The sequence below is a fragment of the Lactuca sativa genome, chromosome 3, assembly GCF_002870075.4.
Source record: "Lactuca sativa cultivar Salinas chromosome 3, Lsat_Salinas_v11, whole genome shotgun sequence".
In the NCBI taxonomy this organism is placed as follows: Eukaryota; Viridiplantae; Streptophyta; class Magnoliopsida; order Asterales; family Asteraceae; genus Lactuca; species Lactuca sativa.
The window spans coordinates 293,215,478-293,287,566 of NC_056625.2; the positions used below are offsets into that span (position 1 = coordinate 293,215,478).

At 39.1% G+C, this 72,089-nt stretch overlaps 1 protein-coding gene and 1 pseudogene across 1 annotated transcript; one reads left to right on the top strand and one right to left on the bottom strand.

The window, feature by feature from the left end:
* Window positions 1-2,278: 2,278 nt before the first annotated feature.
* On the bottom strand, window positions 2,279-46,797 carry LOC111884683 (scarecrow-like protein 6). Its single transcript, XM_042900756.2, has 3 exons — window positions 46,730-46,797; window positions 46,274-46,361; window positions 2,279-4,589 (listed from the first exon to the last, which is right to left on the bottom strand). Exons 1-3 carry the CDS (start codon window positions 46,795-46,797, stop codon window positions 2,460-2,462), a joined length of 2,286 nt encoding a protein of 761 aa, XP_042756690.1. The 3' UTR covers window positions 2,279-2,459.
* A 281-nt stretch (window positions 46,798-47,078) lies between these two features.
* LOC111906354 (protein EARLY-RESPONSIVE TO DEHYDRATION 7, chloroplastic-like) lies at window positions 47,079-48,082 on the top strand (annotated as a pseudogene).
* Window positions 48,083-72,089: the final 24,007 nt, after the last annotated feature.

The following is a 72,089-nucleotide window of genomic DNA, read 5'->3' on the forward strand; positions in this document are numbered from 1 at the left end:
GGAATCAAGCTACAAGAAAAGGTATGTCATTCAACAAGATTTTTGTATTGTATATACTCCATAATATGCTAGTTAGGATGATGCCTTGGAAAATTGACTGTTTGCATGTATAATAAAGAAAACATAGATCCAAGGTATCTAGGGTTACATGTACACCATAGGAGTGTTAGAATGCTCAAAACCCTTCAGGAGGCTGGAATGGGGTGGGGAAATAGGACTTAATGTTCAATGTATAGGGTCCAAACCCTCAAGATTAGGGTTTTCGTCCAGACTGTGTACGAGCAGCGTATGCATTGTATGCCCAGTATACTCCCAAAACGATGTTGTTCCTCTTTAATGCTCCAACGCCCAACGTACCATGCTGTACGCCTAGCATACGCGAGTCCGCCCCAAAATTACAGCAATGCCACTATGGGCCATTTTGTACTCTTTGTCACACTTAGGGACCAAAATGCAATATTTAATCATACAAAGGATTATGATTGAAAATACATCAACATCGGGATGTTACAATGCCTTATCCTAGACACTACAGTTTAAACGCTGCCCTCTTAGTAGATTGATCATCCTTCACAGTCAATATCAAATCAGTATACCCAATTACAACACCAATCATATCTATAAAACTATACACCATATATCTCATAAATCCTCGGACATACATTTAGAGATGCACACAAAAACCGGTTTCACTATTCAAAACCGGATCCAATCCGAAACCGGATTGGGTCAAAACCGGTTTTGACCAAACCGGATCGGATCGGATTTAAAACCGAATTTTCAATCGGATCCTAATCCTATATCCCAAATCGGATTTGATATCGGATAGTAAACCGGATTCGCTAAAAACCGGATCCAAATCCGCCCCAAAATCTGATTAAAACCCACTAAAATCGGTTTAAACTGGTTTCAAATCGGATTAGAATCGGATTTGGATTTTGGTTGGAACCGGATCGGATTTTGACCAGATTCGGATTGGATTTTGACCGGATCGGATTTTTGATGACGTAAGAGAAACCAGATCGGATCCGGATCGGATCGGATCGGATTCGGGTTTTGTGCATCTTTAATCAAAATGACAAGAGGAAGTGTGTCATCGATAACAATCGCTACTTACCTATTGCAGACTTCTCCTAACATCACCAAAATTGATGTCTTGAAACTTTGTAAAACCAAACGAACTCAAAGTATATGGGAAGCTAGCTACCATATCCTTCACGGACGTGTTTTTTGTGAAAATTTAGTTTAAGCATGTTGTTTGCCATTTTTCAAACGACAAGATTATCATCGATAAAGAAATTCGAAAAAATATATGTATTCTCCTCCTTCAACAATCCATCAAACTTCCGAATAAGATTTTTTTATAGTAGCTAAGATATAGCTTCCCTAACATTATCATATAAACAGACGAACGATAAAAAACTATATAGCAAAACTTTGCTATAACATGTTGATACATTCTCGTCCATTAAAATTAAATACATGTTGTTCAATTCAGATGACCTTAAATAAAATGACATTGTTAATCCATCAAAGTTACTGTCACAGTTCCAACAATTATATCTACAATTGAGAAACTACATGCCTCATTTATATCTACAACTGAGAAACTACATGCCTCATTTATATGGACAACAAACAACACAGGTTACATAGGAAAATAATAAGGAAGCAATTGAACAACTCAACCAACAACAATTCCGCTTGTAGACACAATGAATTCGACAACATGTGAACAACTAAAAACGCCAACCAAAAGATCAAACACTGCCATTTAACAACCAAATATAACCCGTAACCGTAGCCAACCGAAGAGCCGACCCCAATTGAACACCACATTAGAAAACAAAGGCATCACATAGGCTATTATTCCCATTCAAACTCAATTAGGCATGCCAGATGGCCTAGAAATCCTCTCATTGCGACATATAAGTATAAGTACTCTTAAGTTATACTATATGATACATATAACAAATTATCAAAAATCAAAGAAATTGATCATCCAATCGTTACAAATTCAAACAACACTAACACAGCATTAGCTCATACAACAATCTTTTATTACAATTTACAACTTGTTATCATAATATCATCGCCCAAGAGGCCAAGATACACATCTAAATACCCATGGATGGTTTAACCTAAAATTCAAGCAACATAACTTCGAGAAAGCAAACCAATCCTAGAACCGCTATTACAAGCCCAATTTTTAAGATTTTGCAATATTTTTAGAATGCTTGTCAGATTGATGAAAGCTGCTATAAAAAACAGCAAAAAAGACACCATCAACGATAATACATTCATTCACATACTAACATCGTCATCATGCCTAAAATGTCTTGTCCATTTTCTTTCTCAACTTACAACCAAAACTTAAACATTACAAAATGAAGTAAAATGACAAAAAAAAGACTATATACATCTTCAACTAGTCCCTTCGAAGGGTAGTTTCATCAACCTCAGCATCTCCAAGCCGAAACCGAAACGATCTCCCGACGTTGCCAACAAAGAACGAGCTCCGAGTGCCGCTTCTCAATGTGAAATCCCGAAAACGCCCTTTTGATCACATACATCGCTTGATTTTCGGTAAAATTACTAAAACTTATCGGTAAAAATCCAACCGATAAAAATTGCCCCCGCCAATTCTGAGTCTTTTCCGGGAAAGAATAACGACGCGTTACAATTTTTTCGATGCTCGGTTGGATCATGAATAGTTCGATCTTTTGTAACGTGTCTAGATTCATATTGACTGCATCAAGAGACTCAATTAGGTTTGAAAACGATTGAAGGGCGTAGATTAGATGGTTTGGAAAGGGTAAATCCGTCCTTTCACACCCTCGATCGACAGAAACAACGATTTTTGGAGAAAGATTTTTTACAAAACCAAGAACTAACGGAAACGGGATTTGGGAACTTGGAGAAAGATTCACGGCGATTGCTTCTTTATCAGATATACGAAAAGGTAAAAAAAGAACATCAAGGTTGACTATTTCAAATTCAAAATCGATGTTGATTTCTTTAGCGAAATTGACCAAATTGTCCCTGGTTAAGCTGAGTTCAAAATGATCATTCATGGGTGATGTGAAAGCGGTGATTTTTAACGAGGGGACAAGATTGTTATTGGGTTTGAGCGCGAGTTCTTGCATGAATGATGCACATTGATCACCATACCCAATATCGAAATCGACGATATGTATCTGATTGAATCCGTCTAGGGCTTCGAGAATTGATTGGTTGCACGTGAAATTGGTGAATTGAACGAATGGGGAAATTTCCGAGAATGCTTTGTAAGCACCAATTTTGAGAATGAAACTAAATGGTGACGAAATTGGGTTCATATTGTTGATGATTGAATGGAGTAGTAATTGAAGAGCTTCCTTGAAATAAAAGGCAGCCCGTTCGAAAGGCTTACCGATTGGAGAAAGCTGATGATTGAGCCGCGCCAATATCGATTGAGCGAGTATTGGATTGTTCCCGGATTGGATCATGTCTGCCGCTTTGAAAAGCTGATCGATGATCCCTTGATGATGATGGTTCTCTGGTTCATCAATGGCGAATATTTTCTTGATTGACGAAGGTTTATGTTGAAGGAATTGAAGAGGGTTTGGTGTTGTGAAGTTCGACAGTGTGCTTCCTGGGTTGTACCTTTTGGGTTGTGATGGGATTAGGGTTTGATGTGCTAATGGTAGAAAAGGAGTTGAATTTTGATGGGATTGAGATGGGTTGATTAAAATTTGAGGTTTTACATCCAATGAGGGTATTTGGGACGGGGTTAATTGCGAAAAAAATGCGAATTGAGGGCCTGAAAGCTTCTTATGAAGGTGGTGGTCGGCGAACATGGCGGGTGCCGCCGGTGGCGGCGTTTGAGGGTTTGCAGATAATTCAATTTTCTCATGAGCGAATTTTTGAAACTGGTGGAAATTACCAACTTGACCAATTGGGTTGTTCAAATCAAACCCTCTATAAGCTTGATCAACAACACCAAACTCGCCGGTGACGGTGAGTTCACCATCCGCCGTACCACCATCACCGTTTAGCATTTTGTTTAGACCCATTGATGGTTCTTCAACATCATCCATGATCCACCGGAGAATAGACTGTTCTTGGCCGGATTCCGACAGCACGCTCTCCCAATCCTCCATTTCACCACATTTTACGCCGTTGATATCCAGAGACTGTTCCGATAACAGGTGGTGGTTCTCAAAAACTCCCACATTTGAGCTGCTAGTTTCTTGATTTTCCGGCGGCGACCATTTTATACATGGATTCCCGGAAACCGCCGCCAATTCACCACCGCCGCCGCCACCCAGGGAAGAAGACAGCGTTGAAGTAGAAGTTGGAGGGCTTGGACTACTGTTTACTTTTTCCAGCACAGATTTCAGTTGCTCGATGTACTTCCTTTTCTTGTTCACCAAATCCTGAAAATTTTCTACTTGATTAACACACGGTAGAACAACCACCTCCGCCGAAGCCACCTCCGCCACCCGCTGCAACACCACCACCCGCTTCCTCTCAAATTTAAAGGGTAAGGGTATCCCCTCCACCCAAAATGAAACCACCCACCGCTTACCGACGGCCGGCACTATAAACTACCGTCTACCGGATATTCAAGAACATGTAACTCCCATTTGAAATTTATGAAAATTAAAAAAAAAAAAAACAGATTTTGGAAACGAAAGTTAAAATATCGATAAATTTATGCGAAAACGAAAAACCCTTTTCAGCAAATCAAATAAGAAAACAAGTCGTTGATTTCCTTTTGAGAATTTTTGTTCTTGTGGTTTGGTTTCTCTCTGTGATTGTAAATTGTGTTCCTTCTATTTTCTGCAATGGATGCGTGCAACATAAATAAGTGGTAAAAGTTACCCTTCGACACTCGGGCCCCTCTCTTGCTTCGTTTATTTTTTACTAAAATTACAAAATGGTCCTCGGACTATAGATCAATACTCGTTTTTTAGTATCTCTACTTCTAGTTTTATATCACAAGAGTCCCTTTAAAAATTACTTTGGAATGTGTCATCCATCCACCGATGTTGTATTTTTATATACCAACTAGATTATGGCCTGCGTTAAACACGGGGAACATATAAATAAAATACAAATTTATATAGATATTACAGAGTAATTATAAAAAAAAGCAGGGTTATTGGTATTATTGAAATATGTAAAAATTACACTAAAATAGGTAATATATATATATATATATATATATATATATATATATATATATATATATATATATATATATATATATAGTGATGAAGGACCTATTTATAGACAATATTTTTTTGTTTTATTAGTTCAATGACCTTGCTTGTCACATATAAGTGTCTTCAAACATTTTTTACTTGTGACACGGAAGACAACTATATACAACCAACCATGCGTGAAAATGGATCTACACAAGTATAATCCAACATTTGACAATGTACTTTCAAAATATATTGTTATTTTATAGCTATATTGCGAAATATAACTGTTTATTTCAAAAAAATAGCAACTTATTTATGTTATTTCAAAATGAACCACATAAAAACCCCCCACAAAGAAACTATAACCAATAAATCTGCAACGAAGCTAATCATCCCCCTCCACTTCATCTCTAATATCAGGGCTTTTTTTCCTTAATCTGAGTTGTTGTCACAATCATCGACAATGTTAAGATTCATTGATGGCTTCTTTTTTATTTTAGGGATAACTATGAGAGAAATCATTTATCAGGTCCATCATTTATGTTTATATCTTCGTTTTATTTTTGTTGATTTTGATATGCCTTCTTCGGTTTACCACCATCTTTTTTTTCAGACTCCTTTTTTTATGAAATAACATTTTTTTTATAAAATTCGTTCTACGATTTTTAGTATGTGCAGGTAGGGGTGTTCAAAAATATCCGTATCCAAAATTCCGATCCGAAATTCCGAAATTCCGAATCCGAATTATCCGAAAAATCGGATATCCGAAATTTCGGATATCCGAAATTTCGGATATCCAATTTTTCGGAATCGGAATTGGATAATGTTTTTCAGATTTTTCGGATAATTCGGATATCCGATATCCGAAAATTTTGGTTTTATTTTATACATTATTTGTTATTTTAGTCGCATATGTCTTATGATATGAATTTTAGTAACTAAAACATATTGATAACACCCTTAATTAAATACCTATATTACTTCATATGCCTTTCTAATTTAAAAATATGTATTTTTAACTTAAAAACTTCATATGTTTTTCAAATTTTAACAAAATTTCAATTTTTCGGATATCCGATTTGGTATCCGATTCCGTATCCGAAATTTCGGATATCCGAAATTTCGGATACGGAATCGGATACCAAAAATCAACTATCCGAAATTTCGGATATCCGAATTTTCGGATATCCGGTTATGAACACCCTTATGTGCAGGTACGTTGATTTTTTTGAAGTTGTGACAACTCGAAATTTATTCCGTCATTCTTAACCCCTCCTTCCGTTAATAAGTCTCGTTTTATTAAACTGTCCGTTAACCTTTTTGATTGGTTTAACATGGAGTTTACGGCCCATGGGCTTATTAACGGACAGTTTAATAAAACGAGGCTTATTAACAGAAGGAGGGGTTAAAAATGACGGAATAAATTTTGGGTTTTCACAACTTCAAAAAAATCAACGTACCTACACATACTAAAAACCGTAGAACGAATTTTACAAAAAAAATGTTATTTCATAAAAAAAGGAGTCTGAAAAAAAGATGGTGGTAAACCGAAGAAGGCATATCAAAATCAACAAAAAAGAAATGAAGATATAAACATAAATGATGGACATGATAAATGATTTATCTCATAGTTATCCATAAAATAAAAAAGAAGCCATCAATGAATCTTAACATTGTCGATGATAGTGACAACAACTCAGATTAAGGAAAAAAAGCCTTGATATTATAGATGAAGTGGAGGGGGATGATTAGCTTCATTGCAGATTTATTGGTTATAGTTTCTTTGTGTGGGGTTTTTATGTGGTTCATTTTGAAGGAATATAAATAAGTTGCTATTTTTTGAAATAAACAGTTATATTTCGCAATACAGCTATAAAATAACAATATATTTTGAAAGTACATTGTCAAATGTTTGATTATACTTGTGTAGACTCATTTTCACGCATGGTTGGTTGTATATAGTTGTCTTCCGTGTCACAAGTAAAAAATGTTTGAAGACACTTATATGTGACAAGCAAAGTCATTGAACTAATAAAACAAAAAAATATTGTCTATAAGTAGGGTCTTCATCACTATATATATATATATATATATATATATATATATATATATATATATATATATATATATATATATATATATATATATATATATATATATATATATATATATATACTTATTTTAGTGTAATTTCTACATATTTCAATAATACCAATAACCCCGCTTTTTTATAATTATTCTATAATATCTATATAAATTTGTATTTTATTTATGTGTTCTCCGTGTTTAACGCTGGTGATAAACTAGTATTTTAGAAAGAAAAAATTAAAATTGATTTATTTTTGGTGGCCAAGACCACGGGAGCAACCTAGCTAACCAAAGTTGGTGCCCACTTTCCATATCAATTATTTTTGACATGTGTTCATCTTTGAAGTGGTTATTTAATATATTTTTTTAGATAAAACATATTATTTTTAAACAAACAAATATTATCTTAATAAAAAATATATAAAAGAAAATTAATAAAATATGTAGCCATTTAAACGTATTTCATATCCCATTTTAATTCTTTATATCTAAATCCTTATTATTTAATTTTATATTTAAATTAATTATTTATTTGTTTTGAAATAAAATATTTAGATTTAATATTTCTATTAGTTTTTGGTAAAATAAAAACAAACGTACATTATATTTATTAAATAAAAAATAGGTTTGGGTTAAGTTGTCTTGATAATGAATATCAATAGTTGGATTGGATTGGGTTGCATAAATAGAATAAAGATAAATTAGTTTTTTATAGAAAAATTGGGTTGGATTGTTGTTAATGAGTATAGCCGTAACAACCAAATTGAAATCATTTTTTATTAAATAAATATAAGTTATATTTTTTATTCAAATAAAACTTATTAATATCTTCATTCACAATCCAATACAATGTAATAATTCATTAAAAAATTAATTTCTCTTTTTTCCACTTACACAACCCAACCAAATATAAACTTTCACTCATATTAACAAGTAAAGCCTAATGGAAATCATTTTTTTATTAAATAAATATAACTTATATTCCTTTTATATTAAAAAAAACCTTATTATTATCATCATTCACAACCAAATCCGTTATCTCCTTGACTACACTTCCTCGGCTTTGTTACCCAGACATTCATCATGAGCAACATAACTATTCATTAAAAACTAATTTTTGTTCCCTCCACTTACACTCAACCAAATCCAAACTTTCACTCGTATTAACAACCAAACGGAAATCATTTTTTTATTAAATAAATATAACTTATATTTCTTTTTTATTCAAATAAAACTTATTAATATTCTCATTCACAATCCAACCCAACGTAACAATTCATTAAAAACTAATTTCTCTTTCATTCACTTACACAACCCAACCAAATCCAAGTTTTCACTCGTATTAACAACCAAAAGGAAATTATTTTTTTATTAAATAAATATAACTAATCCTCCATAACATCATTCAGTACCGCAAAATGCTAAAAATCTAACTAAGTCTCCAGCAGCTGCGGAGCAAGGGATAAAGGAACAACAGGATTACAACATTGCACAGGATCAATCAGAATGTGGGAGTGCAGAGTCTTTAAGAGATAAGGGGTGCGTGAGCATAATGCTTAATACTAAGGACTTATATTTACTTTTTATTCAAATAAACTTTACTGTTATCCTCATTCACAACCCAACTCAACCTAATTATTTGTTAAATAACTAATTTCTTTTCCTTCGTTTACATAACCCAACCAAATCCAAAATTTCACTCCTATTAACAACCATATGAAAATCATTTTTTATTAATTAAATATAACTTATATTTCTTTTTTATTCAAATAAAACTTATTAAAAGTATTATTATTTTTAGAAACATATAATTTATTTATTTAAGATATAAAAGTATTAAAAAGTAAAAATAAAAATATATAACATTTATCAAACATTCTTAATAAAAATGATCAATCAAATTACAAATATAACATGATAAATAAACATATTTGGAAGGTAGATAATACTATTATTAGTTACTTCCAAATTTTCTCCATATATATTCAGGTAAATCATTTTTTAGAACGATATTGGGTGTGTTTAAAATCCCTTTTTTCTACAAACGGGTCAAGTAAAATAATATCATTCATAGAGTGGTATCATAGTATCATAGTTTCATAGTACTGTTTGCTAGTTCTATAGGGTGCAGAGATGCATCATGGTGATAGAGACTCATGCATCATCTCTGTTTTCACACTTTGCAACACGGTAGTATTATATACCATAAATCCTAGTATTCGAAATAATAAATTCTAAGAGTTATTTAAAATGTTTTATTACATAGTTATGTTGAACTTCTTGTCCATAAGAATGGTTATAAACTAATTTATAAACTACATATAAATTAATTTTTTGATTTTAACAAAACTAAATTCATAATAATCCAATTTAATTTTTTTTTTTGCCAAACATAACCTTAACAATTGGTTTGTTCTATTTGGCTTTTATATTTAATAACCATTTATTTTATAAGATAGTAATATTTATGTATTAGTTTTTCTATCTTTTCTTTTATTAAATGTTCAGTTCGATTAAACCCTAACTAAACGATCAGACTAACAAGAATTAAAAATTGAACATTCATTAAGCTCAAAACAGAAACACATAATAAAAACCAAATTTAATAACTGATCATTTGAAAAAATATTAGTCTAATACAAAACTGAAAACTAAGATTTTAAACTAATTGATTAATCTTGCTAAATTAAATGTATGAGATGATTCATAACCTTCAGATCTTTAGAAGGTGATTAAAAATATTAAAAAAAAAATGACTTCCGGAGGGTTTTTCATTATGTGGAATCATCTCTACTTCAACTGAGATAGCATCTGGTATTTATATAGCAGTCTAGGCAACAAACAAGAGTTTTGGCAAAAAGCACAACCTGTGCTTGTGGGGCACAGCCCGTGCTAGGTCATCGCAACATGAAAATCCAAAAGAAATCAGGAAAAAAAAAGTTGGGGAAGCATAACCCGTGCTTCGGAAGCACGATCCGTGCTTGGGCTTTGCATGTTAAAATACCCAAAATAATGGCACATGGAGGTAGGCACGGCCCCTGTGTCACACCCCCAAACCAAGGATGGCGGAAACGTCCAGGGGTGGAGGACTTCATGTACAGTATCACAACAACGTGTATAATAGTGCTCAAAGTAAATACAACCATCATAAATATAATTGAAAAAGTTACATCAAAGTATATGTTTACATGTTTCAAAATCAATTACAATATGATGACAAAAATAAATTGTTGACGGTTTAACGTCCCATCCTCAAAGCGCTGAAGTTTTCCTGTTTCACTGATTTCCTGAGAATACAAGTAGTTTTGAAAAAGAGTGTCAACAATTAAGTTTGTGAGTTCATAAGAGTTTTGTTTGGAGTAGAAACCGTTTTCCTTCTTAAAATCAATGAAGTTTGATTTCCAGAAAATCCAATATTTTCTTAGTTAAGTGTAAACAGAATAATCCTAAATGATACGTTGATGTATTCTAGATTTACCCGTAGATTTCCCCTATAATTGTCCAGCCTATATAAGTTATATAAGATTTAGGTTAGATAAAACGTCGAATGTAATGGGTCCGCCCTAGGTCCACAACCAAACGAGGAACAGGAGATGAGGCGGGCACCACCAATTCTAAGCCAATCCAGACTAAATTCTTGTATGACTCAAGCATATACGCTCAATGATTATAGTTGAAGTCTAACAATGTGAACCTTTAATGTGAATATAACCTATACATATCATAGTTCACCGGGGAGTAATAGAGATTAGTGAACCTGAACTATGCATATGAATAGCTTATCAAAAGTGATGGTGAATATAACCTATATGATGTGTTAATGTATCCTAGATTGACCCGTAGATTTCCTCTATAATCATCCAGCGTATATAAGTTATAGAAGATTTAAGTTAGATAAAACGTCGAATGTAGTGGGTCTGCCCTAGGTCCACAACCCAACGAGGAACAGGAGATGAGGCGGGCACCACCAATTCTAAGCCAATCCAGACTAAATTCTTGTATGACTCAAGCATATACGCTCAATGATTATAGTTGAAGTCTAACAATGTGAACCTTTAATGTGAATATAACCTATACATATCATAGTTCACCGGGGAGTAATAGAGATTAGTGAACCTGAACTATGCATATGAATAGCTTATCAAAAGTGATGGTGATGGTGAGTGTAACCTATACAATGTGTTAATGTGAATATAACATATACATATCATAGTTCACCGGGGAATAATAGAGATTAGTGAACCTGAACTATGCATATGAATAGCTTATCGAAAGTGATGTGAATATAACCTATATGATGTGTTAATGTGAATATAACCTATACATATCATAGTTCACCGGGGAATAATAGAGATTAGTGAACCTGAACTATGCATATGAATAGCTTATCGAAAGTGATGGTGAATTCCTTTCTTGTAATTAAGTTCCTAGAGTAGATGAAACATAAACTATACCTATTATAGTTTATCGATTGATTTCGTGGGAAATGAGCATAGGCCTTACTTGTCATAATTTATCAATGTTTATATTTTAATGGATATAGCCTCGTAATATCGTATATATATATATATATATATATATATATATATATATATATATATATTTGTCATACTTGTGAAGGTGTAAATCCACTTGTTTTCTGATGTATGTCTATGTAAGAATACAAAATTTGTGATATATTGCAACTACACATAATCACATAACAATGTATACCTTGCTCAACATGTTACAAGGTGAAATGAAATTTATTGTGTTTTTCTGTTAATAACATTTTCTGTAACTGTTATTGGAAAAATTGTAGAAAAATCATAAAATGTCCAAATCAGGTTCTGTAACTTCTGAGAGTTTGGAAAATGAGTCTAGTTTGTTCATAATTTTTATTGTAATTTTTAATGATCTCTAACTTGGGTGAAAAAGTCCATAATCACAGACTGGTCCGGATTGATGTTTGAAATGATAGGCGGTTTTGTAAAAATCACCATAAATTGTAGAAAAATCGTATGGAGATGTGCAAGTAGTCATTTTAAAGCTAAGAAGTGGAACTACATGCACCTAAAACAGTTTTGAAAACAAAAATATTTAAGATGTCCAAAACAGTCCGTGGATGGAGTGAAACTTTTCTGATGAAAGCTGTTAGAAGAATGTAGTTATGTTCTAAGCATTTTAACTTGTATTCCCCCCCTAAAAACTTGAGAAAACGTGAAAATGTAGGGGTATGAACTCACCTTGTGTGATTTCAGTAGATAAGTGATGAAGAAGAGAAGTGTTCAACCCAAGAACACTAGAAGAACCGTTTGAAGATTCGAAGCTCTAACACAAATATAATGGAGTTTGTGTAAGATATCCATGATTTGAGTGGAAATAATAGAGGTAATCATAAAGGAAATGGATTATGCTTACCAAAGGTGGAGGAAACTCTCAAGATCAGCCATTGAATCTTGGATTTCTAGAGAGAGAAAGTGAGAGAGAAAGGAGTTTGATCTTCTTGTGAAATGAGAACAAATGAAAGAAAAATGAGGAGAGAGGATGATTATCCAGCCCTCAAAGCATGGAGGTGGCTTGTGAGGGAGGTAAAAAGTACAAGGTATGGTGGGGAGGAGTGTGGGTTGTCATGGAGTGGGTGAGGGGGTTGCTTGCGTCATAACTAAGGTAAGGTCAACACTTCTTCTTTTTGTACTTTACCAACTCCTTTTTAAATAAGATTTTACCCTTAAAATGTGATTAAATCATTAATTTAGGGGTCTTATAATTAAAAATAAAGTTTTGGGTGAAAATCCCATGTTAAAATAATCAGGAATGGGTTTAAAATGCAAAAATATGTAAAAATAGGCGAAATCCGAGCTGCCCAGCGAGACCCTTCGGATCTCGGCCGAGGCTCGGTTCTCTGGGCGAAGGTTCGGACGCGGGTGGCTGAGGCGGGGAGGCGAAAGGCGAACAAGCTCGGTCCGAAGCGATGCAGTCCGAAGCGAAGGCGAGAAGCGGAAGGTAGAGGTTCGGTCCGAGGCAGGCTAGAACCGAAGGTACTGTTGTGAACAGTAATGAACAGTACTTTCGGTTCGGACCCTTCTTCCTTGCATGGTTCGGTTCGGACCTTTCCTCCTTGCATGGTTCGGTTCGGATGAACAGTACTTTCGGTTCAGCTTATGAACAGTACTTTCGGTTCGGACCCTCATGAATAGTGCTTTCGGTTCGGTTCATGAATAGTACTTTCGGTTCAGAGGGTTCGTTTCCTTAAGTCCGTTATTCGCGTAGACTTCCGTTCTTGGGCTATTTTCGCCAAATTCGAGGGTCGGGATGCCCCGAGTGATTATAGAAAGTTGGGAGAGATTTCGAGAGAGATTTGAGAGAGATTCCTCGTTCTCAGAGAGATTTGGGAGAGATTCGCGTACTTGGAGAGATTTCGCATACGAAGAGATACGTGAGAGAGATTTCACATACTTAGAGAGATTTGGGAAAGATTTGACATACATGGAGAGATTTGGGAGAGATTTGACATACTTGGAGAGATTTCACATACAAAGAGATATGTGAGAGAGATTTCACATACTTAGAGAGATTTGGGAGAGATTCGACGTACTTGGAGAGATTTCGCATACGAAGAGATACGTGAGAGAGATTTCACATACTTAGAGAGATTTGGGAGAGATTTGACATACTTGGAGAGATTTGGGAGAGATTTGGCATACTTGGAGAGATTTCGCATACAAAGAGATATGTGAGAGAGATTTCACATACTTAGAGATATGTGGGAGAGGTTTCACTGGTGACCTTTTTGAGTGTCCAACCACGCACTGCAAGGTCCTTAAACCCAGTTAAGCCTTGATTAGGGATCTTGCATACTCCCGATGAGTATGTAACATTGTCGTATCGGTTTGGCTTGCTACGTACCATCGTTTCAGGTTAAGGAGATTTAGGTGAACGCACTTTTCAATTTATGATCTCTCATTAGAATAGAGAGTTGTTTAGAAGTTACTTAACGTAAACTCTAGTACTCACGGCAAATTGGGTTGACCGGTTTGACTTGTTGTCTTTTGTTGACTTTGACTTGACCGAAAATTGACGGTTGTCACATCATCCCCCTGTTAGAGGGAATTTCGTCCCGAAATTCGAATTTAGGCAAGGAGTTTGAAAATGACTAAGGTCGACTCTACATTATTTTGATTCTGACTAAGAGACGAGTTATCATACATGAAAACTTAGCTTATACACATTATGATATAACCAATACTGGGCGGATAGTAAAATGTGTGATTCTATTTCAGTTTCACATCCCAACGAGGAAAAGAAACTAAGTCAGAATTCTCACATTTTATTATCTACCAGGTATTTGTTATATATAACTGGGGAATGTATAAGCGAGGAAGTCATAACAAATAACTTAGTAAATTTTTTTTTCTTAATGAATTAGAGTTCCTAGTCAGGGCTAACATTGAACCTAGATGTATTTTAACCGCTCTCCTATAAAGTAGAAGTATGTTCTCGAAAGTTGACCTACATCCCTATGGTGCAGTCCCATTGCGGAGTCGAAGCAATTCCTAGAATGGTCTTATGACGGCCTTGGAATTTCCTATTGCTTATGCTCCCAGTTTAATCTTTGGCATTACTACTATGCATGCTTAAATCGATGTTAGACTTAATTAAATAAAGAAATTTGGAATTTAAACGTCGGTGTTAGAAACACGTACTAATATTTGCAGGCAGTTCCGGGGTGGTCTCTCCTTCGGTGATCGCAAGTACCCTTCCACCACCACTGGCATCCCTTGCTCTTGGGCAGTTCCTTTTAAAGTGGCCTGTTTCTCCACATTTGTAACAGGCTGGGCTTACTCCAGAGCCGGGGAACTGGTTGATGGGTCGTACCGGTGCCTTACAGAAACGGGTAGTGTGCCCTTTTCTATTGCAGTTCATGCAATGCAATTCTCTACAAGCCCCAGTGTGATGGAAGCTACACTTGTTACATTTCGGGAGGTTTCCAGCATATTGCTTTATGGGAGTGGGTGTGGTGAGGGTTGTGGCAGCATGAATCGCGACAATTGGCATGGTTGTCGAAGTGTCACGGCTGGCTCGACGGTCGATCAGTTGTTGTGCCAACTCCTTGGCGCTGTCGAAGGTAGTTGGTCTTGAGGCCAATACACTATCATGAATCTGGGATGATAGCCCCCAAAGGTATCGTTCTATCTTCTTCTCCTCTGGGGTGACCATTGCAGGACAGAGGAGTGCTAGGTCATTGAATCGGGCAGTATAAGCTTCGAGATCCATTCCCGACATTTTGAGGTTCCAGAGTTCCTCTTCTAGTTTTTGCACTTCGCCTCTTGGGCAATACTCTTTTAGCATTAAAGCTTTTAGATCCTCCCAGCTTATAGAGTTAGCCACTGCAGGAGTAAGTGACTTAACTCGGCTATTCCACCAAGTAAGAGCTTTTCTTGTAAAAGTGAATGCCGCATACTTGACTTTGCTCGCTTCAGGACAAACGCAGATTTCAAAGACTGCTTCGGTCCTTTCAAACCATTACATCAGCGCGATGACGCCCCCGCTTCCGTCGAAAGAATCGGGTTTGCCATTTGTGAAGTCTTTGTAAGAACACTCCTTAGTGTGTCCTGTGCTGTCCCCCTGATTCGAGTTAGTATTCCCGAATCCGAATCCGCCGGATCCATTTGTACCCATTTGCGACATTGCTGCCGCCACTGCTGCTGTTACGGCAGCTTGAAACATTATGGGATCAAACTGCGGAGGGGGCGGTGCTGTGCTCCCGGAGGGTCTGGACTTTTTCTTTGGCGGCATAGTCCTGTCATAAGTTGGTAGAGACGTACAAACGATAAGTTTTTAATAATAGAGACAAGTCAGAAGTTATCAAGCCAGACTTGTCTGTATCATGTTCCGTTTTAAAAGTATTTTGTATGTATTTCGCAACAAAGTCCTCGTGAATGAATTTTAGTGGTGGTGACTCAAATGCAACTAGTGATTTGTTTCGCCTAATCCCTTTCTAAAATTACTTGATATATATTAAGAATTTCTTAGAGTTACCATATGTATATTGTTTGTAGTATAGGGTTCGAGGATAATAGGTTTACATCTCATTAACGTAAGGAAGATTTTGGGCAATGCTACGATTCCCTTGAATAGTGTAGTCTCCGGATTCTGAAGGATTCGAATGTCTCCACTTAACAACCTAGGTCGGTCGTGTTCTTCTTTCCAGGTTTCCAAGCACTCTACCTAAGGAGGCGTTGGGCCTTGAATAACCGGACGAGGGTTAGGATTTGGAACAAGGGCTATCAGGGTAGGTTCTCCACCTCAGGGTTGGGGTCAGGGCCATCAGCAAAGCCTTCAGCTTGGTGATCATCCAAAGGGATTTGGTACTCACTCTATGGCTCCTCTCCGAGCCATTCAGTATTGCCGTGGTTAGGGTAGTACGGGTCGTCGTGGAGAAGGAATATGAGAAATAACTAAGTAGACGTACTAATTAGATAATTATAAGGTGATCCTCATCAGGTACTTCAATATATTAATTAGGGTATACTAGTCACATGTATTTGGGACAGGATAGACCTTCGAATAAGCGATCCTAACTCTAAATCCCCAATCCAACGAGAACAGGAAGTAAAGCAAAGATTCACAGATTCTAAGCCTATGACGTCCTGGATACATATAGTTTTATTGTATCCTCTAGGCAGTTATTGACCTATTGATAAAAATCTATTTAGCTCTCAAATAAGTAATTTTAGTAATTCCAAATACCCCTATGGTATTTCATTGTGGTAGCGTTGGTAAGTTTTTAGACTTGTTGCAACTCTTACGACCATTCCTGGGCATATGGTAATCATTTCTGGGTGAGACATAGTTGATCAGGCTATGTCATTCCCAGTCCTGACTATACATCCCCAGGCCTACTCGTATTGTTCAACAATTAATACTTTTGTCCCATCCCATCGTGATACTGTCCCTAGTGTGTGTGTGTACGTGCTCCTACTTTTACTGAAGAATTATTTGTTTCTAAAAGTATAGTTGTTTTGAAAAATTTAAATCAGAGACTTTCGGTCCCAATGTATTTATAGTTTGTATATCTTATGTGGTTCGATATACTGAGTTCACTATAAACAATGCTCTGATACCAATCTGTCACACCCCCAAACCAAGGATGGCGGAAACGTCCAGGGGTGGAGGACTTCATGTACAGTATCACAACAACGTGTATAATAGTGATCAAAGTAAATACAACCATCATAAATATAATTGAAAAAGTTACATCAAAGTATATGTTTACATGTTTCAAAATCAATTACAATATGATGACAAAAATAAATTGTTGACGGTTTAACGTCCCATCCTCAAAGCGCTGAAGTTTTCCTGTTTCACTGATTTCCTGAGAATACAAGTAGTTTTGAAAAAGAGTGTCAACAATTAAGTTGGTGAGTTCATAAGAGTTTTGTTTGGAGTAGAAACCGTTTTCCTTCTTAAAATCAATGAAGTTTGATTTCCAGAAAATCCAATATTTTCTTAGTTAAGTGTAAACAGAATAATCCTAAATGATACGTTGATGTATTCTAGATTTACCCGTAGATTTCCCCTATAATTGTCCAGCCTATATAAGTTATATAAGATTTAGGTTAGATAAAACGTCGAATGTAATGGGTCCGCCCTAGGTCCACAACCAAACGAGAAACAGGAGATGAGGCGGGCACCACCAATTCTAAGCCAATCCAGACTAAATTCTTGTATGACTCAAGCATATACGCTCAATGATTATAGTTGAAGTCTAACAATGTGAACCTTTAATGTGAATATAACCTATACATATCATAGTTCACCGGGGAGTAATAGAGATTAGTGAACCTGAACTATGCATATGAATAGCTTATCAAAAGTGATGGTGAATATAACCTATATGATGTGTTAATGTATCCTAGATTGACCCGTAGATTTCCTCTATAATCATCCAGCGTATATAAGTTATAGAAGATTTAAGTTAGATAAAACGTCGAATGTAGTGGGTCTGCCCTAGGTCCACAACCCAACGAGGAACAGGAGATGAGGCGGGCACCACCAATTCTAAGCCAATCCAGACTAAATTCTTGTATGACTCAAGCATATACGCTCAATGATTATAGTTGAAGTCTAACAATGTGAACCTTTAATGTGAATATAACCTATACATATCATAGTTCACCGGGGAGTAATAGAGATTAGTGAACCTGAACTATGCATATGAATAGCTTATCAAAAGTGATGGTGATGGTGAGTGTAACCTATACAATGTGTTAATGTGAATATAACATATACATATCATAGTTCACCGGGGAATAATAGAGATTAGTGAACCTGAACTATGCATATGAATAGCTTATCGAAAGTGATGTGAATATAACCTATATGATGTGTTAATGTGAATATAACCTATACATATCATAGTTCACCGGGGAATAATAGAGATTAGTGAACCTGAACTATGCATATGAATAGCTTATCGAAAGTGATGGTGAATTCCTTTCTTGTAATTAAGTTCCTAGAGTAGATGAAACATAAACTATACCTATTATAGTTTATCGATTGATTTCGTGGGAAATGAGCATAGGCCTTACTTGTCATAATTTATCAATGTTTATATTTTAATGGATATAGCCTCGTAATATCGTATATATATATATATATATATATATATATATATATATATATATATATATATATATATATATATATATATATATATATATATATATATATATATATATTTGTCATACTTGTGAAGGTGTAAATCCACTTGTTTTCTGATGTATGTCTATGTAAGAATACAAAATTTGTGATATATTGCAACTACACATAATCACATAACAATGTATACCTTGCTCAACATGTTACAAGGTGAAATGAAATTTATTGTGTTTTTCTGTTAATAACATTTTCTGTAACTGTTATTGGAAAAATTGTAGAAAAATCATAAAATGTCCAAATCAGGTTCTGTAACTTCTGAGAGTTTGGAAAATGAGTCTAGTTTGTTCATAATTTTTATTGTAATTTTTAATGATCTCTAACTTGGGTGAAAAAGTCCATAATCACAGACTGGTCCGGATTGATGTTTGAAATGATAGGCGGTTTTGTAAAAATCACCATAAATTGTAGAAAAATCGTATGGAGATGTGCAAGTAGTCATTTTAAAGCTAAGAAGTGGAACTACATGCACCTAAAACAGTTTTGAAAACAAAAATATTTAAGATGTCCAAAACAGTCCGTGGATGGAGTGAAACTTTTCTGATGAAAGCTGTTAGAAGAATGTAGTTATGTTCTAAGCATTTTAACTTGTATTCCCCCCCTAAAAACTTGAGAAAACGTGAAAATGTAGGGGTATGAACTCACCTTGTGTGATTTCAGTAGATAAGTGATGAAGAAGAGAAGTGTTCAACCCAAGAACACTAGAAGAACCGTTTGAAGATTCGAAGCTCTAACACAAATATAATGGAGTTTGTGTAAGATATCCATGATTTGAGTGGAAATAATAGAGGTAATCATAAAGGAAATGGATTATGCTTACCAAAGGTGGAGGAAACTCTCAAGATCAGCCATTGAATCTTGGATTTCTAGAGAGAGAAAGTGAGAGAGAAAGGAGTTTGATCTTCTTGTGAAATGAGAACAAATGAAAGAAAAATGAGGAGAGAGGATGATTATCCAGCCCTCAAAGCATGGAGGTGGCTTGTGAGGGAGGTAAAAAGTACAAGGTATGGTGGGGAGGAGTGTGGGTTGTCATGGAGTGGGTGAGGGGGTTGCTTGCGTCATAACTAAGGTAAGGTCAACACTTCTTCTTTTTGTACTTTACCAACTCCTTTTTAAATAAGATTTTACCCTTAAAATGTGATTAAATCATTAATTTAGGGGTCTTATAATTAAAAATAAAGTTTTGGGTGAAAATCCCATGTTAAAATAATCAGGAATGGGTTTAAAATGCAAAAATATGTAAAAATAGGCGAAATCCGAGCTGCCCAGCGAGACCCTTCGGATCTCGGCCGAGGCTCGGTTCTCTGGGCGAAGGTTCGGACGCGGGTGGCTGAGGCGGGGAGGCGAAAGGCGAACAAGCTCGGTCCGAAGCGATGCAGTCCGAAGCGAAGGCGAGAAGCGGAAGGTAGAGGTTCGGTCCGAGGCAGGCTAGAACCGAAGGTACTGTTGTGAACAGTAATGAACAGTACTTTCGGTTCGGACCCTTCTTCCTTGCATGGTTCGGTTCGGACCTTTCCTCCTTGCATGGTTCGGTTCGGATGAACAGTACTTTCGGTTCAGCTTATGAACAGTACTTTCGGTTCGGACCCTCATGAATAGTGCTTTCGGTTCGGTTCATGAATAGTACTTTCGGTTCAGAGGGTTCGTTTCCTTAAGTCCGTTATTCGCGTAGACTTCCGTTCTTGGGCTATTTTCGCCAAATTCGAGGGTCGGGATGCCCCGAGTGATTATAGAAAGTTGGGAGAGATTTCGAGAGAGATTTGAGAGAGATTCCTCGTTCTCAGAGAGATTTGGGAGAGATTCGCGTACTTGGAGAGATTTCGCATACGAAGAGATACGTGAGAGAGATTTCACATACTTAGAGAGATTTGGGAAAGATTTGACATACATGGAGAGATTTGGGAGAGATTTGACATACTTGGAGAGATTTCACATACAAAGAGATATGTGAGAGAGATTTCACATACTTAGAGAGATTTGGGAGAGATTCGACGTACTTGGAGAGATTTCGCATACGAAGAGATACGTGAGAGAGATTTCACATACTTAGAGAGATTTGGGAGAGATTTGACATACTTGGAGAGATTTGGGAGAGATTTGGCATACTTGGAGAGATTTCGCATACAAAGAGATATGTGAGAGAGATTTCACATACTTAGAGATATGTGGGAGAGGTTTCACTGGTGACCTTTTTGAGTGTCCGACCACGCACTGCAAGGTCCTTAAACCCAGTTAAGCCTTGATTAGGGATCTTGCATACTCCCGATGAGTATGTAACATTGTCGTATCGGTTTGGCTTGCTACGTACCATCGTTTCAGGTTAAGGAGATTTAGGTGAACGCACTTTTCAATTTATGATCTCTCATTAGAATAGAGAGTTGTTTAGAAGTTACTTAACGTAAACTCTAGTACTCACGGCAAATTGGGTTGACCGGTTTGACTTGTTGTCTTTTGTTGACTTTGACTTGACCGAAAATTGACGGTTGTCACATCATCCCCCTGTTAGAGGGAATTTCGTCCCGAAATTCGAATTTAGGCAAGGAGTTTGAAAATGACTAAGGTCGACTCTACATTATTTTGATTCTGACTAAGAGACGAGTTATCATACATGAAAACTTAGCTTATACACATTATGATATAACCAATACTGGGCGGATAGTAAAATGTGTGATTCTATTTCAGTTTCACATCCCAACGAGGAAAAGAAACTAAGTCAGAATTCTCACATTTTATTATCTACCAGGTATTTGTTATATATAACTGGGGAATGTATAAGCGAGGAAGTCATAACAAATAACTTAGTAAATTTTTTTTTCTTAATGAATTAGAGTTCCTAGTCAGGGCTAACATTGAACCTAGATGTATTTTAACCGCTCTCCTATAAAGTAGAAGTATGTTCTCGAAAGTTGACCTACATCCCTATGGTGCAGTCCCATTGCGGAGTCGAAGCAATTCCTAGAATGGTCTTATGACGGCCTTGGAATTTCCTATTGCTTATGCTCCCAGTTTAATCTTTGGCATTACTACTATGCATGCTTAAATCGATGTTAGACTTAATTAAATAAAGAAATTTGGAATTTAAACGTCGGTGTTAGAAACACGTACTAATATTTGCAGGCAGTTCCGGGGTGGTCTCTCCTTCGGTGATCGCAAGTACCCTTCCACCACCACTGGCATCCCTTGCTCTTGGGCAGTTCCTTTTAAAGTGGCCTGTTTCTCCACATTTGTAACAGGCTGGGCTTACTCCAGAGCCGGGGAACTGGTTGATGGGTCGTACCGGTGCCTTACAGAAACGGGTAGTGTGCCCTTTTCTATTGCAGTTCATGCAATGCAATTCTCTACAAGCCCCAGTGTGATGGAAGCTACACTTGTTACATTTCGGGAGGTTTCCAGCATATTGCTTTATGGGAGTGGGTGTGGTGAGGGTTGTGGCAGCATGAATCGCGACAATTGGCATGGTTGTCGAAGTGTCACGGCTGGCTCGACGGTCGATCAGTTGTTGTGCCAACTCCTTGGCGCTGTCGAAGGTAGTTGGTCTTGAGGCCAATACACTATCATGAATCTGGGATGATAGCCCCCAAAGGTATCGTTCTATCTTCTTCTCCTCTGGGGTGACCATTGCAGGACAGAGGAGTGCTAGGTCATTGAATCGGGCAGTATAAGCTTCGAGATCCATTCCCGACATTTTGAGGTTCCAGAGTTCCTCTTCTAGTTTTTGCACTTCGCCTCTTGGGCAATACTCTTTTAGCATTAAAGCTTTTAGATCCTCCCAGCTTATAGAGTTAGCCACTGCAGGAGTAAGTGACTTAACTCGGCTATTCCACCAAGTAAGAGCTTTTCTTGTAAAAGTGAATGCCGCATACTTGACTTTGCTCGCTTCAGGACAAACGCAGATTTCAAAGACTGCTTCGGTCCTTTCAAACCATTACATCAGCGCGATGACGCCCCCGCTTCCGTCGAAAGAATCGGGTTTGCCATTTGTGAAGTCTTTGTAAGAACACTCCTTAGTGTGTCCTGTGCTGTCCCCCTGATTCGAGTTAGTATTCCCGAATCCGAATCCGCCGGATCCATTTGTACCCATTTGCGACATTGCTGCCGCCACTGCTGCTGTTACGGCAGCTTGAAACATTATGGGATCAAACTGCGGAGGGGGCGGTGCTGTGCTCCCGGAGGGTCTGGACTTTTTCTTTGGCGGCATAGTCCTGTCATAAGTTGGTAGAGACGTACAAACGATAAGTTTTTAATAATAGAGACAAGTCAGAAGTTATCAAGCCAGACTTGTCTGTATCATGTTCCGTTTTAAAAGTATTTTGTATGTATTTCGCAACAAAGTCCTCGTGAATGAATTTTAGTGGTGGTGACTCAAATGCAACTAGTGATTTGTTTCGCCTAATCCCTTTCTAAAATTACTTGATATATATTAAGAATTTCTTAGAGTTACCATATGTATATTGTTTGTAGTATAGGGTTCGAGGATAATAGGTTTACATCTCATTAACGTAAGGAAGATTTTGGGCAATGCTACGATTCCCTTGAATAGTGTAGTCTCCGGATTCTGAAGGATTCGAATGTCTCCACTTAACAACCTAGGTCGGTCGTGTTCTTCTTTCCAGGTTTCCAAGCACTCTACCTAAGGAGGCGTTGGGCCTTGAATAACCGGACGAGGGTTAGGATTTGGAACAAGGGCTATCAGGGTAGGTTCTCCACCTCAGGGTTGGGGTCAGGGCCATCAGCAAAGCCTTCAGCTTGGTGATCATCCAAAGGGATTTGGTACTCACTCTATGGCTCCTCTCCGAGCCATTCAGTATTGCCGTGGTTAGGGTAGTACGGGTCGTCGTGGAGAAGGAATATGAGAAATAACTAAGTAGACGTACTAATTAGATAATTATAAGGTGATCCTCATCAGGTACTTCAATATATTAATTAGGGTATACTAGTCACATGTATTTGGGACAGGATAGACCTTCGAATAAGCGATCCTAACTCTAAATCCCCAATCCAACGAGAACAGGAAGTAAAGCAAAGATTCACAGATTCTAAGCCTATGACGTCCTGGATACATATAGTTTTATTGTATCCTCTAGGCAGTTATTGACCTATTGATAAAAATCTATTTAGCTCTCAAATAAGTAATTTTAGTAATTCCAAATACCCCTATGGTATTTCATTGTGGTAGCGTTGGTAAGTTTTTAGACTTGTTGCAACTCTTACGACCATTCCTGGGCATATGGTAATCATTTCTGGGTGAGACATAGTTGATCAGGCTATGTCATTCCCAGTCCTGACTATACATCCCCAGGCCTACTCGTATTGTTCAACAATTAATACTTTTGTCCCATCCCATCGTGATACTGTCCCTAGTGTGTGTGTGTACGTGCTCCTACTTTTACTGAAGAATTATTTGTTTCTAAAAGTATAGTTGTTTTGAAAAATTTAAATCAGAGACTTTCGGTCCCAATGTATTTATAGTTTGTATATCTTATGTGGTTCGATATACTGAGTTCACTATAAACAATGCTCTGATACCAATCTGTCACACCCCCAAACCAAGGATGGCGGAAACGTCCAGGGGTGGAGGACTTCATGTACAGTATCACAACAACGTGTATAATAGTGATCAAAGTAAATACAACCATCATAAATATAATTGAAAAAGTTACATCAAAGTATATGTTTACATGTTTCAAAATCAATTACAATATGATGACAAAAATAAATTGTTGACGGTTTAACGTCCCATCCTCAAAGCGCTGAAGTTTTCCTGTTTCACTGATTTCCTGAGAATACAAGTAGTTTTGAAAAAGAGTGTCAACAATTAAGTTGGTGAGTTCATAAGAGTTTTGTTTGGAGTAGAAACCGTTTTCCTTCTTAAAATCAATGAAGTTTGATTTCCAGAAAATCCAATATTTTCTTAGTTAAGTGTAAACAGAATAATCCTAAATGATACGTTGATGTATTCTAGATTTACCCGTAGATTTCCCCTATAATTGTCCAGCCTATATAAGTTATATAAGATTTAGGTTAGATAAAACGTCGAATGTAATGGGTCCGCCCTAGGTCCACAACCAAACGAGGAACAGGAGATGAGGCGGGCACCACCAATTCTAAGCCAATCCAGACTAAATTCTTGTATGACTCAAGCATATACGCTCAATGATTATAGTTGAAGTCTAACAATGTGAACCTTTAATGTGAATATAACCTATACATATCATAGTTCACCGGGGAGTAATAGAGATTAGTGAACCTGAACTATGCATATGAATAGCTTATCAAAAGTGATGGTGAATATAACCTATATGATGTGTTAATGTATCCTAGATTGACCCGTAGATTTCCTCTATAATCATCCAGCGTATATAAGTTATAGAAGATTTAAGTTAGATAAAACGTCGAATGTAGTGGGTCTGCCCTAGGTCCACAACCCAACGAGGAACAGGAGATGAGGCGGGCACCACCAATTCTAAGCCAATCCAGACTAAATTCTTGTATGACTCAAGCATATACGCTCAATGATTATAGTTGAAGTCTAACAATGTGAACCTTTAATGTGAATATAACCTATACATATCATAGTTCACCGGGGAGTAATAGAGATTAGTGAACCTGAACTATGCATATGAATAGCTTATCAAAAGTGATGGTGATGGTGAGTGTAACCTATACAATGTGTTAATGTGAATATAACATATACATATCATAGTTCACCGGGGAATAATAGAGATTAGTGAACCTGAACTATGCATATGAATAGCTTATCGAAAGTGATGTGAATATAACCTATATGATGTGTTAATGTGAATATAACCTATACATATCATAGTTCACCGGGGAATAATAGAGATTAGTGAACCTGAACTATGCATATGAATAGCTTATCGAAAGTGATGGTGAATTCCTTTCTTGTAATTAAGTTCCTAGAGTAGATGAAACATAAACTATACCTATTATAGTTTATCGATTGATTTCGTGGGAAATGAGCATAGGCCTTACTTGTCATAATTTATCAATGTTTATATTTTAATGGATATAGCCTCGTAATATCGTATATATATATATATATATATATATATATATATATATATATATTTGTCATACTTGTGAAGGTGTAAATCCACTTGTTTTCTGATGTATGTCTATGTAAGAATACAAAATTTGTGATATATTGCAACTACACATAATCACATAACAATGTATACCTTGCTCAACATGTTACAAGGTGAAATGAAATTTATTGTGTTTTTCTGTTAATAACATTTTCTGTAACTGTTATTGGAAAAATTGTAGAAAAATCATAAAATGTCCAAATCAGGTTCTGTAACTTCTGAGAGTTTGGAAAATGAGTCTAGTTTGTTCATAATTTTTATTGTAATTTTTAATGATCTCTAACTTGGGTGAAAAAGTCCATAATCACAGACTGGTCCGGATTGATGTTTGAAATGATAGGCGGTTTTGTAAAAATCACCATAAATTGTAGAAAAATCGTATGGAGATGTGCAAGTAGTCATTTTAAAGCTAAGAAGTGGAACTACATGCACCTAAAACAGTTTTGAAAACAAAAATATTTAAGATGTCCAAAACAGTCCGTGGATGGAGTGAAACTTTTCTGATGAAAGCTGTTAGAAGAATGTAGTTATGTTCTAAGCATTTTAACTTGTATTCCCCCCCTAAAAACTTGAGAAAACGTGAAAATGTAGGGGTATGAACTCACCTTGTGTGATTTCAGTAGATAAGTGATGAAGAAGAGAAGTGTTCAACCCAAGAACACTAGAAGAACCGTTTGAAGATTCGAAGCTCTAACACAAATATAATGGAGTTTGTGTAAGATATCCATGATTTGAGTGGAAATAATAGAGGTAATCATAAAGGAAATGGATTATGCTTACCAAAGGTGGAGGAAACTCTCAAGATCAGCCATTGAATCTTGGATTTCTAGAGAGAGAAAGTGAGAGAGAAAGGAGTTTGATCTTCTTGTGAAATGAGAACAAATGAAAGAAAAATGAGGAGAGAGGATGATTATCCAGCCCTCAAAGCATGGAGGTGGCTTGTGAGGGAGGTAAAAAGTACAAGGTATGGTGGGGAGGAGTGTGGGTTGTCATGGAGTGGGTGAGGGGGTTGCTTGCGTCATAACTAAGGTAAGGTCAACACTTCTTCTTTTTGTACTTTACCAACTCCTTTTTAAATAAGATTTTACCCTTAAAATGTGATTAAATCATTAATTTAGGGGTCTTATAATTAAAAATAAAGTTTTGGGTGAAAATCCCATGTTAAAATAATCAGGAATGGGTTTAAAATGCAAAAATATGTAAAAATAGGCGAAATCCGAGCTGCCCAGCGAGACCCTTCGGATCTCGGCCGAGGCTCGGTTCTCTGGGCGAAGGTTCGGACGCGGGTGGCTGAGGCGGGGAGGCGAAAGGCGAACAAGCTCGGTCCGAAGCGATGCAGTCCGAAGCGAAGGCGAGAAGCGGAAGGTAGAGGTTCGGTCCGAGGCAGGCTAGAACCGAAGGTACTGTTGTGAACAGTAATGAACAGTACTTTCGGTTCGGACCCTTCTTCCTTGCATGGTTCGGTTCGGACCTTTCCTCCTTGCATGGTTCGGTTCGGATGAACAGTACTTTCGGTTCAGCTTATGAACAGTACTTTCGGTTCGGACCCTCATGAATAGTGCTTTCGGTTCGGTTCATGAATAGTACTTTCGGTTCAGAGGGTTCGTTTCCTTAAGTCCGTTATTCGCGTAGACTTCCGTTCTTGGGCTATTTTCGCCAAATTCGAGGGTCGGGATGCCCCGAGTGATTATAGAAAGTTGGGAGAGATTTCTAGAGAGATTTGAGAGAGATTCCTCGTTCTCAGAGAGATTTGGGAGAGATTCGCGTACTTGGAGAGATTTCGCATACGAAGAGATACGTGAGAGAGATTTCACATACTTAGAGAGATTTGGGAGAGATTTGACATACTTGGAGAGATTTGGGAGAGATTTGACATACTTGGAGAGATTTCACATACAAAGAGATATGTGAGAGAGATTTCACATACTTAGAGAGATTTGGGAGAGATTCGACGTACTTGGAGAGATTTCGCATACGAAGAGATACGTGAGAGAGATTTCACATACTTAGAGAGATTTGGGAGAGATTTGACATACTTGGAGAGATTTGGGAGAGATTTGGCATACTTGGAGAGATTTCGCATACAAAGAGATATGTGAGAGAGATTTCACATACTTAGAGATATGTGGGAGAGGTTTCACTGGTGACCTTTTTGAGTGTCCGACCACGCACTGCAAGGTCCTTAAACCCAGTTAAGCCTTGATTAGGGATCTTGCATACTCCCGATGAGTATGTAACATTGTCGTATCGGTTTGGCTTGCTACGTACCATCGTTTCAGGTTAAGGAGATTTAGGTGAACGCACTTTTCGATTTATGATCTCTCATTAGAATAGAGAGTTGTTTAGAAGTTACTTAACGTAAACTCTAGTACTCACGGCAAATTGGGTTGACCGGTTTGACTTGTTGTCTTTTGTTGACTTTGACTTGACCGAAAATTGACGGTTGTCACACCCTGCTTCAGGATCAAAGTTTTAAATGCCTAAAAAATCAGAAATCTTCTGGTTATGTTTTGTAAGTGAAAAACAACCAGTTTTTGGTCGGACATAACTAGTATTTGGTATTTTTTTAGTGTTTTGGCTGCAGATAAGCTCTGATTATTTTGTAGTTATGCTCCAAAAGACTTTCAAACTACCACTCCATTTCAAAATACCTGAAGCAGACACCAAGACATAAGCAGTACGGGAATTCTTACGGAATACATGAGTTGAACATTATTGAAACTAATGAACATAAAAAAGCATAAAATATAATGCAAAATACTAATAAAAACTATTATAAAAGATGTATAAAATGGCATCTATCAATGCCGCAATCACAGTAGGGAAGGGAATTATGCAAGGGATTGTCGTTATCAGGGTCCACCACCGAGCACCAAGATTTGTTACCACTATAATCAGGTTGGCCACATGAAGGCTAGTTGTCCATTGCTTGTTGCGATGCCGGTGCAGGCACCGGATCCGATCACTCTTCGGATCACAAATGGGCGACAGGGGAGGGATGAGACCCCGAAGTTCAGGGGTTGTTCTTTTCAGCTCACAACAGCGACAACGGAGGCCAAGGCAACCACTTGACGTCGTTACCGGTATGTTTTCATTAATTATTCTTTCATGTTATTTCCTGTATGCTTATGATTATATTTTTGCTAGGCACCTTCTTAGTAAATTCCTTTCATGCTCTAGTGCTTTTTAACTTGGGTGCAAGTCAGTCCTCTGTGTCTCAGTCTTTCAGTAGGGATTTCAGTATGATTCTTGGAGAATTGGAGTGTGCGTTACGAGTCTCCATCGCCAACAAACACATGATTTCTTCTTCGAGTATTTTTTTTGGGTTGTACTTTGGAGATATTCAATATGTGTAACATCCGGATTTCCAGGTATGACAATTTGAGTATTTATTTTTTAGATATGAGGAGTGACTCGACGAGTTGACGGCTCAACTCGTCGAGTAAGGTCGTGACTGATGACTCGGATTAATGAATGGACTCAACGAGTCCGCGTTGTGGACAAAAACCCTAAATATTTGGGCATGTGCCCTATATAAAGGACCTTATCACCTTCATTAGCAGCCACACACACAATTGAGAAACCCTAGCGAGCCAGAGAGCATAGAGAGTGAGAGAGAGAGAGAGAGAGAGCTATCTTGAGCTTTTTCGTGTGATTTTTGCAAGGAAGGAGAAGAGCTCCAGTAAGAGGGGTTAGAGGAGGTTGTTGTTCTGAGTTATTCAAGCAAGGAGCTTCATTATGAGGTACCAAATCGAACCCATTTTCTTCCCTATTGTGTGGATTCCATTTTTGGGATTAGGGCTTGAATCACTTCATTTTTGGGGTTTGGAATGCCTCAAACCCCTCTTGAAAGTTTGTGTTATAGATTTGGACCCTTCTAGGTCCAGAGAGCTCGAAAGTATGAAGTCTTAGTAGAGTAAACCTTAGGGTTTGAAGCTATGAAGCAATAATGGGGTTTCTATGGTATATAATGCAAGATACACCATGCATGAACACCAAGTTCAGACCTTTACGTGATTTTTGGGTGTTAGAAGGCCATATTTATAAGTTAGAGAAACAGATATGACCTCAGAAGGTCAAATGATTAATGCCATGGAGGAAACTTGTCGAGTCTATGAGAGAACTCGACGAGTTGGACCGGGTTACCCCGTGATTCGTGACCAGTGGTAGCCTGTTGAGTTGAGAGGTTAAATCGACGAGTCGAGTGAGGCCTTAGGAGGAGTCAGAGGACACGTATGGACTCGCCGAGTCACCCAAGTGAGCTCGGCAAGTCTGGTCAAAGTTGGACCGTTGACTGAGTTGACTCCAGATGACCTTAGGGTTGGTCAAACTGATTTAAGAGAGGTCAGGGAGGGGTAGAATAGTATTCTACCTATTCTTAGAGAGGAAGGATGTAAGGAGTGTATTGATTAGAGATGTTATCATTTTGATAAGCGGAGGCTAGATCGGGGATTCGAGCATGAGATTTTTCTAGACATCTTGCGAGGTGAGTCTTCTCACTATACATTACCTTGAATGGTATCTATGTACAGACCGGAGGGTCTTATGTGTATGTGTATGTTTGAGAATTATGTGCATTGTGTAATATGTATGATATATGTTATATAGACCAGAATAGAGGGTCCAACGACTCATGAGGCTAGAGGGTCCTCGATCAGACCGGACCGAAGGGTCCAACGAGCTAGACCGGACCGGAAGGTCCAAAGAGACTAGAGGGTCCCGCTGAGACACATTGACCGGAGGGTCATACCGTGTTATAGCCTCGAGTGGCTTATGTGCTGTATGTGTATTTTGGGGAACTCACTAAGCATTTATGCATACTGTGTTATGTGATATGTGTTTTAGGTATTAGCAAGGATCGCGGGAAGGCACCAGCATGATTTGTACACACTGACAGAGGATTTTGTATTTGAGATTATGGGATATGTTTTACCGTGATAACATTTAATACACTTGAGTTTTGAGATGATTTGTATGAGACATGTTATGTTTAAAAAATGAAAAATTGTTTTGAAAATTTACGTTATTCCAAGATGTCTTACCAAATCGACTTGATTCGCATCCCTGTGGGGGGATGTGTGTGTGATTGTTGGTATGAATTGGTTAAGCAAATTTAGAGCCATGATCAACTATGAGAGGCAGTTACTGGTAGTTCGAAACCCAAGTGGGGAAGAACTGACCATTTATAGAGAGGGTACCAGGGTTGGTTCTACCATTTGTTCAACTACCAAGGCTCAATAATATCTTCAACATGGGTGTTCGGGTTATGTTGCGTATGTGGTCGATACTCGGGAAGAAGGGAGAGTTTTGGTTACAAATGTGTCTGTGGTCAGAAAGATTCTAGATGTATTTCCGGAGGATTTACCCGGTATGCCTCTTGTGAGGAAGGTGGAGTTCAGGATCAATCTGATCACCAGTATGGCCTCGATTGCTAAGGCGTCATATCGCCTTGTACAACCAAAGTTGCAGGAGTTGTCGTCTCAACTTCAGGAGCTATTGGGCAAGCAATTTATTAGACCTAGCAGTTTGCCTTGGGTAGGACTGATTCTATTTGTGAAGAAGAATGATGGGTCTCATTGTATGTGCATAGACTACTGGGAGTTTAACAAGTTGATACTAAAGAATCATTGCCCACTCCTTAGGATTAATGACCACTTTGATCAGTTGCAGGATGCATCTTGGTTCTCCAAGATTGATATGAGGTCAGGTTACCACCAGATGAGAGTCATGGAGGAGAGTGTGGAGAAGATAGCATTTCCAACTCGTTATGCTCATTAGGAGTTCGTGGTGATGTAGTTCGATCTCACCAACGTACCTGCAATGTTCATGGATTTGATTAAACGGGTATGCAAACCGATGCTTGATCGGCCAACTATTGTTTTCATTGATGATATTCTGGTCTACTCCAAGATATGGAGCAGCATGAGAAGCATCTTAGAGAGTTACATGGGGCTCTGAGATAAGAGTGGATTTATGCTAAGTTCTCCAAGTGCGAGTTCTGGTTACGAGAGGTCTAGTTTCTGGGACACCTTGTCAATCAGGACGAGATTTTGGTTGATCTAACAAAGATTATGGCATGTAACATCCTAAATTTTCAATAAAATTTTTCATTTTTAAATTAAGAAATCATTCTCATAAGAGATAATATTTCAACTACATTTGTTTTTCCAAAATCCATAACATTAAATTATGTAACACCGTAAATTTTAAAGCAATTTTTTGCATTTTATACAAAACACAATTCATTCATTGTTCATAAAAACATCATTGTTTTAAACTCCAATTCATAGCATATAAAAATCCCAAGATCTCGTAACATAAAATCCCGTGTGTGTACTGATCAGGTCGGCGCCTTCCCGCGATCCTCACTAGTACCTGAAACAAATAACACCAAACACTGTAAGCACAAAGCTTAGTGAGTTCCCCAAAATACCACACATAACACATATTAGCCACTCGAGGCTATAACTCTGTGGGTCCGTGGACCTTACTCTGTGAACCCTCTGGTTCTAACTCTATAAACATGCACGACATAAATCACATAGAAATAATACAGTACAACACATATCATATATATAGCATACAAATACTCTGTCACATAACTCTGGTTACCTACTCAAGGTAAAGTATAGTGAGAAGACTCACCTCGTGTATCTCGATAACTCGTAAATCCCTGAAATCACTAGTGCTCGATCTCCCGAGCTATAGTCCTCCTATAACACAATACATCTCTAATTAACACTTTCCCAACTAAGGTTGACTAACCCTATCAAGTCAACACCGGTCAACTCTGGTCAATGGTCAACGGTCAACCCAACTCGCCGAGTCTGGCGTGGACTCGCCGAGTCTCTACGGGGACCCGATTCCTCTGAGTCCCTTCCGACTCATCGAGTCACTCACCCAACTCGGTTACTCAACCCCTGGTTTGAAATCCCTGAACAACCCGCACCAACTCGTCGAGTCTGCCAATGGACTCGGCGAGTGCATTCCATACACAACCCTAAACGACCTTCTGAGGTCAGATATGTTCCACTAACTCATAGATCCAGTCCTTCCAAGCTTATTTATCACGTAAAGTTCATGTCTTGGTGCTCATATCACACCTAATGACTCATAAATGGTGTTTTACCCTCAAGCACAAAGATCCAAACCAAAACCTCCATGGATTCATAAAAAGCTTGGACAAAGGGACACTCTGGACCTCCAAGGGTCCAGATCCAGAACCTAACTCGCTTAAGGGACCAAGGGAGCACTAGATCTAGCCACAAAAGGACTCAATAAGCCCTAAATCAACATGAACACCACCTCAACAGAAAAGGGTTCGAAAATAGTACCTCAAACGTGCTGTTCTGGACCTCAAATCTTTAGGAAGTTAATCCTCTTGCTTCCTCTTGGCTATAGCTTCCTTTCCCTTGCTAGACAACACCTCCAAGGTCAACAATGGCTCCTTCTCTCACTCCAAACGCTCAAGCTCACTAGGGTTTCGCTCTGGGGATTGGTGAGCACAAATAACGACCATAAGGCCCTTTAAATAGGACCCAAACCCGAGAAATTAGGGTTTCATTAAACAGCGAGGACTCGCCGAGTCCACCAATGCGACTTGTCGAGTCCGGTCATTAATCCGGATGAGAAATCGCGTCTCTACTCGGCGAGTCTACGCACCAACTTGCCGAGTCTTCCACAAAACTCAAAATAAAAATGAATAAATATAATACCTGAAATTCCAGATGTTACAAATTATCCAAAAACATCGGAGTGTCCCAACTAAAACGCCAGAGAGTGCATACCGCGCCATCAAGCCAGGACCTTGCCCTTATTTCCTAAAGTACCTGAAATAATCAACAAACTGTAAGCTAACACTTACTGAGTTCCCCATAGCATACCTGTCACACCCCCGAACCAGACGGCGGAAACGTCCGGGGGCTGTCGTGACTCAATTGAATACCATAACATTGAATATATATGAAACAAAACAACATTCGTCACCATTCATCAACATAATACAACCAGTAGTGTTTACATGTCATACATTGTTTGAGACATTACATTTCCAAAAATTAATATTGTTTGGTTCATTCAAAAATAAACTGCAACCGTCACTGAGCATGATTTCCCTTGACTCACTGGTTTCCTGAGAATACAAGTATTTTGAAAAACGTCAACATATGAAATGTTGGTGAGTTCATAAGTAGTGTTTGAAATCGAATGTTTATATTGTTTGAAAAACCACCAGAAAATCCGATATTTTCTGAAAAGAAAAGCTTTCAAAAACGTTTGTGAAGATCCATAGGTATGCTTGTTTGTTTCTATACTTGCAAAAATTGTTCATTTAAGTTGTATGCGTTTAAAATCTGTATGTGATAAAAACCCTAGGGAAACCCGATGTTCCCCTAGTTCTTTTGAAATCCGTTGAGTTGCGTTGAAACCATTACAAAAATAGTAGTATCGGTCCCAAGCGACGTTGGAAGGTTCTCGAGCATTGATTATTTACTACAAACCCGCATTACACAAATGCCCGGTTTATAGATATACCAACGATTCCCGAAGGCGTCGTCAGTACTAATCACGTTATCCAATCGCCCGGACTATGAGTGGTCCCACATCCGAAGAGAAAGAGGTCACGAAGACCCCGGTAACTCTATTAACCGGCTGGGGAAAAATGTGTGCGAGGGGTCCCCGACCCGCCTCGTAAAATGTGTAGACTTTTCTAGCAATACCATGGCCCTTGGGGTCCAATGATACAAGCCATTGAAAGTCACCCTACGTTGTGCCAAGTCGGTAAAACTCAACACTTCGTAGAAAAAAATGTCTTCGGGCCTTAAGATCAGGTCATTGGGCTAGCTAGGCCCAACAAACAAGATTTTACACTTTTGGGGCCCGAAGATGGTGCGTAGACGTCTGTGCACACTCGTATGTATGTGTATTACCAATCGTTAGTTGTATGTATCAAAGAGTTAGTAGTTGTGGATTTTCATTGGCTCGAGACCGAGCCAATTCGTTTAACAACGACTTTTGGTATTGTAATGAGTTGTATTTCGTTGGTAGTTGAGGTGTCATTATTTGATCACATTGTACATAATGAATCAGCCTTGAAATATTTCTGTTTTCAGCCCCTCATTATTTGTAAAATTTACATTTTCAACCCTTTTATTTGAATATTTCCCGGTTTGGTCCTTAAACTATTTTTCTTGACATTTTAACACCAAAAATTATTGAAAGTAATATTTTCCAGCATATTTTTCAAAGAAAACAGTTTAAGTCCCTGAAAATGCAGTTTTTCTCGGTTTTAGCCCATCTTTTCGCAATTTTGACAATTTTGGCCCAAAATGGAAAATTTTTGCAACTTTGGTCCTTTTTAATTTAAAAAGCATTTTAAACCTTTGAAAAGGGTTTGGGACACTTATAGTCCACTGTTTTACAGAATTTCACAGTTTTGGCCCTTCAAAACAGAAAAATTCGCATAATGGGCCTTATTGGGCCGAAATTTACATTTTTAGCCCAATAGGCTTGAAATTTATGTTTTTAATCCTCAAAATGAATAAAATTCCAGAAATAGCTTTATTGAAACTGTTTTGACACATTTCAACTATCAGAATCTGTAAAATGTCATTTTGGGCCCTTAATTTTGTATTTTTCACATTTTTGGCCCAAGATGTGTGTTTTTAGCTTAAAGAAAATTGTTGCTAACCACTTGGCTATTTATCTAGTATCACTTATTATGTAGTAACATATTTGAAGCTAATATCATAAAACATGAGTTATATCTCGGTTTTGAGGGGATTAATGGCTAGATCCAACATTAAAACACATATAAGCATACATATAAGCATGGAAATCATACAAGGCATACAAATACATATAGATCTACACTTTCACTTGTATTCCCCCCCACAAAAACTCTTAAAAACAGAAAATAGGGGTATGAATCTCACCTTGGGGTGTTGACTCGGTTTTTGGAAGAAAAGATGGAAGAAAAATGAAGTGTTTTTGGCCTTGGTTCCCTTGGATGAAGATCTTGAGTTTTGAGATGATTCTAGGGTGTAAGATCACGATTTTTGTATAGATTAGGAAAGGATTTTAATAACAAAAGAATTTAAACCATAGATCTATGAATAATCTTACCTTAGATGATGATTTACTTGCAAAATCCTCTTGGAAAGTCCCTAAATTTCGAGATCTTTGGAGAGGGGAGGGAAGGAGAGTTCTTTGAGTGTTCTAGAGAGAAAGTTGAGATATTTTGGTGTGTGTGATGATGCTTGGCCGAGAGTGAGAGAGGAGAGAAGAAGAAATGACTTTTGAAGTGATTTGCATGGAGATATGGACTAATATGCATGGAGACATGTTGGGTAATAATGAGGTGGCAAGCAAATAGTCAACCCTTCTTCTTGGGCTTTTCTTTTGGGCCGAAAATGGGAAGGAAAAAAAAAGGTTTTTGGGCTTTTTGCTCCTAAGCCCAACATTAGTGTTAATTAGGGTATTTATTGGACTTATAAAATAAAATTGTGATTTTTGTGCTTTATTAAGCTAGGTTAGGTTTAATTATGGATCAAAACTTGTGTTTTATTTCCTTCTAGGTTCTACCTAGCCCAAAATATTGAAATAGACGAATGTGGGTCCAATTAGAGCCCAATTAGGGTCCTAAACCCATGATAGTCCAATTGGAAGCTTATTGGTCCATTTGGATCCAATAAAGAAGTCTTAGTCCAAAATGGACTTAACCAAAACTTCTAGGGTCTCCAATTGTTTGATGACTATCTATAGTACTTGTATCTTGTATTTGGTTAAAGTTTTTGATTCACATTAACTTGAATGTATAGATTACATAGCTTAAAATTCACAGTTGTGACATCATCCCCCCGTTAGAGGGAATTTCGTCCCGAAATTCTGTTTGAAAGCTAGATTTGAGAAAACTAGAATAGGTGAGGGTACTTTTGCTTCATTTGATCTTCGCGTTCCCACGTGAATTCTGGCCCACGCTTTGCGTTCCACCGTACCTTCACGATCGGGATGCGACTCTGCTTAGTACGCTTCACCTCCCTGTCCATGATTTCGATTGGTTCTTCGACGAACAGGAGATTCTCATTGATTTCGATTTCGTCAAGAGGAATGACAAGGGTTTCATCTGATAGGCACTTTTTCAGATTAGAAACATGAAACACGGGGTGCACACCGTTTAGCTCCGCGGGTAGTTGTAGTCTGTAGGCTACCGGACCTATTCGGGCGACTATTTCGAAAGGTCCAATGTACCGTGGGTTTAGCTTTCCTCGTTTTCCGAAACGTATAACCCCTTTCCAAGGTGAGACCTTCAACAATACTCGATCACCGACCTGGAACTCTAAGGGCTTTTGCCGTTTATCAGCGTAGCTCTTTTGCCGGTCGCGCGATGCCTGTAATCGAGCTTTGATCTGGACAATCTTTTTTGTGGTCTCGCGAATGATTTCCGGTCCTGTCATTGCCCTATCCGACGTATGTGCTCTTGCTAGCTGGGTGTCACCTACTTCGGCCCAACATAACGGTGATCTGCATTTACGCCCGTACAGTGCTTCGAAAGGGGCCACCTTAATGCTCGAATGATAACTGTTGTTATATGAAAACTCGATCAACGGTAGGTGGGTATCCCAAGACTTTCCGAAGTCTATCACACATGCACGAAGCATGTCTTCAAGCGTCTGAATGGTTCGTTCGCTTTGACCGTCTGTTTGTGGGTGATACGCGGTGCTCATGTCAAGATGAGTTCCCATGGCCTTGTGGAGCGACTGCCAAAAGCGTGACGTGAATCTACTGTCCCTATCTGAGATGATAGATTTTGGCACTCCATGAAGTCTTACAATCTCTCGTAGGTACAAACGCGTCAGCCTCTCCATCTTGTAGGACTCCTTGATGGGCAGGAAATGGGCAGATTTCGTCAGTCGGTCGATTATTACCCATATGGTGTCCAATCCGTCCGACGTCTTGGGCAGCTTGGTCACGAAATCCATAGAAATCCCCTCCCATTTCCACTCAGGGATTGCCGGTTGCTGTAGCAATCCGGAAGGTTTCTGGTATTCTACTTTCACTTTGGCACACGTAAGGCACTTACTAACATAAGTTGCGATTTCTGCCTTCATGTTAGGCCACCAATAGTGCTGCTTAATGTCCAAATACATCTTGTCCGAACCAGGATGAATGGAGTATCGTGTCTTGTGGGCTTCCTTCATAACGATCTCCCTGAATCCTCCGATTTTTGGAACCCAAATACGGTTCATGAAGTAGTATACCCCATTCTCTTTGACTTCCAGGTTCTTCTCCATTCCGCGTAATGCCTCGCTAGTTCTGTTTTCCGTTTTCATAGCCTCTGCCTGGGCTGATGCAATTTGAGTGGTCAAATGAGACTGAATGGTTATCGAGTGCGTTATCGTACGTCGATTTGTGTATTCCTTTCGACTTAATGCGTCAGCTACCACGTTGGCCTTGCCTGGATGGTACTTGATCTCGCATTCGTAGTCGTTTAACAATTCCACCCATCTTCGTTGTCTCATGTTCAGCTCCTTCTGATTCAAAATGTGCTGGAGGCTCTTGTGGTCCGTAAAGATGGTGCACTTTGTACCGTACAGGTAGTGCCTCCAAATTTTTAGGGCGAAGACCACAGCTCCCAGTTCTAGGTCATGGGTTGTGTAATTTACTTCGTGCGCCTTTAGTTGACGGGACGCATATGCTATCACTCTTCCACGTTGCATGAGAACGCAACCTAAGCCTTGATTTGACGCGTCACAGTATACCACAAAATCTTCCGTTCCTTCAGGTAGAGATAGTACAGGAGCGCTGCAAAGAGCTTGCTTCAAGGTTCGAAACGCAATCTCTTGTTGGTCTGTCCACTTGAATGGCACACTCTTTTGCGTAAGCAAGGTAAGTGGCTTGGCGATTTTTGAGAAGCTTTGGATGAATCTCCTATAGTAGCCTGCTAGGCCTAAGAACTGACGAATTTCTGTGGGCGTAGTCGGAGTTGCCCATCCTTCCACAGCTTTGACCTTAGAGGGATCCACATGAATTCCGTCTTGGCTAACTACGTGACCTAAGAAATTCACACTCCGAAGCCAGAACTCGCACTTGGAGAGTTTGGCGTAAAGCTTTTCCGATCGCAGCGTTTCTAGGACTTGTCGGAGATGTTGGCCATGCTCCTCTTTGCTACGAGAATAGACGAGGATGTCATCGATAAACACAATGACGAAGTTGTCCAAGAACGGTCGACAGATTCGATTCATTAGGTCCATAAATGCGGCAGGTGCATTTGTTAGACCGAAGGGCATCACGACGAATTCGTAATGTCCATAGCGGGTTCGGAAAGCGGTTTTAGGAATATCTTCTTCTCGGACCTTGAGTTGATGGTATCCGGACCGTAGATCTATTTTAGAAAAATAGCTAGCTCCTTGGAGCTGGTCAAATAAATCATCGATTCGCGGGAGTGGGTAGCGGTTTTTGACAGTGAGTTTATTCAACTCTCTGTAATCGATGCACATTCTGAAGGATCCGTCCTTCTTTTTGACAAAGAGCACCGGAGCTCCCCATGGCGAGTAGCTAGGTCGGATAAATCCCTTGTCCAGAAGCTCACTGAGTTGGCTGGACAATTCCTGCATTTCAGCAGGAGCCAGTCGATATGGTGATTTAGCGAGGGGAGTTGCTCCTGGAACGAGGTCGATTCGGAATTCAACCTGTCTCTCTGGGGGTACTCCTGGAAGATCTTCGGGAAACACGTCCGGAAATTCACACGCTACCGGGATGTCTTGGATGTTAGTTTCTTCTTTTGTCTTGTCCACTATGTGGGCCAAGAACGCTAAGTTGTTCTTTCGCAGATGTTTTTGTGCCTTGATGCACGAGATAAGACGAAGATTCGTGCTAGGTTTGTCTCCGTAAATTACTAGGGTTTCGTGATTCGGGAGACGAAGGCGAACGGCCTTCTCGTGGCACATAATCTCAGCATGGTGGGGGCTTAACCAATCCATGCCGATAATCACATCGAAACTCCTAATTGATACTGGCATCAGATCTATTCGTAAGACGTGTTGGTTAAGGGTTAGGGTACATCCGATGTAGATTTCCCTAGTGGATTCGGTCTTCCCATTGGCCATTTCCACCGTATAGGTTTCACTTAGCTTTTGGGGTTGTTGTTTTAATAAATGTTTAAACTTCTCGCTTACGAAACTTCGCTCCGCTCCGGTATCAAATAAGATGCATGCATAAGTGTGGTTTAGGAGAAACGTACCGGTCACAACTGCGGGATCTTGGACTGCATCACTCTGACCCATGGTCAGCATTCTTCCTGTTCCTCTGTTTCCGGAGTTGTTGTTGTTGTTAGGGCAGTCTCGACGGAAATGCCCCGTCCTTCCACACCCGAAACAGGTGTGGCTAGGCCCTGCGTTGTTGCCGCCGGCATTGGTGTTGTTGGTGTTGCGGTGATTGTTGTTGTTGTTCTGGTTGTTTCCCTGACTCTGGTTCTGAGAAGGGTAAGTCCTGCAGAACTTTGCAGTGTGTCCCCTTCGATTGCAACTGGTGCAATGGAACTCCCTACATTCTCCTTGGTGATGGAAACCGCATTTGTTGCATTTGGGATGGGTGCCGGAATAGGGTCTTGAAGTATTTGAAGTAGCTGAGGCTGGAGCATGTGATGTGACTGGTACCGGCGCAGTGACAGCATGAACTGCCACCGTTTGCTGCTTTTTAGAGGTCTCGGGACCTTGACGCCCCTTCCTCTTGTTGTTCCATCCCTTCTTACCATCGCTCTCCTTCTTCTTCTCAGTCTCTACCGGTTTCTCGCCCTTTTTGTGGTTATGATCATAGAGCCTCTTTGCCAATCTCTTCGCGCTGTCAAACGTTTCAGGGTTAGCAGCTATCACGTTCCCCTGAATGGGGGATGTCAATCCCCAAATGAATCGTTCAATCTTCTTCCCCTCTGATGTGATCATACCCGGGCACAACAGAGATAGTTCGCTGAATCTCGATATGTAAGCATCGATGTTCCCATTCTGCACCGTGAGATTCCATAGTTCCTGCTCCATCTTCTGTATTTCGCCTCGGGGGCAGTACTCAGCCGTCAACATCTCTTTCATCTCTGCCCAGGGAATAGAGTTGGCGACAGGGAGTGTCATAGCTTCCACATGACCATTCCACCAAGTGAGCGCTTGGTCCACAAAAGTGCAGGCCGCGAACTTCACTTTCATCTGCTCGGGGCACTCGCATATCTCGAATACCGACTCTACTTTCTCGATCCATCGCTTTAGGGCGATCACTCCTCCGGTACCGTTGAAAGTTCGGGGTTTAGCGTTCGCAAAATCCTTGTAGGTGCACGTTTTAGTGAGTCCTTGGTTCGTCCCGTTGTTCGAACTTCCGGATCCTTGCCCGTTACCTCCTCCGTTGTTCCCTCGGTGAAGTTGTGCCATAGCTGCCGTGACCGCAGCAGACACGGCTGCCTGAAAAGCAGTGGAGTCAACTTCCGGCGGGGTTGGTTCGGGATTTCCGCGAGTAGCTGGGCGAGGCATCTTTCTGTCATGAAACGGAAAGACGTTGAGTGTACGTGGTTTTGGTGAGGTTATGATCCTATTAACTAGGTGTAGGGTACGAACCTAAGCATTACTATCATCAAGCATATAATCATAACAACTCAACACATAACAACCGTGAATATCATAGCAAAACACACAAAAGTTCATTAATATTATCCGTGTTTAGTACAAGAAAATTTGCTCGTAGGAGCATACATAAGTAACACTAATCCGACAGCATAACGGCTCCATGAGTAGTGTAGTCACTTAAACATAGAGCCGGAGTACATAACATAGTTACTAATATCCTACTACGATAGGTCTATCCCTAACTGCGATGAGCTGCGTCAGGAGGTGGTGCCGAAGATGTGGATGCTCCCTGAAGACGAGCCACTAGGCGTTCTGCATCCTGAAGTCGAGATTCCCACCTTACCTGCCTCATGTGAAACTCCCGGAGGACGTCACGCGTCTCCTGTTCCGCACGCTCGACTCTAGTCCACAGCTGGCGTACTTGATCAGCAGTGTCCTGAGCAAGGTCGCCGGTGTCCCGTAATCGTCTCACCATGACTGGTAGGGCTCGGTCGGCCGGTCCTCCGTCCCGCAAGTCAAAGAACTCGCGTGACATGCCGAACGGGGGTCGCTGTCCCTGATGTCTGCTCCATCTCCAAAGATCAATGCCCCAAGGAGGGGTAGGTCCAGTGGGTCCCACACGATAAGCGGGCACCCTGATCGGGTAAGGGGGATCGATGACCTCGGACTCTGCATCCGAATCACCCCCTTCGCTGTCATCGAGCTCCTCTTCGAAAGGTTCTTCGTCTTCTTCGGGTTCGGCAGGCTCGCCCTCGACTTCTGCTTCCGGTTCCCCATCTGATTCCTCTTCGGGGTCCTCCTCAGGTTCTTCTTCAGGCTCTTCCTCAGGCTCCTCCTCTAGCCACCCGTTGTTTCCCTGATTAGGGAAGTAGGGGTCTCCAGGGTGATGAAAACCAGCCATGCTGTCTGCGCGAGTACGTAATTATGCTACATTATTCCTAGGGTACTATGACTATTACACAGGCTAAGCAAATATTCTCTTTTTGGGTGATATAGGGTAAAATTTTTAGGTTCCCTGGCTATTCCGATCTCATCAAGACATGTGTTAGTTTTACCTTGGAGAGAATGTAGTTGATCAGGCTACATTCACTCCTTGGTATTACTAAGAACAGTCCCGAATTAACCGAGATACCAGTATTATGGTGTTTGATTCAGCGTTAGGTCCTTACTCCTAATGCAAGCAAGTGTATTTTATTCATTTGTTTTGTTCAGAGTTATGTTAGTCCCTCTTATTGGTTTATAGTTGCATATCAATGTATGGCTCGACATGCTGGTTCACTATAAACAAAGCTCTGATACCAACCTGTCACACCCCCGAACCAGACGGCGGAAACGTCCGGGGGCTGTCGTGACTCAATTGAATACCATAACATTGAATATATATGAAACAAAACAACATTCGTCACCATTCATCAACATAATACAACCAGTAGTGTTTACATGTCATACATTGTTTGAGACATTACATTTCCAAAAATTAATATTGTTTGGTTCATTCAAAAATAAACTGCAACCGTCACTGAGCATGATTTCCCTTGACTCACTGGTTTCCTGAGAATACAAGTATTTTGAAAAACGTCAACATATGAAATGTTGGTGAGTTCATAAGTAGTGTTTGAAATCGAATGTTTATATTGTTTGAAAAACCACCAGAAAATCCGATATTTTCTGAAAAGAAAAGCTTTCAAAAACGTTTGTGAAGATCCATAGGTATGCTTGTTTGTTTCTATACTTGCAAAAATTGTTCATTTAAGTTGTATGCGTTTAAAATCTGTATGTGATAAAAACCCTAGGGAAACCCGATGTTCCCCTAGTTCTTTTGAAATCCGTTGAGTTGCGTTGAAACCATTACAAAAATAGTAGTATCGGTCCCAAGCGACGTTGGAAGGTTCTCGAGCATTGATTATTTACTACAAACCCGCATTACACAAATGCCCGGTTTATAGATATACCAACGATTCCCGAAGGCGTCGTCAGTACTAATCACGTTATCCAATCGCCCGGACTATGAGTGGTCCCACATCCGAAGAGAAAGAGGTCACGAAGACCCCGGTAACTCTATTAACCGGCTGGGGAAAAATGTGTGCGAGGGGTCCCCGACCCGCCTCGTAAAATGTGTAGACTTTTCTAGCAATACCATGGCCCTTGGGGTCCAATGATACAAGCCATTGAAAGTCACCCTACGTTGTGCCAAGTCGGTAAAACTCAACACTTCGTAGAAAAAAATGTCTTCGGGCCTTAAGATCAGGTCATTGGGCTAGCTAGGCCCAACAAACAAGATTTTACACTTTTGGGGCCCGAAGATGGTGCGTAGACGTCTGTGCACACTCGTATGTATGTGTATTACCAATCGTTAGTTGTATGTATCAAAGAGTTAGTAGTTGTGGATTTTCATTGGCTCGAGACCGAGCCAATTCGTTTAACAACGACTTTTGGTATTGTAATGAGTTGTATTTCGTTGGTAGTTGAGGTGTCATTATTTGATCACATTGTACATAATGAATCAGCCTTGAAATATTTCTGTTTTCAGCCCCTCATTATTTGTAAAATTTACATTTTCAACCCTTTTATTTGAATATTTCCCGGTTTGGTCCTTAAACTATTTTTCTTGACATTTTAACACCAAAAATTATTGAAAGTAATATTTTCCAGCATATTTTTCAAAGAAAACAGTTTAAGTCCCTGAAAATGCAGTTTTTCTCGGTTTTAGCCCATCTTTTCGCAATTTTGACAATTTTGGCCCAAAATGGAAAATTTTTGCAACTTTGGTCCTTTTTAATTTAAAAAGCATTTTAAACCTTTGAAAAGGGTTTGGGACACTTATAGTCCACTGTTTTACAGAATTTCACAGTTTTGGCCCTTCAAAACAGAAAAATTCGCATAATGGGCCTTATTGGGCCGAAATTTACATTTTTAGCCCAATAGGCTTGAAATTTATGTTTTTAATCCTCAAAATGAATAAAATTCCAGAAATAGCTTTATTGAAACTGTTTTGACACATTTCAACTATCAGAATCTGTAAAATGTCATTTTGGGCCCTTAATTTTGTATTTTTCACATTTTTGGCCCAAGATGTGTGTTTTTAGCTTAAAGAAAATTGTTGCTAACCACTTGGCTATTTATCTAGTATCACTTATTATGTAGTAACATATTTGAAGCTAATATCATAAAACATGAGTTATATCTCGGTTTTGAGGGGATTAATGGCTAGATCCAACATTAAAACACATATAAGCATACATATAAGCATGGAAATCATACAAGGCATACAAATACATATAGATCTACACTTTCACTTGTATTCCCCCCCACAAAAACTCTTAAAAACAGAAAATAGGGGTATGAATCTCACCTTGGGGTGTTGACTCGGTTTTTGGAAGAAAAGATGGAAGAAAAATGAAGTGTTTTTGGCCTTGGTTCCCTTGGATGAAGATCTTGAGTTTTGAGATGATTCTAGGGTGTAAGATCACGATTTTTGTATAGATTAGGAAAGGATTTTAATAACAAAAGAATTTAAACCATAGATCTATGAATAATCTTACCTTAGATGATGATTTACTTGCAAAATCCTCTTGGAAAGTCCCTAAATTTTGAGATCTTTGGAGAGGGGAGGGAAGGAGAGTTCTTTGAGTGTTCTAGAGAGAAAGTTGAGATATTTTGGTGTGTGTGATGATGCTTGGCCGAGAGTGAGAGAGGAGAGAAGAAGAAATGACTTTTGAAGTGATTTGCATGGAGATATGGACTAAGATGCATGGAGACATGTTGGGTAATAATGAGGTGGCAAGCAAATAGTCAACCCTTCTTCTTGGGCTTTTCTTTTGGGCCGAAAATGGGAAGGAAAAAAAAAGGTTTTTGGGCTTTTTGCTCCTAAGCCCAACATTAGTGTTAATTAGGGTATTTATTGGACTTATAAAATAAAATTGTGATTTTTGTGCTTTATTAAGCTAGGTTAGGTTTAATTATGGATCAAAACTTGTGTTTTATTTCCTTCTAGGTTCTACCTAGCCCAAAATATTGAAATAGACGAATGTGGGTCCAATTAGAGCCCAATTAGGGTCCTAAACCCATGATAGTCCAATTGGAAGCTTATTGGTCCATTTGGATCCAATAAAGAAGTCTTAGTCCAAAATGGACTTAACCAAAACTTCTAGGGTCTCCAATTGTTTGATGACTATCTATAGTACTTGTATCTTGTATTTGGTTAAAGTTTTTGATTCACATTAACTTGAATGTATAGATTACATAGCTTAAAATTCACAGTTGTGACAATACCCCACACAATCCACATGAACATATAAACCATATCAACCATATATGCTACATAAGCCATGCATATAAACATATAAGGAAGCTATGGAAACCCTCCAAGGTCTTACACCGGGTGCCACTAGAACCCCCACGTGGTCTTAACCCACTGCCATGGGAACCCCCACATGGTCTTAACTATCTGCCATGGAAACCTCCACATGGTCTTAACTGCCTGCCATAGGAACGCCCATATGGTCTTCCCTAACACGGAAATATCATACAAACTAAACATGCAAACATACTAGGATGTCATGGAAACCTTCCAAGGTCTTACACTGAATTCCATGGGAACCCCCGCATGGTCGTAGTCAACTGCCATGGGAACCCTCCCAGGGTCTTCCATACTAGTATCACAAGGATAACTATCATATCACATATTACACAACACTACTAGAAAAACAGCCTTTTACGACGCACAAATAACGACACGCACTAATTTACGATACACATTTTTTGGGCATCCTAAAAATACTGTCAGTTTTCTAAAATTTGAAGGATAGTGGACACGCATTTTTGCGTGCCTGAAATTTGTGTCCAACAAAAAAAACACGGAGGGCACCTCTTATAAAAAAATGCGTCGTCTAAAGATGTCGCTTTATATTTTTTTTAGGAAAGCGCGTTCTTAAACGTAGAATGGCAGGAAATGAAATCCCAAAAAGATAAACGCCCCGCCTGATGCATCTCCTTCTAAAATCCTCTACCAAAGAACCCTAAGCCCGTCTTCCTGTACCTCGATCTGCGCTCTTTCTCCCTTCTCTTTTGAAGCCCTAAGCCACCACGACCAGCATCGAACCTCATTTGTTCTAAGAGTTCGGAGTGCATCTGATGACATCAACATTAACACTATTGCGTCTGATTAAACCACACATGGAACCGTTTCACAAATTGAAGATGACAACCCAGACCCGCCACCGCTTCTCTCTCCTCGTCCATTTCGTTCTCACACACGTATCTTCTTCCTCTCTCTAACATCCTTTGAAGAAGATAAAGAATCCATGAAATAATCGTAGGTTTTTTTATGTGTGGCGGTGGTTCCTCTGTCCGATAATACCATATAAGAACCCTAATTCTATTTTTTAATGAGCTATATATCATATGTTGGTGAAGAGATCCAATGGCATTTGGCGAGACACGAGGCTTGCGTTAAGTTAGACCAGTCTCATTATTTCTTCTCGTTACGTGCTCCAAAGGAGAAAGAACACGAAGCTATGATGTTAAATTACGAACTGACATTTGCTTCAAAAGGACAAGACAAGTTGTTGAAAGAAATGGATGAGTTATTGGAGCATTGCTGTAGTTTCTCGGTGCAGAAAGAAGAGGAGAAGAAGGGCGCTTTGGATTTAACAATGGCGGAACGAATGAGTCCCTCAGATCTGAAAATGGAAGCAAATAAGGAACAGATGGAGCAGATTTGTAGAGCTTATTGGACGACATTAGCCCCAAATGTGGAGGATTACAGTACGAAGGCTACAAAATTAATTGTTGCGGGTTCAGGGCAACTTGTTAAAGGGATTCTCTGGTGTGGAGATATTACAGTGGATAGATTGATCAAGGGTAATGAGATTTTGAAGCTAAAGATCGGACCTGCTAGCAACACAACAATTAATCCTGAACTTCTAAAGGCTATACACAGGTTTTGAAGTTCATGTTGAAACTATTTTCTTATATGCTTTCTAAGATTCTTCTATGAATATTTGCATTTTGATTATGTGGGTGATTCTTCTAGGGTTAATAAGGTGACGAAGATGACAGAGACAGTTGTTATGGACTTCTTTCTGGCGTTCTGAAGATTACTGGATTCTTTACAAGCTCTGTTGCTAGCTCTAAACTTGGCAAGAAGTTCTTCAAGTTTTTTCCTGGGGAAATTGCACTCGCGACCCTGGATGGATTTAGTAAGTTCTCTCTTACATTATTCTTCATTTGACAAAAACTAAAAACTGCAACTTTTAAATTTAAAAGCTATCAACTAATTTGATATAAATGTTTGTGTATAGGTAAAATTTATGATGCTTTTGAAGTTTCTGGAAAGAATGTAATGTCAACATCATCTACTGTGACAACAGAACTTGTCAGCCACAAGTAAGTCTATGAAAGGCCTTCTTAAATCTTTTCTCAATCGCTTTAAAAAAGTATATGTTGATGACATTATGAATTTTATCTTTGTGTGTGGCTTTTATAAACACAATAAACATTATATCTTACCTTTTCTTCTTGTTGTTGGCCCAACAATTGAGTATACAGAACTTTGGTACTCAAGCAGATGACAATCAACAAGAAGTAACTGTGGGACCTGAGTTATGAGTTATGCTTATGTGATTTTGGGAATTGACAGGAGGTTAACTCAACAAGTCAAATTCTAATATTTTTTTCTATGCCTAGTTGAGGGGCAAGTGTGTAAAGATATCAGAAAGCTAGGACAATCATACACTATATTTGCAAAATATTAGCAAAACATGGAAAAAGGAGGAAGTAAGTTTACTCTTTGAGGCATTTTATCAAATAACTTATGTGCAGAGACAAAGAGTTTACTCTTTGAGGCCTTTTATCATCCGTTCAGAGATATGATTGAAATTGTAGCTAATAGGCTGCGATCAATGGTGGTTACAGAGGTATGTCTTCAAAAACTACTTTCTTTCAACATTATTTATCAAGGGTATATTTGTAATTAACCGAATTAACAGGTGCCAAAGCTTGCTTCAGCAGCTGAGTACTTCTTTAAAATGGGAGTTGAAGGGAAGAGGTTTCGACCCACTTTAAGTTAATTTTTATTTCTTTGATTATTGATATCATATTATCATGTTGTTGTTGTAAAATATTGAAAAAAAAATCAGGTTATTTTATTAATGGCAACAGCTTTAAATGTTCAAATTTCTAAGCCAACATCAGAAGGGGTTGTGGATATGTTCTCAACAACGTTGAGGTTGAGACAATAATCGATTGTTGAAATCATAGAGATGATTCATGTTAGGTTTGTTTTTTTTAATATTAGTTTTAATATTTCTTTTTACAATTGTATTTTATTAGAAAGAAAATATATTTTTTTTAATCTCAGGTTGCTAGTCTCCTTCATGATGATGTATTGGATGATGCTGATACAACACATGGGATTGGATGTCTTAACTTTGTGATGAGAAATAAGGTGTTATATCTTTTTTCAGAAAAAAATAAACAAGGGCAAATTGGTAAATATGAACATTGAAATTTTGACTATAATGATGATGCAGCTTGCAGTATTGGCTGGATATTTCTTGCTTTTTAGAGCTTGTATAACCCTCGCCTCTTTAAAAAACACAGAGGTATCCACCATTCCACTCCATTAATATCTTTATTTTTATTTTTTTAATTTTTAATAACCTCTCATTATATTCTACTTTTTTTAATAACCTATGTTGCTGGAACAGTTGCTCTGATGATTGTTCCTGTCATAGGTATCTCCCCTGAATCATCATCACATGCATCAAGCATCTTTAATTATGCTCTTAGTCTTGGCATTGGAAATCAGCTCATGAATATCCTTAGAGATGTAGGAGAAGAGTAAGTTTTCCACTTTGATAGTCGATGGCCGATATGTTCATATTTAAATTTCAAATCTTTATTACCCCATGTTAGCAATGTATTGTACTTGTTAAATTAAATATTAAATAAAAACCCCATTTACAAAAAAAGAAAAAAAACTTTTATTTTTGTGCCATTTACCTGAAAAGTCATTTTCAATTTTTTACAAAAAAGATCCATTGGTTACCTTCCATAGCCTATTAACAGGTCCACCATTTGCATAACCGAAATTTTCACAAAATGCATTAGGTTTTGATCCCCTTTTGTTATTAAAAGTATCATCATTAGTACTATTACTTTTTTATTTTTTATTTTTTGTTTTCTGGTTTTTGGTTTTTTGATTTCAGGTCAAAAACTTTAAACCGTATTAAACCTGTTCAATTAAACTGTTCTTTAAAGTTGTTGAAAATCACAAATCAACCTACTAATTTTGCATTTGTTCAATTTTTGACAGCTCTAATTGAACATCTTGTTTATTTATTTTTTTCTAATTCAACATTTTGTTAAATTTTTTTTAAGGATATTGAATTAGGAGAATATCCAGGAGTTGATGACAGCTGGATGAACACTATCCATCGTCACAAACACTGAATCATCGCGAACCCTCTTTAGAATTGTGAAATCTGGTGCGACTGCTTTCACATCCTCCCGGTGTTTAGCTCCACTGATTGTGAACTTCTGGAGACGAATCAAGAGCATTTCATATTCTTCATAAGGTATAGTGATTCTCTCTCTCTCTCTCTCTCTCTCTCTCTCTCTCTTTTCTGTTTTCATTTTAAACATCATCAAGTGCCTGGAAATGTATGGAATTCCAGTTCCAAGGTATGCATTAGTAAATAGGGACAAACCATATCAAGATTTGGAGTATTTTGTTGAGGAAGAAGATTTTGTTGAGGTTCATGGGCAGCGATTTTGGAAGCCTTTTGTAGAGAAGCCTGTTTATGGTATGCATATCTCACAATCCTTTTCATACACCTTCTCCAACTTTCCCTGTTTGCTAGTAATGTGCGTTTATTGTCCATAACTAAGTATGGTTGGAATTTGAATTTATTTATTTATTTTCTGTTTTTTCTTGTTTAAAGGTGATGATCACAGCATAATGATATATTACCTAAGTGCAGCAGGGGGTGGTATGAAAGAATTGTTTAGAAAGGTGAATTTTTATAATTGCTATGTGTATTAAGTACATTCAGTCTCTTGGAATTGCATTGGCACAAAGCTTGCATCGGGATCTGTGGATCAAACAGCTTGGGTATGGCATATTGATCCCCATGGCCATGTAAGTTTTCTTCTTCATTTCGTCTCTCGAGTCTTGTTACTCAATTCAAACACCCAATTAGTATTGTTTATATACTCTATTGTGTTGTAGAGCAAGGTTAAGGATCTTGAACTAAAGGGGCATACAAATAGTGTAGATCAGTTATGTTGGGATCCTAAACACGCCCACTTGATTTCCACTGCTTCAGGTGACAAGAATGTTTGTCTATGGGATGTCTGCAGTAAGTTGAAATACAAAATAATTTTTTTTAAAAAAATAATCTTTATTGATCTACATGCGAATAAACAGGTGGAAAATGTTCACAGCAAGTAGAACTCAGTGGGGGAGAACATTAACATTACCTATAAACCAGATGGGACTCATGTAGCAGTTGGGAACCGGGTACATTCTCCTTTCCTTTTTTTTTCATTTACCAAAATTTCCTTTAACAACATTTAGGAATATTATGTTAATTCTACTTTATTATATATATGTTAAATAGGATGATGAACTAACAATACTGGATGTTCGAAAATTTAAACCCATCCATAAACGCAAATTCAACTATGAGGCAAGTATACTCTTATTTGTGGGTTTGAAATTGAAATGGAGTGAAGTTGAATAGATTATTATTAGATTTCTTGAAATAATAATTAATCTTGTTTTTGGCAGGTAAATGAGATTGCATGGAACATGAGTGGGGACATGTTCTTCTTGATTACACTCCCCTCTGGTGCTGGTAACCCTAGCCTTGCACTGTAGTTAAAAATTATAATTAAAACTTTGACTGTGGAGGAAAAGACATAAATGCCCTTTCCAAATGTAATCATCTGGTTCTTTAAAAAAATGTAATCATCTGGTAATGTAATTCATACCTGTGAATAAATAGATAGTTTTAATTAATTAGTTTTTTAATGTTTATATGCATAGTATTAGTTATTAGATTTCGAGAGCTACGATTGCTGGTTGGTTCCTGAAGTAACATACACAAATATAGTTATTAGACTTATCCAAGTGGGAGTCTGTTGGATAAGGTGTCTAAGTCCATAACTTATTTGGTATATACTTGACCCGACCCGGCATGGTCCATTTGGGTTGCACTTCACCCGAACTATTTATGGATAATTTTATGAGAGTTATACACATATGTTTATTAATATATTATAAGTTATAATATATTAATATGAAGTCATGTTATTTAATTAGTCTTAAATTAATTATGAATTAATTTAGAGATTAAAGGGAAGACTAATTAGATTGTGGGCTATTGGTTTTATATAGTGTGGGCTCACACTCATTTGTTAATGGGCTAGGCTTGTATGGAAGTCCATGGATGATCCATGGAGCTTTTAACCCATGGATCCTTGGAAAAGGAAAGGTCATGGGTTATTAGGGTTTCACGCTAATCATGTACACTATATAAGCATGCTTATGTTGCATGAAATAGCCACTAGTGTGTGTGCTTGTGTGTGGCCGAAAATTACAAAGTGTGTATACACTCTCTAAAGTTTTCCAAGTGTTTGTGGTGATTTGTGATTTCCATTTGAGGCATTCACACTATTGGTGCTTGGCTCTCAAACTCCAAAGGAATCAAACTCATCAAAAGGTATGTAATCTCATCTAATTCTTTTATGTTTAAAAGTACCCCCATGCCATGTTAGATAGGTTATGAACCTTGGAAAATTATTATTTTTCATGTATTTAGACGAACATAGATCCAAGGTTTATTAGGGTTGCATGCACACTTAGGAAGTGTTAGATTGCTCAAAACCCAACAGTGGTATCAGAGCCTAGGCTTGCTTGTTTGATACTTGATGCAGAATAGTGAAAAAGGTTGAAATTGTTGTTGTCTGGCTGATGGACTCGCCGAGTCCATGGGGGGACTCGCCGAGTACAAGGCAAAATTCATCCTACTCGCCGAGTAGGTTCGTGCACTCGGCGAGTAGAATGATCAGAATGCAGAATTTCGACTTTTTCTGCTGGAAATGGACTAGAAACATTACCCTAAACTGTTTTGGTGTTTTAAAACTTGTTTTAGTTGGTGTAATGGTTGTTCTAATCCATTTACAATAGCATATATCAAAATTCCATGATTTTATGTGTTCATATAATTCTTGAAATTTTGATGATCATGTTCATGTTCTTATGAATTTAGAAGATGATAGGAATTATTTGCTGAATTGTTTATAATTAATTCTTGATCATTTATGTGTTTTAATGGAGTCCATAATTTGTCCTCAAGTTATGGATATCCAAAGGTCACTTTTCTTTAACACACACTTAAAACACATAAGTTACATGAAAATGAAGAGTCTTCATTTTTATGAACCTTTAATTCATAGGTTATGAAATGAAAAGTTTTGGATAGTTACAAAACTTGCCCTCAAGTTTTGGAATTTGTAAAGTCTCACACAAACTTTAATTCCACATCCTAGAGTTTTAAAAGTTAAAATTCAACACTTATACTATTTATAACATTGATGGTTAATTATTATATATATATATATATATATATATATATATATATATATATATATATATATATATATATATATATATATATATATATATATATATATATATATATATATGTTTAAGAACAAGTCGTTTTACCGTTAGTAGGCCTCATTCACGAAGCCGGTCTATAAGGTGGGTATAAGGTTGTTGCCAAACGGGTGTCCACTCTCACCCACCGCTTGCTTGACTGGTGGAGGGTCGTTAGCCGAACGGGTAGGACAATGACTTCAAATTCTCATTAAAAGTATAATGATTATTATAAAGTAACTAAATGTTTTATTTAATTCCCAATCTTAGTTACTTTAGGAAAAATGTGAATTTGGTGCTAGCCCATGGAATTCACACTTTGTACCTTACCAAGTCGTTGGTGGAGCGTGTGTGGTTAACCGACACACTAACTTGGACTAGTAAGGATCACGAAGGGTGACTTAATGTTTGTCATAGATCAATGGAGCGTGTGTGGTTAACCGACACATTGATTAGGTGATAATATTAAGGGTACCAAGTGAATTGGTATGGTTATTCACACCTTGTTTTGTGATCCTCGGTATCCCAGTCACAAAATTTGAGAGGGCACACTCGAGATTGAAACATGCCATTGAAAAGTTCAATGAATCTCAAAAAATCTAGGAATTTCAAATCCAATTAAACCCTAATAAATTATTTCGTTTTTCATGGTGGAAATTGGTGAATCGTCATTCGCCTACCTTCAAATATTTTATAGTTTGGATTACGGCATCCCTCTTCCAAATTATAAAATATTGTGTTGGGTCCTAGCCTTAATATTTCATATTGGGTGTTATATTAAGGACTTTGAATCAACTAACTTGATTTTCTCCCATTATAGATGTCTGGTTCAGACGACTATGATCTTCCCAAATCTCTTGAAGATGGTGTCCCTCAACATCATGCTTCACTTCCTCCACCTCCTCCAATTATTCTCCCTCACCCACAAGTTCTTGAAAAGTTTAAAGTCACTCAATCCCTATTGGCAAGCATAGTCTATGTGTGCTCACATCTTGGAGATAAAGTCACATATTGACAAGCCGGGAGAGTTGGGTGTCAAAGTCTCGTGAAAGTTGGATGTTCAATCACTTTCTTAGTAACATAGTGAGTCTCTTTGGGACTACTATGAGACAGACTATGACATGACCCTTAATGATGTTATCTATTTGCTTGGTGTTGTGGAATCAGAAATGATTTGGAACACCAGTAAAGCAAATTTGATTAAAAGAACGACTTCCCAAGTCTTAAATGGACATTGAAAATGGTAGCATTGAATATCTAGAAAAGCATTTCTCTTCCCAATGGAAAGGGATCGGCTATAGTCAACTCGGTTGACCAAATGGTAAAGAGAAAGGATAAGTCTGAGATAGTCTCATGTGCCATTACCAAAAGGTCTATATGTTTTATTGCCAAAGGGAAGGACACTGATTGCGAAGCTGCCATATTTACCTGAAAGATCATAAGATTGATCAAGTCAAAAAGTTTGACTCTACTTCAGTTAAAGTCCACTGACTAACTCTATTAAGTTTCTATTTGGAGATTCTTATTACATAATGTGAATGGGTCACATGTTGATGTTTTTAAGAATCAAAGAAAAGATAGGAAGCTTAAAGTAAGTATATGTTGATTCTGATTGCGAAGGTGGGTTTCGATCGCATGGTTCGGTAATCAGAATTTTGAGTTGTTGCTTAAGAGTTATAATATATTGCTTATGAATATATAACAACAAGGTTTTCATGTGGATTGTAAGGATAAATTTTTCCGCAAAGTTTTAAAATAAAAGAAAAAGGGTTTTAATTTTATTTATTTTAAAAATATCCTTACAATGGCATCTGTGGAAAATTGTTGCTTATATGTTTCCAGTAATAGCAATATTGGAAAGTGGATTTGATTCTTTCATTTGTGGTAGTGTCTGAATTTACCAAATGAAGAAAGTTTTTCATCACCCAAGTTTCAATTGGACAGAAACTTGGAATCATACAAGTTGTATTGTATGATGAATGAGAATTTTCATCTTTGAAAATTAAGACTAATTCTTTGATCACATGTATATGTGAGTCAATTGAAGGACTAAGGAATTAGGTACACTGGGTGTGCGCTGGTCAAGGTCCACCACAAAGATTGATTTGTCATGATTTACTAAAGATTAGTAAATATGATTATACTTATGAGGTTAAGTATAATTCTGTAACATTGGAAAGGTTACAATGTATGACAAAACAAATGAGAAGAATCAAATTAGGCAGAAAGATAAAAGTTTCTCAAATTTGAAAGGATGGGAGAGTACTTTAGTATCGTATTTCATGATCATCTTAATGATTATGAAACCATATCACAAATTCATACTCTAAGGACGTCTTAGTGCATTGTTATGGCTAAGAAGAGAGGTCATGAATTGTTGGATTGGTTAAAATCAAGAAGATGAGTCATACTTCGTTCCAAAACAATTCTTAGAGTCATACTCCAAGATTGTAACTTTGAGTGACATAAAGGAAGATTTATTAACACTAGTCAAATGTAAGAGTAAAATGTTTTCTACTCTTGTACATTTGAGATTGGTAAGTTGTGATGTCTTGGATGAGACAAAGACCAACTAAGACCAATTGTGTGAAGTGTTAGTCTTGATAAGAATCCGCATTGTCCCTTGAATATTTGTTTTGTCAAGGAATGGTTCTTGACTGGGGAAACTTATATGTCAAGGAGACAGTGGGAGCCTTAAAGATCCTGAAAGAGTTTCAAGATTTAATCAAGAGTAAAACTTGTAATTTATCACTAGCACACGACTTAAGGTTTGCAACCTATCGTGTTGACATAATTCTTATTTCTGTACCTACTTCAAATAAGTTGAATTTGCATTTGAGTTATCAGAGTTCAACTTGGAAGCATTGGTGGGCCTTGTGCTACCAAGGTGACAAGAAACTAAGACTGAACAAGTTTAATCCATGTAAGGCTGAATTTGTCACTAAGCTTATCTTATGATTATGGTTTTGACAAATTCACATGGATAGGAACTCATACACTATAAAATCTAAGTGTCATAAGGTTTCTCTCCGATTCATGAAAATGATGGTGAGGAAACGCTTTCACTAAATAGATTTTACGTAGATATCAATTGTGTTATTTGCATTTTCAAAAGTCGTTCGTGGAGCGCGTGTGGTTAACCGACACACTAACATGGACTTGTGAGAAATGGAAAATGCCTAAGCAATTGAGACTATGATTACGGCATCCCTTTTCATAGTCCTGAAAATTGTTTAGACACACATGTGAGCTATCTAAGAAAGGGTGTATGAATCTAAATTTCAGAAGTCCAGCAGATTTCTGGAAATATGTCAGAGCTAGTGAGAGCATAAGTGTTATGCTGATAATCATCATGTTAGTGGGAGCATGATTATTACGTTTAGTGTTGCAAGTTAGCAATGTTAATTATAGAAAACAAAGTTTCAATTCGTGAAGTTGCAGGGGTTGAAAAGTTGTTTTGCTATAATTAAGGGAGAGGAAATTATACTTCGTTTCAATTCTAAAGCTTAGATTGAGATTTTAATCATCTTTAGTCAAGAATATATATATATATATATATATATATATATATATATATATATATATATATATATATATATATATATATATATATATATATATGAATTTTATGTTGGAATGGTTCAACTTGAAGAAATTCTATATATATTGCGTTTTCAAAATTCGATTATGATTACGACATCCTTCTTCATAGTTAAATTTTGAAAACATGGCAAATAAAAAATATTATAGCAAAAGACTGGTCTAGTATCATGTCTTTATGTCAAACATCATGAATCGTGTCCCATATGCTTCGGATATAGGATCGATTGCATGTGCTATAATATTCATCTTTTCTAAATTTTCCAAATGCTTAAGGCATTGAGAAGGGAAAAGTTTAGAACTGGATATGACTAAAGTGATTAAGCAATTGTCGAGGACAATCTGAGGTTCACCAAAGATTGGTTGCTCAGGGAAAGTTGGAAGTATGATGCAAGTTGTCGGAAAGGACCATATTGACATATTCTGAAAAGATGTAACTCTTGTTCGGAAGTGATAGTCAAAATGGGACTATGGAAATGTCTCCATAGGTGGAAGTTATTCAATCTATGTAAGATTAGAAAACCTTAATGCAAGAAGGATGTTCAAAGCAATGTACTTTGAATATGAGACTTCCGTTCCATAGAAGTTGACCTTCTTTGGAATACTCTGTAATGACTGGTGACAAGGTTTTGGTGACTTTGTGCATAATCATTACAAGAGGAACATTTCATAAAAGTTTAAAATCTAACAGATTTTTTGGTAAATGATAGGAATCGGGGATTCTCACATTTACAATAAGGATTTGGGATTGTGAAATGAGTATCATTGGAATCATGTTCAATTGATCTACATCAGAATGTAAGGATCATAGACAAACATAGTGTGCATACTTGGAGTATGGCATAACTATTGTTTAGAAAAACAAAGTGTACATGCTAGGAGCATGGGACGACTGTTGTTTTTATTCGAGTCTTAAGTTGATTGTTTGAAACATTATACAATGAATAATGTGTAATCAATATGGTGATAAATAAAAGGTGGTTCTATTTATATTCAAAAAGGGTTCTGAGACCATATTGGATTCGATTATTATTGTGTTTCACTTTGCATGTTTTGACTTCCAAAATAGCTAGGTTATTCTTTCCGAATGACTGAGTTATTTAAACACTCCACAGTCATTCATATGTTGGAAGTAGGTATGAATCAAGACTGTCATGAATCGAGTTTGTAGATGGCTAAATGGGTTTAGTCATAGCAATGGTTGCTACAACATTCATGAGTGCTCATAAGTTATGAGTATTGGAATAAACCCACGCTCACTTGTATCACTTCATGGAATTTATCTCGAGTGATCGTGAGACGGTAATATCATATAAATCTTCAAACCTAGAGATATGAGTTGTTACCTATGAGTTGGTTGTGCATTGATTGCACGTAAACGCATCAGTAACTTGATGTTATAAAACGTGCCTTTGTGTACAATTCAACAAGTAGTAGAACAAGCATATGAGTCGAAGTTTATCTGTTCCTTCTAGAAATAGAAGCGATATTTGGGCCCCTCGATGATTTTGTTGTGACCTATGTACCGGCCGGTCAGAACTAAATTGATGTGTTCGATTAAGTTCTTTGTCAAACAAATCGAAAATCAGGAAACAAACTGCTAGAAAATAAGTACGACGTTGTTCCATGTATTTGTCCGGCTGATATCATGAGAACAGAGGATTATATGATCACTTATCTAAAATGGCGCTTCATAGTTCAACAGAGTTTTCGAGAGCTACGATTGCTGGTTGGTTCCTGAAGTAACATACACAAATATAGTTATTAGACTTATCCAAGTGGGAGTCTGTTGGATAAGGTGTCTAAGTCCATAACTTATTTGGTATATACTTGACCCGACCCGGCATGGTCCATTTGGGTTGCACTTCACCCGAACTATTTATGGATAATTTTATGAGAGTTATACACATATGTTTATTAATATATTATAAGTTATAATATATTAATATGAAGTCATGTTATTTAATTAGTCTTAAATTAATTATGAATTAATTTAGAGATTAAAAGGAAGACTAATTAGATTGTGGGCTATTGGTTTTATATAGTGTGGGCTCACACTCATTTGTTAATGGGCTAGGCTTGTATGGAAGTCCATGGATGATCCATGGAGCTTTTAACCCATGGATCCTTGGAAAAGGAAAGGTCATGGGTTATTAGGGTTTCACGCTAATCATGTACACTATATAAGCATGCTTATGTTGCATGAAATAGCCACTAGTGTGTGTGCTTGTGTGTGGCCGAAAATTACAAAGTGTGTGTACACTCTCTAAAGTTTTCCAAGTGTTTGTGGTGATTTGTGATTTTCATTTTAGGCATTCACACTATTGGTGCTTGGCTCTCAAACTCCAAAGGAATCAAACTTATCAAAAGGTATGTAATCTCATCTAATTCTTTTATGTTTAAAAGTACGCCATGCCATGTTAGATAGGTTATGAACCTTGGAAAATTATTATTTTGCATGTATTTAGACAAACATAGATCCAAGGTTTATTAGGGTTGCATGCACACTTAGGAAGTGTTAGATTGCTCAAAACCCAACATTAACAAGGTAGGTAAAGGGTGACTTGAGGTTTATCATAGTATCGGTGGAGCGTGTGTGGTTTACCGACATATTGATTGAGTGATAAACTTTAAGAGTACCAAGTGATTTGCATGGTTACTTCACACCTCGTTTTGTGATCCTCGGTATCCCAGTCACAAAACTTGGAGGGCACACTCGAGATTGAAAAATGCCTTTGAAAAGTTCATTGAATCTCAAAAGAATCTAGGAATTTCTAAGAACCAATTAAAAACCTAATATCTATATTTTGTTTTTCATGGTGGAAATTGGTGAATCGTTATTCACCTACCTATCAAATATGTTATAGCTTGGATTACGACATACCTCTTCTAAGTTATAATATATTGTGATTGGATCCTAGCCTTAATATTAAATTTGGGTGTTTTATTAAGGACTCTCTTAATATCTAAACTAATCTTGTTCTCTTCTTTCAGATGTCTTCAAACGATGCTGCTTTTGGCTCTAATCCTAATGGCTCATTTACCCTTATGAACTTGTGTGGGAAAGTCACTTTTGATGGATCCAACTTCAATGAATGGATCAAAAACATCAAGATGATTACCCTCTACAAGGACAAAGAATATGTCCTTGACAAGGAGTTTAAGGAGATTGATGAGACCACTACAACTCCCCAGGAGATCTGTAACACCCCAATTCTGATCTTGAGAGAAAAAGGAAGGTAGATCAAGAGGAGAAGAAGGAGATCCTAGATCCTTGAGGAATTTCATAAGATAGTAAGGTATATCTTGGCCCTCTTCTGTTTCTATGCTTAGATCCCCTTTTTGAAGCCATTAAAGCTATTCTTGAACCATTTCTTGGCTTAGTAGTAGCATAGAGGACTCATGGAGTTGATTAGCCTTTGGATCTAGCTAGGTTTAAGTTCCAAAAGTTTAGATCTAGTACCTTTATGGAGCCATTTTGCATGAAAGCTCTAGATCTACTATTATAGTGTGCTTTGAACCCTAAAACCTTCATTTGATGTTATTTACACGTAAAGTTGGAAACTTTACGTGTTAATTAAGCCCCAAGAACAAAGATATATGAATGGAATGGACTGGTTTCAAGCAGAATTGAGTATATAGTGTTTGCATGTATACGACTCGGCGAGTCGTTCTTCAGACTCGACGAGTCGAGTCGCGAGTCCCATGTTTTCCCTTTTTCGAGTTATGCCGAGTGAAACCAGTGAGTGATTGATGGACTCGGTGAGCTAGAGGGTTAGACTCATTCGTGGAAGAACTCGGCGAGTCAATGCCCTGACTTGGCGAGTCCAAGGCAATCTTCATGCCTCAAGAACAGACTCGACGAGTTGTTCATACAACTCGGCGAGTCACAACTAGAGTGTTCATCCGATGAAGGAGAACTCGCCGAGTTGTTCATACAACTCGGCGAGTCGGATGCAGATTGTCGGGGGTTAGTAACAAAGAGGAACTCGCCGAGTTGTGCCAAAACTCGACGAGTAGTAGCAAGTAGAAGCAAGAAAGTAAGAGTAAGGACTCGACGAGTTGGTGACCCAACTCGATGAGTCAGGTCAACTGAATATTGACTTTGACCGTTAGGTTGACTTGGACCAGGGGTAAGAGAGTCATTTTCCCCTCAGTATTATTATCAGTATTTGATTGATGGTACTTATGGAAATTGTAGCCGGGGTGAAACCGGAGCCGCAGCAAACAAATTCTGGAGCAGTTCTTTCAGCAGCTAGGCTATGAGGTGAGTTTCCTTCCAGTAGGAACGGGTCTACGACCATAATTCCGGCCCGTTTAGTTAGCAGTAGTTTCGAACCTCGGTCCGATGCAGTAGTTAGGGTGCTTGATGTCTTTGTGATTCAGGCATGTTTTGTGTTATGTGTTCCGGACTCTGTTCCGATGCAGTATGCAGTATATGTATTCATGTTAGTTGATATGATTATGCTATGTTATGTTCGGTCAGTTCCAGACCTCGGTCCGATGTAGGGGACAAGGTCCCAATCAGTTCCGGACTTCGGTCCGATGCAGTTAGTTCCGGACTTCGGTCCGATGCAGAGGGCAAGGCCCTGGTTAGTTCTGGACTCCGGTCCGATGCAGTTTCCGGACTTTGGTCTGATGCAGAGGGCAAGGCCCTGGTTAGTTTCCGGGCTTTGGTCCGATGCAGTGGGCAAGGCCCAGTAGATGCTTTATATGTTATTGTATGGTATGTGGTAGTTTGGGGGAGCTCACTAAGTTTTGTGCTTACAGTTTCAGTTTTGGTTTTAGGTACTTCCGCAAGTAAAGGGTAGAGCTCAGGATGATGGCATCGCACACACCACAACTTCTCTTTTCCTGGGAGTTTGTTTTGATTCATAGTTTGATTTGGCACAAATGTTCATGACATTTTATTATGGATTGAGATATTTGACACATGGTTTTATGATGTGACGATCAGTATATGGTTTTTATTATCATTAAAACAAAATTTTTTTTGGGTCGTATTTTTGGATGTTACAAGTTGCTATCAGAGCCTTGGTTTGAGGGATTCGGACACACTTTTGGGTGTGTCTGAACTCAAACTAAGGAAGTGGTAAAATGTTTTCAAAAGAAAAGAGTTTTAGAAACGTGAAAAGATTTTTTAGAAAGAAAAGAACTTTGAAAAGAGAAAAGGGGCGTGGTGCATGCGATCAGCCGAGCTCAAGTAAGTACTCCCAAACTACCCATACGAGTTTATGTTATGAGTTATCAGTTTCAGTTTCAGTAGAACATCATGCTAGAATAGGACTAAGGATCTAGGAGGATGCCTTATGTTCCTGCTATATGTGTTTCAGCCTTATGAGAATTGCATACTTGTTGAGTAGGCAGCAGTAGGATAGCCTGTTTAGGTTATGCTTGATAGTATGAGCTTAGCATTGTATGCTAGTATAGGTCCTTGTTATGAGGATAGAGTTGCTTGAGTAGTTTTCCTGTGTCTGAATGCTGCTTGCTTTGTGCTTTGTGGGGCTCTGGGTGATGGGAGTTAGCCATTAGGTGAATACATCACGTCACATGTGAACAGGGTTGAATAATCTCAGAGTGCTAGATTTGGCCCTATTGCGTAGCTCTGGTTTGAGTCTGACCGTAGTAGGGACGGGTCTTTACTCGAAGGATTATCTGAGCCTTGCCACATGTGATGGTATTCAGGTAATATCTAATTGGCATTACAAGGAGGCCTTCAGCAGCTGAGGACTGGTTTGAGTCGAGTCAGAAGCTCCGTAGGGCAAGCCTAGGAAGGTAGTAGCAGAGATCAGTAGCTGTAAAGTGACTTGGTGGAGTCAAGGCAGTTCTTGAGGAAAGTACGGATAGATGTGGAAGGTAGTATGGTCCCGTACTACTAAAAGCAGAGGATTCGTACTCAAATCAAGAAAGCTGAGATGAGACTAGGAAACTTGTGATAGTAGTGATCCCTCAAGAAATATTTATGATCCTGAAGTTTATTTTTGATGTGTTTTCAGAATGGTGGTATTGCATCCTCGACCAGCAGTCGGCAGTTCAAGTGCAGAAGGGGGATCAGGATCAGACCCGGAGGCCGGGTAGATGGATGAGAAGACTAGGGAGTTTCTCTCTTCAGAGATTACTCGCACCATACTTGAGCAGACTCCTGTGATCTTTGGTTCGATCAAGGAGGGTATCTTGGAGTTGATGGATGAGAGATTGAGCACTTTTTGTGTTGAGGTAGTGGCCATGATGGGGTCGCGCACGCTTACCTTCAGGGAGTTCCGTGCATGTGGAGCTCCAGATTACCGCGGGGCGCGGGACCCCATTTTGAGTACCAGATGGTTGGCGGATGTGGCCAACGCATTTCGCACGAGCAGATGTCCCGAGGGGGACAAGGTCAGATTGGCGTCCTGTCTTCTGAAGGATAGGGCACGAGATTGGTGGGAGGAGGTTGGTCATGCCATCGGGGATGACTCAGCTTTGGATGCCATGACCTGGACAGACTTTTCTACCAGGTTCAGAGCTGAGTTTGCACCGGTTATTGAGGTGCAGCAGTTAGCACGCGAGTTCCAAAATTTGACTAAGACTACAGAGATAGTAGCAGAAATTACCGCCAAGTTCAGAGAGAGGGCACTTCTCGTTCCTCAGTACGCGGCTAATGATGAAATGAAGAAATCCCGTTATCATGAGATGCTGCGGAGTGATATCCGCCAGTTCGTGAGCCGGTCCAGCTGTAAGACGTTGGATGACATGATTGCTAGGGCTCGAGAGAGAGAGATTGACCTTGAGATGGAGAGAAAGTGGAAGCCGGAGGCAGCTGCAGGTTCAGGGAGTTCGGGCAAAAAGCCCAAGGGTTCAGATCACAGAGCTAGGAGTCAGCAGAGCCATGATTGGTGTGGCAAGTGTGGGAGATTGCACGATGGGGCGTGCAAGGCAGGGAGTGCCGACTGCTACAAGTGCGGCCGGACTGGGCATATGAGCAGAGATTGTACAGCCACTACTACCACCGTTGCGGAATCAGATCTGATTTGCTTCCAGTGCAATCAGAGGGGACATAAAAAGTCCCAGTGTCCGAGTTTAGCGGCTACGGGGAAGGTGTCAGCACCTGCTCCTGCTACTTTGAGGATTTCAGATGGCCGTCAGGGCCGAGTCGAGACGCCGGTGGCAAAGAGTAGGGCTTTCCAGCTGATAGCAGAAGAGGCGCGAGCGACTCCTGATGTGGTGGCGGGTATGTATTTTTTTCCCCTTATCTCAGTATTTATTTTTGATTGTTTCTTATGGTTATATGTTTTGTATAGGGTCGTTCTCGGTGAACGGCATTTCAGCTACAATATTGTTTGATTCGGGAGCTACCCGATCATTCGTCTCTCTTGCACTTAGCAAGAGGTTTAGCAGAGCTCCAGGGGAGCTAGATTGTCCACTTGAGGTTGAGATAGCAGCTGATAGAACCGTTAAGGTTGCAAGGGTACACAGAGGGTGTTCCCTACAGTTATTCGATGAGCAGTTTCCGGTGGACTTGGTCCCTATTCCCCTACGAGGGAATAAGGTCATAGTAGGCATGGATTGGCTGAGCCCCAATGGGGCGGTGATAGATTGTGAGCTACAGTTGGTGAGGGTTCGTACTCCCAGTAGGGGAGAGTTAGTGATTCAAGGCGAGAAGCCACAGCACGGACCAGTTCTGTGTTCAGCAGCGAGAGCGAGGCGCTACTTTCAGCAGGGTTGCGCCGTCTATATTGCCTATGTTTTAGATGCCCGGGAGAAGGGCAAGATGACAGTTGATGATGTTCCGGTGGTGCGAGACTACCCAGATGTATTTCCGGAGGATTTGCCGGGGATACCTCCTGAGAGACAGGTTGAGTTCGGGATTGATCTAATCCCTGGTGCGGCTCCAATAGCCAAGGCACCGTATCGGTTGGCTCCCCCAGAGATGCATGATTTGTCTATGTAGCTGCAAGAGCTGCTAGACAATGGATTTATCAGGCCGAGCAGTTCGCCCTGGGGTGCACCAATTTTATTCGTGAAGAAAAAGGACGGGTCGCACCGTATGTGTATAGATTACCGGGAGCTGAATAAGGTAACGGTGAAGAACCGTTACCCACTTCCGAGGATAGATGATTTGTTTGATTAGCTTCAGGGAGCGTCTTGGTTCTCCAAGATCGATTTACGCTCCCGATATCACCAGATGCGGGTCAGAGGCGAGGATGTGCAGAAGACTGCCTTCTGGACCAGGTATGGTCATTATGAGTTTGTGGTGATGCCGTTTGGACTCACCAACGCTCTGGACGCGTTCATGGACCTCATGAACTGCGTGTGCATGCCGATGCTGGATCGGTCTGTGATAGCATTCATAGACGATATCTTGGTGTATTCCAAGACTCAGGAGCAGCATGAGGAGCACCTAAGAGAGGTGCTGGAGGTTTTGAGGAGGGAGAGACTTTTCGCGAAATTCTCCAAGTGCGAGTTCTGGTTACGCGAGGTGTAGTTCCTTGGTCACCTCGTAAACCAGAAGGGTATTTTGGTAGATCCGGCCAAGATTGAGGCCATGATGCAGTGGGAGGTCCCGAAGTCTCCATCCGAGATTCGGATTTTCCTAGGTTTGGCAGGGTATTACAGGAGATTCATCCAGGATTTCTCCAAGATAGTCGTACCGCTCACCCGACTGACCAAGAAGTCGGTAGCGTTTCGTTGGGGGCCTGAACAGCAGGTAGCGTTTGAGACCCTCAGGAAGAGATTGTGCGAGGCACCGATTTTTACCTTGCCAGAGGGAGTAGAGGATTTTGTAGTCTACTGTGATGCCTCAATCACAGGTATGGGAGTAGTGTTGATGCAGCGAGGCCGTGTGATAGCTTACGCCTCGAGACAGTTGAAGCCTCACGAGGCTAATTATCCTACGCATGACTTAGAGTTGGGGGCAGTGGTGTTTGCCCTCAAGATTTGGAGGCATTACCTTTATGGGGTCCGTTGTACCATTTACACGGATCACAAGAGCTTGAGGTACCTCATGGATCAGCCGAATCTGAACATGAGGCAGAGGCGATGGTTAGATGTGTTGAAGGATTATGACTGTGAGATCCTTTATCACCTAGGGAAGGCCAACGTAGTGGCCGACGCCTTGAGCCTCAAGGCAGTAGCGGCCCCGATCAGAGACATTTGTTTGAGGATGACGGTGATTACTCCATTATTGGAGCAAATCAAGGAGGCACAGGTAGAGGGCCTCAAGGAGGAGAGACAGAAGTGTGAAAGGATCGTGGGCCGAGTAGCTTCTTTTGACTATGATGGTAGAGGATTGTTGACGCTTCACGGGAGAGTTTGGGTGCCATACTGGGGCGGAGTACGGCAAGTGTTGATGGATGAGGCTCATAAGTCTTGATTTTCCATTCATCCAGGGGCGACAAAGATGTATAGAGATCTTCGACCCTATTATTGGTGGCCCTGCATGAAGTCGGATGTCGCCTGGTATGTGGAGAGGTGCCTGACCTGCAGAAAGGTGAAGGCAGAACACCAAAGACCTCATGGCAAGATGCAGCCGTTAGACATTCCAATGTGGAAATGGGAAGACATTACCATGGATTTCATCACGAAGCTTCCTAGGAATGCACGTGGAGTGGATTCTATATGGGTTATAGTGGATCAGTTGACGAAGAGTGCTCATTTTATACCGATCCAGGATAGTATATTAGCAGAGAAGTTAGCTGATATTTATGTGAGAGAGGTGGTGGCACGTCATGGAGTGCCTGTTTCAATGGTGTCAGACCGAGATGTCCGTTTTACTTCCAGATTCTGGAAGCGGTTTCACGACGAGATGGGCACTCGTCTCCATTTTAGCGCCGCTTTCCATCCTCAGACAGACGGACAGAGCGAGAGAACGATTCAGACTCTCAAGGACATGCTGCGGGCATGTGTTCTTGACTTTGGTGGCAATTGGGATACGTATCTTCCGTTAGCGGAATTTATGTATAACAACAGTTACCACGCGAGTATCGATCGACCTCCTTTCGAAATGCTCTATGGGAGGAAGCGCCGGACCCCAATTTGTTGGGGCGAGGTCGGTTAGCGAGTCATTGGAAGCACCGAGGTGGTGCTTAAGACGACAGAGTTGATCCAGCAAGTTCGTGGCAGACTGCAGACTGCGCAGAGTCGGCAGAAGAGTTACGCCGATAGGAGGCGTTCAGATTTGGAGTTCCAGGTGGGCGATATGGCCCTCCTGAAGGTATCACCCTGGAAGGGTGTTATCAGATTTCGGAAGAGGGGAAAGCTGGGCCCCAGGTTCATTGGTCATTTTAGGGTTTTGGCCCGGGTGGGCTGGGTTGCTTATCGATTGGATCTTCCGTCAGAGCTTAGCCAGATCCACAACACTTTCCATGTTTCTCAGTTGAGGAAGTGTTTGGTGGACGAGTCGGAAATAATGCCCATTGAGGATATTCAGGTTGATAGCAGCCTGAATTCAGTTAGTGAAGGTGCAGTGGCAGCACCAGAAGGGTTCAGAGTGGACGTGGGAGTCCAAGGAGGAGATGCAGGGGCATTACCCAGAGTTGTTCCTAGATTCAGCGGCAGAAGACTTTGAGGAAGAAGTCTGAGACAAGTGGGGGAGGGGTGTAACACCCCAATTCTGATCTTGAGAGAAAAAGGAAGCTAGATCAAGAGGAGAAGAAGGAGATCCTAGATCCTTGAGGAATTTTAGAAGATAGTAAGGTATATCTTGGCCCTCTTCTGTTTCTATGCTTAGATCCCCTTTTTGAAGCCATTAAAGCTATTCTTGAACCATTTCTTGGCTTAGTAGTAGCATAGAGGACTCATGGAGTTGATTAGCCTTTGGATCTAGCTAGGTTTAAGTTCCAAAAGTTTAGATCTAGTACCTTTATGGAGCCATTTTGCATGAAAGCTCTAGATCTACTGTTATAGTGTGCTTTGAACCCTAAAACCTTCATTTGATGTTATTTACACGTAAAGTTGGAAACTTTACATGTTAATTAAGCCCCAAGAACCCAGATATATGAATGGAATGGACTGGTTTCAAGCAGAATCGAGTATATAGTGTTTGCATGTATACGACTCGGTGAGTCGTTCTTCAGACTCGACGAGTCGAGTCGCGAGTCCCCTGTTTTCCCTTTTTCGAGTTATGCCGAGTGAAACCAGTGAGTGAGAGATGGACTCGGTGAGCTAGAGGGTTAGACTCATTCGTGGAAGAACTCGGTGAGTCAATGCCCTGACTCGGCGAGTCCAAGGCAATCTTCATGCCTCAAGAACAGACTCGACGAGTTGTTCATACAACTCGGCGAGTCAAAACTAGAGTGTTCATCCGATGAAGGAGAACTCGACGAGTTGTTCATACAACTCGGCGAGCCGGATGCAGATTGTCGGGGTGTTAGTAACAAAGAGGAACTCGCCGAGTTGTGCCAAAACTCGACGAGTAGTAGCAAGTAGAAGCAAGAAAGTAAGAGTAAGGACTCGACGAGTTGATGACCCAACTCGACGAGTCAGGTCAACTGAATATTGAATTTGATGGTTAGGTTGACTTGGACCAGGGGTAAGAGAGTCATTTTAACCTCAGTATTATTATCAGTATTTGATTGATGGTACTTATGGAAATTGTAGCCGGGGTGAAACCGGAGCCGCAGCAGACAGATTCTGAAGCAGTTCTTTCAGCAGCTAGGCTACGAGGTGAGTTTCCTTCCAGTAGGAACGGGTCTACAGCCACAATGCCGGCCCGTTTAGTTAGCAGTAGTTTCGGACCTCGGTCCGATGCAGTAGTTAGGGTGCTTGATGTCTTTGTGATTCAGACATGTTTTGTGTTATGTGTTCCGGACTCTGTTCCGATGCAGTATGCAGTATATTTATTCAATTTAGTTGATATGTTTATGCTATGTTATGTTCGGTCAGTTCCGGACTTCGGTCCGATGCTGGGGACAAGGTCCCAATCAGTTCCGGACTTCGGTCCGATGCAGTTAGTTCCGGACTTCGGACCGATGCAGAGGGCAAGGCCCTAGTTAGTTCCGGACTCCGGTCCGATGTAGTTTCCGGACTTCGGTCTGATGCAGAGGGCAAGGCCCTGGTTAGTTTCCTGGCTTCGGTCCGATGCAGTGGGCAAGGCCCAGTAGATGCTTTATATGTTATTGTATGGTATGTGGTAGTTTGGGGGAGCTCACTAAGCTTTGTGCTTACAGTTTCAGTTTTGGTTTCAGGTACTTCCGCAAGTAAAGGGAAGAGCTCGGGATGATGGCATCGCACACACCACAGCTTTAGTCTTTTCCTGGGAGTTTGTTTTGATTCATAGTTTGATTTGGCACAAATGTTCATGACATTTTATTATGGATTGAGATATTTGACACATGGTTTTATGATGTGACGATCAGTATATGGTTTTTATTATAATTAAAACAATTTTTTTTGGGTCGTATTTTTGGATGTTACAAGATTGCTGACTTCTGGACACATGAAAGGGATGCTACCAAAGTAGCATGCATCATGTTGGTCATTATGATAGCGGAACTCCAAAATTCCTATGAGGATTTCTACCCTTTTGAAATGCACCAAGATTTGATGGAAAGATACCATCAAAGTGCACGACAAGAGAGGTATGAAATCATTTGCTCCATGATAACAACTATGATGAAGGACGGAGACTCCGTCACGAGCCAAATGTAGAAAATGCAAAGGTATGTGGATCGTTTGCTGAAACTTAATGTCAACTTCCCTGAGGAGCTTGCAATGGATATCATTTTGCACTCCTTACCCTCGTGCTATGATCTATTCCGCATGACATATCACATGAATACGGAAGAGATCACACTTAGAAAACTTCAGGGACTCCTCAAGACCACAGAAACAGGTCTTAAAGGTAAGTCGGTTGTTAACACTCCTACTCCAAACTTCGCCCCAGTTTTGTTAATCGAGAAAGGTCAAGGGAAGAAGAGGAAGAGCTCTTCGAAGGTTACCAGGGCTAGGACCCTTGATGGCTCTTCTTCAAGTGGAACCAAGAAAGGTTTCGTCACTCCTTCTTCTGACCCAAAAGAGGCTGAATGCTTCTATTACAATGAAAAATCAAATTGGAAGCAGAACTGCCCAAAGTACCAGCAAGATGTGAAGGATGGGAAAGTTAAACCCAACCATGCAGGTACTTACACTATCTTATCTAATAACTCACCCCATTCTAACTCTTGGGTCCTTGATACCTGTTGTGGTATTCATATATGTTCTGATTTGCACGGACTAAGAAGAAGTGAGAATGTGGAGCATGGAAGAATAAACTTAATCATGGGGAATATGAAAGCTTTACCTGTCACCAAGATTGGAGTTTATACTTTATCGCTAAGTAGTGGGTTTATTTTAGATTTGAATAAATGTTGTTATTCACCAGAAATGGCAAGAAATATTATTTCCTTTCATGCATTGTATAAATAAGGTTTCACCTTTTCCTTTGATAATGAAGTTGGTTCGATTAATGCTTTCTTTAATAATGTTCTTTATTTTTAAACATTACCTTGTGATGGTGTGTATGAAACTGTATCTGTGGTTGATAACTTACGAAATAATGTATTGTGTATTGATTCTGTTAATGATAATAACTTGGATAAAGGATCATTGTGACATTGTCGTCTTGGACACATAAGCAAGAAACGCATAGGCCAACTCCAAAAGGATGGAGTCTTGGAGTCATTTGACCTAAAGTCAGATGATAGTTGCAAATCATGCTTACTTGGAAAAATGACAAAGTCACCCTTCATAGGTTCTTGTGAGAGGGGTGAAGGTTTGTTGGATCTTGTAGACACGGATGTGTGTGGACCCTTCAAACATGCCACATGGGATGCTAATCGTTATTATTTGACTTTTACTGATGATTACAGTAGATATGGATATGTCTTCTTAATCAAGCATAAGTCAGAGACTTTTGAAAGGTATAAAGAATTTAAACAGGAAGTCGAGAATCAATTGGGAAGGAACATTAAGATGCTTCGATCCGATCGAGGTGGTGAGTATCTTAGTTCAAAGTTCCTCGACTATCTTTGGGAATGTGGGATTGTCTCACAATTGACTCCTCCCAGGACATCGCAGTTGATGTTGGATAAGGTGTCTAAGTCCATAACTATTTCTGGTCAGTACTTGACCCGACCCGGCATGGTCCATTTGGGTTGCATGGCACCATGCAATTGGATAGACTAAATGAGAGAAATAACACTTGGAGATTATTTATATATTATAAGTTATAATATATTAATAATATTATTTGATTAGTTTGATCAAAGAATTAATTTAGAATTAATTAAGTGATCAAAGATAACTAATTAAATATATGGGTTGATTATGTAAATCATTCATATCTTGTATAGTGGGCTAAGAGGCTCCATGGATTATCAAGTTGGGTTCCACCCATAGGATGCTCCATGGGAGTTACAAACCCATGGGTCATGGAAATGAAAAGTCATGACACATTAGGGTTTACATGGTGTAACCCTAGATGTGTCAACACTATATAAGAATCCCATTCTCCACCAAAATCAGCTACACATATGAAACAAGAGGGCTAGGCCGATTTCAAGAAGTGTGTATTCTCTCAAAAGTATTTCCAAGAGCATTTGGTGTTGTGTGAAGCATTTGAGGCATCACACTTGGGGTGCTAGGCTCACAAGGTTTCAAGGAACATAAGCAACAACAAGGTAAGTTATTCTATCTTTCATTCAAGTTAAAAATTGTTCTCCATGTATGCTAGATAGGAATATAACCTTGGAATTCAACTTTGCATGATAATTAGGGTTGCATGTACACTTAGGAAGTGTTAGAATGCTCAAAACCCATCAGTGGTATCAGAGCCCAGGTTTGTTTGTTTCTTATTTGTGCTTAAAAGTTGAAAAAAGTCGAAAAACTTGTTGTCTGCCTGATGAACTCGCCGAGTCCATGGGGGGACTCGCCAAGTTCACTTGTATCTTCAACCTACTCGCCTAGTAGGTTCATGCACTCGGCGAGTAGGAGCCACAGAGTGCAGATTTTCGACTTTAGTTGCTGGAAATGGACTAGAAACATTACCCTAAACTGTTTTGGTACTAGAAAACTTGTTTTAGATGGTGTAATGTCTTTGCTAATCCATTTACAACAACTAGTTATCAAAATTACAAAGTTTTAAGTGTAATTTTTATTCATGAAAGTGTTCATGTTCATG

Excerpts from the sequence above, each read along its gene's own strand:
- LOC111884683 (XM_042900756.2), bottom strand. The coding sequence starts at position 46,797 with ATGAGGTTCGATGCTGGTCGTGGTGGCTTAGGGCTTCAAAAGAGAAGG. Across the intron at positions 46,362-46,729 it reads GAGAAAGAGCGCAGATCGAG|TTATCCTTGTGATACTAGTA; the intron begins GTACAGGAAGAC and ends GTGATATGATAG. Across the intron at positions 4,590-46,273 it reads GGGTTCCCATGGAATTCAGT|TTTATAGTGCCGGCCGTCGG; the intron begins GTAAGACCTTGG and ends GGTAGACGGTAG.